The 72,089-nt window shown below is 37.6% G+C and overlaps 1 protein-coding gene and 1 pseudogene across 1 annotated transcript; both read left to right on the forward strand.

Annotated features, from left to right (window-relative positions):
• The first annotated feature begins 9,259 nt into the window (after window positions 1-9,259).
• LOC113770302 lies at window positions 9,260-35,875 on the forward strand (annotated as a pseudogene).
• Window positions 35,876-66,865: 30,990 nt separating this feature from the next.
• Window positions 66,866-68,347, forward strand: LOC113770323. The gene is made up of 5 exons (XM_027314743.1): window positions 66,866-66,897; window positions 67,051-67,149; window positions 67,315-67,454; window positions 67,751-67,860; window positions 68,018-68,347. Exons 1-5 carry the CDS (start codon window positions 66,866-66,868, stop codon window positions 68,345-68,347), a joined length of 711 nt encoding a protein of 236 aa, XP_027170544.1.
• Window positions 68,348-72,089: the final 3,742 nt, after the last annotated feature.

Consider the following 72,089-nt stretch of genomic DNA (forward strand, 5'->3'; position numbering starts at 1 on the left):
TGATTCGAAATTAATTCGAAAGTCAACTATTGATGGTCATTTGTGACTGCTCCACCTCATCCTAAGGCACACCCTAGTGCTTAGCAGATTATCTGCGTAGCTCTCATTAGGACTAACTCCAATAAACTCCCAAAATAATATTTACTCAATCAATTAAAGCATAGCATTCACACTTATATACAAACCAATAGGATTAAAGTAAGAATTTATCCACTAATTCTCATAGTACAAGTTTGTCTACAATAAATACAAAATAGAGACTTTGGATTCGATCTATCATTAATCTCAACTTCTTTCGCTCTCATATCCTGTAAGGAAAACAAACTAAAGGGTTGACATTACGCCCAGTGAGGTTCCCAGAAAAGAAACAATCAATAAACGACATAAATCCATAGTTTCAACATAATAACATATTAACAAACAATTAAAATCAGGACAAATCACTGTATAATTTACAATATAATAACTCAATGAATATGAAATGACATAAGGTCACTCTGGGAGCCAAATCGATATGTAAGGCCTGAAGACAACCTAAGAGGGGGTGAATTAGGTTGATTAAAAACCTAATCAAGTGATGAGACACCTTTTTGTTCAATATAAAATTTACTCTCTTTTCTAAGTGATCACACAATGAGTCAATCAATGAATGAACAAAATCACTTGAGAGAAGTAGAAGAAATAAGCAATTTAAAGATCACAAACGTAACAATAAATAAATAAGAAGGAAAGAATAGCAAACCAATTGACTACCCAACTCCTCTTGAGCTTGTAGATCAATTTATAGAACAAGTTTCTTCAAGTTGATGAATTACAATCACTCTTATGTACAAAGGAAGGTTCACTTCCTCCTTGCTTCGATCTCCACTCGATCAAGCTAAGAAGTTTTACTATCTCTCAGGACAACCCTCACAGAGCTACACTCATAAAGTATTCACTCACAAATGAAAAACTTACAATGAATCTCATACCAGTAAGACTACAAATCTTCTTTGGAGAGTATTTTCTCACTAAAACTACTCTAGATCTTTTGTATCTTCTATGTGTAAAAGTTATTTGAAGTATCTGACCAACCACTATTTATATAGGACAAAAAAGTGCCTCATTAATGCTTCCAATGGATAGAAAGTAGCTGAAGAGTCAACTAGCCATTGGAGTATCGGACGTCCGATGCTTGCATCCGACAGCAGACAGAGAATTGGAGGAATCATCTTATTTCTGTCGGACGTCCGATGCAAGCTCTTTGTGCGTCCGACAGCAAACAAAGAGATTTGAGAAATCATCTTGTTTCTATCGGACGTCCGGTAGAGACATATTTAGCGTCCAACGGTTTCATCGACTTTGAAGGATTCTATCGGACGTTTGATCCTGTCTTTTTGAGCGTCCGACAGCTTCAGTATACTTTATCCCTTTCAAGTGTGCTTAATTTTTGAATCTGATTTGCTACATAACTGAAAGTATTTCTTGAAAAGATATTAGTATCATCCAATTATTTTGTAAACATCAAAAGTTAGGGACCAAGATCAACATTCTCCCCCTTTTTGATGATGACAAAACAATGGATGAAAGAAAGAAAAAAGATTGAGCATAAGCTCCCCCTTACTCATTGCATCCAAAAATATTTAAGTACCAAACTTATAATCTCAGAACTCAGAATAACTCCCCCTAATATATAACATCTATTTTTCTCTCTCTTTTTGTCATCATAAGAAGAGAGTAAAAATCTCATACCGTAATCTAGCAACAATAACAGAGAATCCAATATTTCAAACAAAAATAGAGAAATAATACCAAAATTCAGCAATCACCAACATATCACAAAGACTTGATACCAAAAGAAGTATCAACATATCACAAAGCAAATCATTATTAGATTAGAATTGTTATTTTCTCTCCCTTTTTGACATCACATAAATTCAGTAATATTCAAAAATATCAAGGAAAACTCAGTTCAAAACATTCAAAAGAGAATTACAAAAAAAACATTATGAACAAGAATCTCACCATCTTACCAATATCTCCTACTTGTTAGAGTTAGCATCATGTCTAAATATCCACATGCATTTCATGCCTCTTCTCATGTTCTTTCTCACATAACAATCACTTTTCATGTGACCATTTTGATAATTTCACAAAGTTTTGTTTTTCTATCAAGTTCAGAGTGTAAAACAGTTTCACTCCTTTTTAAGAAATCACTTTCAGTTATCAGTTTTTTGTTTTCTTAAAAAAGACGTGTATTGTCCTGAAGAAGAAAGCCAATTTTATGTTTTAATTTCTTATTTCTAACATAAGATTTTTTCAAACTATCATGCAATTTTATGATAAAAGATTCAAGATCATCATCAGTTTCATCATCACTTTCAAATTGAGAGTTAGAAGATGTTACCTCATAATCTCTAATGGCCATAAAAGCCAATTGAGCAGATTCTTCTTCCTCTTCAATTTCACCATCGGAGTTGCACTCATTCCATGTGAATTGAAAGTTATTGAATTTTGGTTTTTTTTCATCTTTCCTCTTCTTCATTGGACACTCACTCATGTAGTGTTCAAGTTGGTCGCATTCATAGCATTTGTCACCTTACTTTTTGTTGATCTCATACTTTCCTTTGTTTCTTCCATTGTTGAATTGATTAGAATCTGAATTACAATATCCTCCTCTTCTAAATTTTCTTTTGTTAAGAATTCTCTTGAAACTTCTTGTGATGAGAGCAAGATCACTGTCATCAACTTCAACATCTTCCCCATCTAAGGAAGCCGAATCATCTTCATCTTGAGATGCTTTTAGAGCAATGCCCCTTCTTACCTTTGCATCCTCTTCCTCTTACACTTTGGACTTAAGTTTCAGCTCATAAGAGGTTAGAAAATTAATAAGAGATTCAATAGGTAAGGAATTTAGATCTCTAGCTTCTTCAATGGCAGTTACTTTACTCTCCCAATTCTTGGATAAGGCATTCAAAATTTTTCTATTTTTCTTACCTAGAGAGTATTCTTTTTCCAGCACCTCTAAGTTCTTAATGAGATTATTGAATCTACAATACATCTTATCAATGTTTTCATGAGGTTCCATCTTGAATGATTCATACTTGGTAACCAGAATAGATTTCTTTTATTCTCTCACATTCTCACTTTCTTCATGGATTTATCTAAGTTTGTCCTAGATTTCTTTAGCGGACTTACAACCCTTGACTCTAATAGATTCATTTGAGTCTAAAGTATAATATAACACATTCATGGCTTTTGCATTTAAGGTGAGATGAGCTCTATCCACAGCAGTTAGTTCACTTCTTGTTTTTGGTCTAGATCTATGAATATTTTCATCTATAAGAGAGGCATCATATGGACCTTCACTAATAATAAACCACAATTCAATATCAATTGATTGCAAAAAAATAATCATTCTTTCTTTCCAACTTATATAATTTGACCCATTAAACATAGGTGGTCTAATCACAGATTGTCCTTCAAAAAACATAGCATTATTGGTTGTCATCTTTACTCCTAAGCCGATTGAGCTTAATCTCAAGAAGACCAAGCTCTGATACCAATTGTAAGGCTCGAAGACAACCTAAGAGGGGGTGAATTAGGTTGATTAAAAACCTAATCAAGTGATGAGACACCTTTTTGCTCAATATAAAATTTACCCTCTTTTCTAAGTGATCACACAATGAGTCAATCAATGAATGAACAAAATCACTTGAGAGAAGTAGAAGAGATAAGCAATTTAAAGATCACAAACGTAACAATAAGTAAATAAGAAGGAAAGAATAGGAAACCAATTGACTACCCAACTCCTCTTGAGGTTATAGATCAATTTATAGAACAAACTTCTTCAAATTGATGAAATACAATCACTTTTGTGTACAAAGGAAGGTTCACTTCCTACTTACCCCGATCTCCACTCGGTCAAGTTAGAAAGTTTTACTATCCCTCAGGACAACCCTCACAGAGCTACACTCATGAAGTATATACTCACAAATGAAAAGCTTACAATGAACCTCACACCACTAAGACTACAAATCTTCTTTGGAGAGTGTTTTCTCACTAAAACTACTCTAAATCTTTTGTATGTTCTATGTGTAAAAGTTATTTGAAATATCTGACCAATCACTATTTATATAGGACAAAAAAGTGCCTCATTAATGCTTCCAATGGATAGAAAGTAGCTGAAGAGTCAACTAGCCATTGTAGTATCGGACGTCCGATGCTTGCGTCCAATAGCAGACAGAGAGTTGGAGGAATCATCTTATTTCTATCGGACGTCGTGCAAGCTCTTTGTGCGTCCGATAGCAAGCAAAGAGATTTGAGAAATCATCTTGTTTCTATCGGACGTCCAGTGGAGACATATTCAGCGTCCGATGGTTTTGTCGACTTTGAAGGATTCTATCGGACGTCCGATCCTGTCTTTTTGAGCGTTCGATAGCTTCAGCATACTTTGTCCCTTTCAAGTGTGCTTAATCTTTGAATCTGATTTGCTACATAACTGAAAGTATTTCTTGAAGAGATATTAGTATCATCCAATTGTTTTGTAAACATCAAAAGTTACGGACCAAAATCAACACGATATCACTGCACACTTCGGCAATCACCCCTTATATCCTCTAAAACAATAGACAATTTCCTTCAATCAATATTCATTTCAATAATCACCATACTACAAGGTAATATTCACATTTACTCAAGGTTCTTAACCTGCCCGACCAAACCTATTGCTGACTTAAATATGCCGACTGATGATGGGTTTTGGGGTCCAATCCAGCTGATTCGATTAAGTACACATATGCTTACAATCATGCACATTTATTCCAGTAGTTAAGACCATAGAAATCTCAAGTTCAATTAGTTCGAGTGTTATAAAGTACGCACTCATCTATCAATAGTAATGCTGTAGATAACTCAAGTCTTAACAAATCAATAAGATATATCTAACAATTCCCATCAATACTTTTCAACAATCACCAAGCAAACAAGTAAACAACAAGTACTAATCCAGTAGAGACATTTAATCAAAAATGCACATAAGGAACACTACGCTAAGTGAAAAATCACACTTCGGCTTTGGGGTCACCCTTTTGCTCACTCCTGAGACAAGTTACAAATACCACAATTATTTATCTATTTATTTGGTATAAAACCTAGGAGAAAATTCCTACTTGCATGCTAGTTTCTAATCATCAATTATAGCTAAAAAAAGCTAAACTATATTCAAGTTTCAGTGAAACAAATCAGCCCACTTTTCCTATGAATCTCACACGTTTCTCATTTTTAATCTAAGAAATTCAACATACAACCTAAGATATATGAAACAAAGCATATTTAAAGCAATAATGTATCAAAGATATACCAAAATTCAAAACTATAAGTTATGAAAACTCAGCTTCAAGTTTCGGGTCTAGGGCTATGAAAATTTTCAGAATTTACACTCTTTAACTTTCTTCCAAAATCACCAAGTTTTCTTGTTTAAATCTATTGAAATACCACATGCATGCTAAGATTAAAGCATTAGCCGCATCCAAGCTTGAACTCTTGTTGGCCGACTCCATCATGTTCCTCATCAGTGTCGCCGGAGTCATCGCCATCAGGTTCCGGTTCGGTGTCAGGATCTACATCAACACCCTTGCTTTCCGGTATATTCGATAGAAAGGAAGTTAGGTGGATTTGCACTAAAGATAATTTTGCCCCAGAACTACTGTCCCAGTTACTTCTGCCCCGCTCATGCTTTCGACTTATATGACCCTTCCACGATTTCAATCATCATCTATCATGGATGTGGACTCCGATTTTACTAGCATACAACTACGATAAGGGTGGCTGGGAGCATATGGTCTAACTCCACTTGGGGATTGCCTTGGACAAATGAGGTTTTCCAACATTGACATTATCGTGGTCATGTTGGAACTGTGACTTCACCTCTATGTATATCTCACATGCTATGTGAGGTGACATCATTTTTATATGGTACATCATATCCATGTCTTCTTCATACCCCAAGCATAGTTCCGCAATAATAGTTAGGCCTACTAAATTCCTAAACCATAGATTCAAATTGAACACAGTTTGATCTAGTCTTATGTAGATGTATACTATCAACCAACCCATAGTAATTTATTTGATCTTTCACTAATATGGTTTTGCACCTCAGTGGATCATATGAAAGTGATCCTCAGGTCTCCACTATTTTGTCTCTCTAATAAAACTGAATCACCAATGCAAGGTATGTTGACATTTTTTACCTAATGTTGTGAATATTATTTATTTTAGATTCAAGCACTTACGTGATTCCAAACACGAATTTACATTAACTATACTAAATTAATCACATCCATAATAAAACAATCACAAATTATTATTGACTAGTAATAAGTAATATAATAATTAGACAAGCACAAATTTGTCCTTAAACATAAAATTAACGGTAACTTATGCTATTACTATGTTATAATTTAATGATTCCTAATTAGTATTAATGAAATACTTATTACTATTTTTTATTCACTATTCCTAGTATTACTATTACTAAGTAATTACTACTACTTACTACTTTTTTATTAATGAAACATTTATCACAATTTTTTGTTTACTATTACTATTACTGAGTAATTACTTTTACTATTTACTAATTACTATTTACTTTTACTATTCACCATTTGCCTTTTCTATTATTAACTATTTATTTTTAATATTACTATTTACTTTATTATTATTATTACCGTGACTTTTCTTTATAGTTAATATTTACTACTGTTATTTTTGTTAGTACTGTTTACTTTTACTGTTACTATTACTATTTGCTAAATAGTACTTGTATTATTGCTTTGTGGTGGTAATATTTCTAGTATGACATTCAATCAATCGATCCTAAACAAGAAGATATTAAATATAATTAATAGTAACTACTTGCACTAAATAGCAACAGAAACCTTAAATACTTGTAAATCCTAAACAAGAAGATGCAATAACGTGTACTAAATAGTACTTGTACTGAACAGGCAGATATAATACAATTAATACTAATAACACTATTAATTAATAAATTATTACTAATTAAACTAATTCAAATACTAATCAAATGTAATAAATTAACACTAATTAAATGTAATAAACTATTGATGTAATAGTAATCTTTTAAATCAAATGTAATCAACTAACAAGCAAACTAATAATAATAATTAAATATAATAATTCAAGTCATATTCAAATGACACATGAGCTTTTGTCTACGGAACTTGTTGGTTCATTGGAGATTCTAGCGGCCCACCACCAACTTTAGTTGTCAGAATCCAATTGCTTTTTATGATTGACAAAGGAAATCGATGCGCACCAATGAGCAACAATGTATCCGAACTAACCGACTGTACCCAATGTTTTTAAACCCGGATCAGATCGGCCGGTTCGATCGGTTCGATCGTGAACGGGTCATGTGTCCGGTCCGATTCATAACTTAAGTTGACTTAGATCAAGAACCGGTCAAACTCGTTAAAAACCGTTCAAACCATTAAACCGACTTGAACCGTGAACCGTGGTTTTCCAATTTTTGAGTAAAATTTGACAAAATTTCCATTTTTTGACCGAAAGTGTCTAATGACTCTGAACTCTAATCTTCACTTCAGTCTTCCTCTTCACTTCAGTCTGCTTCCTCTCTTTGCAATTGCCTTGCCTTACCTGCCGAGCGCCGAGTGCCATCTCTATTTGCCGTCTCTGCAATCAGCAAAAAGGAAGCACCGAAGCCTGAAGTTTTTTGCTATCACACGCTTATTCCGAACTCTCTGGAATTCAAGCTTATACCAGGTTCATTAATCTTTTTTCCCTTTTTTTTCCCTTTCGTTGTTCATTAATCTCTGGAATTACGCTTTGGTTCCTTTGACGATAAGAAGAGCAATTCTTGCATAACAGATTTACAAAGTTCTTTTATTTCCACTAAATTGCTAATTTCCAAATGTGTAGAAGTTAAATTTGGGGATTTTAACTTTTATACCCTGGATGCAGAATTGCTTTCGAAATGAGAATTTGTTGCCTGAGAGCGAGTTAGAATATTCCGCAGAGGGAGCTAGAATGAAGTTGCTAAACCTTATAGAGGGATACCTGTTGGAAAATTCCGTTATTCTCTGCAACACTGCTCACTTAGTTTTCCTTTATTGTGCAGAGAATAGGACCATATTAGGCTGACAATTCTTACTGAATAAACATATTGTTGGTTTTTCCAAGCTCATATATCCACGTAACGCCCTATTTTGGAATTCCTAAAATGATACATTCTGATATGTTGTGCTGATTCTTGATGAATAAAGTATGAAGTAGTTATTTTGCCTGTCATATGTTTAACTCCGCTTGACCTGATTGGAATTATGAATCGTCTTGAAATTTAGGATTATAAATGAATTCAAGTACCATTTTGCTACTGAACTACTATGAGCCATCTGAACTTCAACTTCTATTTGTTTTTTGGTGGTGCAAACAAGTGTAGAGTTCCCTTTTCTCCTTCTAATATTAGATCAATAGCTGTCCTGCCTTCATTAACATGACAGATGAAAATAAACTTCAGCATTAAGGTTGGTCATGAAAATAAACTTCAGCATTAAGGTTGGTTAAGTTCATGGTGCCTCCTTGCACATCAACAACATACAACATTGAGTATGGCCTGCAATTTTTTTTTTCAAAAAGGGGTATCCTTTTTCTGATGTCATTTGAAGCCAACACACCCAAAAACGGATGCAAGTCTTAAACCAAAGAAACATGGGACAGATGGCTATTTGCTTTCTTTTTTAGCTTATCTTTGAGAAAATTGTCAAAAATTCTTTCAAGGACAAACAAGTAAATAGGAGTATTTTCAATACGTGTGTAGATTATCAAGAACAAAACCACAAACAGAAGATATTTACTTCGGTTGCATTGCAGGAGTAAAAACCACAAACGAATAGTCTTAAGTTTGATAACTATGTTAATTGTGTGTGTGTTAATTGTTGGATATTGCTCTTATGTTAACTGTGGTTTAGCATTTATATCTTGTTCTGTGCATAGGTGTGTGTGTCTATATATATATATATATATATTTATTTATTTATTTATTGAACCGGGGTTGTTCGACCGGTTGAATCTCGACCATTTTACTTCACCGGTTCAATTGATGGTCCGGGTTTTAAAACATTGCAATTCTCTGAATCTTCTTCTTCTACTTTTCTAATTTCCTTCCCAATTCCAAAACTGGTCCATCAGGATCCTGACACTGCAGCTCCAGCACTGTCTGCCCGGCTGTTCCGCCACTATGACTCACAAAGTCACAACCGATGCTCATATGAATTTGATCCGCCGATACTCATCCGCTTGTCTCGACCCCTTAACATCAACATTATCATCTACTTATACGGTATCAATCTTATCACTTTTAAAATGGTGCAAGACCATCCGAAACCTGGAGCAAGTCCACCCTCACATCATCCACAAGGGCTGCGAGCAGGATCCCTTTTTGATTACCCAATTTCTGTCCCTCTGCATCGCTCTCTCTTCTAACCTCTTCTACCCTACCGCTGTCTTCGAACGTGCCATTCAGCCCAATATTTATCTCTGGAACACCCTGCTCAAAGGCTACTATAGACATTCTTCTTTGGTCAATTCATTTTCGCTTTTCAATCGGATGAAAAAGTCTACGAATGCAAGCCCGGATGAGTATACTTTCCCGCCGTTGATCAACAAGTGTGCTAATGTTTTGGCCTTGAGGGAAGGGCAGGTTCTCCACGGGTCAATAGTAAGGTGTGGTATTGAAACTGATGTGTACGTGGGTTCCAGCTTAGTTGACTTCTATGGCAAGTGCAAGGAGATCAAGTGCTCCTGGAAGATGTTTGATATTATGCCCGTTAGAAACGAAGTCTTTTGGACGGCTATGCTTGTTGGCTATTTGAATGTCGGAGAGGCATTGGAGGCAAAGAACTTGTTTGATGAAATGACTAATAGGAATTTAGTATCCTGGAATGCGATGATTAGTGGCTTTGTTAGATTCAGTTATTTGAGGAGTGCTAGGGAATTATTTAATGAGATGCCCGAGAAGAATGCTATTTCCTATACCACTATGATTAATGGGTATGCCAAGGCCGGTGATATGGTGTCTGCAAAGATGTTATTCGAGCAATCAAATGAAAAAGATATTGTATCCTGGTCTGCCTTGATATCCGGGTATGCCCAGAATGGACAGCCCAGCGAGGCGATACAGATGTTTTACAAGATGCAGTGTAGGAGCGTCAAACCCGATGAGTTCACTATGGTGAGATTGATGTCTACTTGTTCCCAATTGGGTTGTTTGGAATTGGCAAAAATAATTGATTCTTATATGCATCAAAGCTCATTTGATCTCAAACGTGTTCAAGTTGCTGCAGCTCTCATAGATATGAATGCCAAGTGTGGGAACATGGACAGAGCATCAACCTTGTTTGAGCAAATATCTACGCATGATGTGATCTCATACTGCTCAATGATATAGGGCCTATCCATTCATGGGAGTGGTCCACAGGCTGTGGCACTGTTTGAAAGGATGCTAAAGGAAGGACTTGTGCCTGATACTACAGCCTTTACGGTAATTCTAATAGCTTGCAGTCATGCTGGTCTCATTAAGGAAGGTTGCCATTATTTTGACTCTATGGTTAATGAATTCTCTCTTGAGCCTTCTCCGAATTAATATGCATGCCTCATTGACCTTCTTGGTCGATCAGGAAAGCTTAAAGATGCTTACGACATTCTTAAGTCAATGCCCGTAAAGCCCCATGCTGGTGCTTGGGGTGCACTTCTTGGCGCTTGCAAGCTTCATTGTGACCTTGAATTGGGGGAGGAGGTAGCATGTAGACTAATTGAGCTTGAGCCCTTAAATGCTGGGAATTATGTGTTGTTATCAGACATCTATGCTGCTGCAAATAAGTGGTTGGGTTTCACTTTTGAGGCTCAAAATTAGGGAGAAAGGACTCAAGAAAATTCCTGGTTGTAGTTGGATATGAAGTAGAAAATCTTGGTTTATTGAAGTTACTTTTTCCACAAAGAAGACTGGGACTAAGGTCTTTAATCATTAGACACCAGTAGAAGCTCAATACCGAGGAAGATAGCCAGTTGTAGTTGAGTATGAAGTATAAAATCATGGTATAAAGACATTAGCTTTTCTAGAAAGAAGCTTGGGACAGAGTTCTTCATTCATTAGATGCCCTTAGAAGCTCAATACTGAATTTAAAATTGCTGGCTGCTAGGATTCAAAATATCAATTTTGAGGACATCTGTGACGGCCCCACTTCCCCCTAGGGCGTACCCCAGGGTTCAGCGGGTCGCCTGCCCAGCTCTCGCCGGGATTCACTCGTTCACTTCAGTCCTCAATTAAAATCGAAATAAATCACGGGAATAAATATAACGACGATCCAAAACTTAACGCAAAACTTATGTACATTACTATCTGAAAAGAGAGTACAAACATCGAATATACAAAGGTTCCCAGTTCACCACACATCCAGCCCGTGCCAAGCACTAGGGCGAGAACCATTACAAAACCAGAAACTAGTCTAGGCTATTCTAAACCGAGCTCTCGTCCTTGCTCGCCTTCCCCTGTTAAGGAAAACAAACTAAAGGGGTGAGCTAAAAGCTCAGTGAGATTCTATATACAAAAACAAGTAATTGAACAAGGACATTAATCATGTAATAACAAATAATCCAGAAAATATGTCCAATATAAAGCAATGATAATACATTCATTAAAAGGATACAGGCTCACAAGGAGCAATTCGTTCGTTCGTTCCCTATTCATTCCCTTATTCCTCCAATTATAAAAAAAATGCATCTTTGTAAATAAAAGCCCTCGTTTTTTGACGTTCGTTTGTTTATTCTCATTCACCTCCTCCTGGACGTTGGCCAGGCTTTCCCCCCCATCCGGACGTTGGCAGGACTCCGCCCATCCGGACATTAGCCGGACTTCAAGGTAATACTCGAGTATACCAAATGTTCACCCAGGTCACCATATCGCCCGACCGAGTCCGTTTCTGGCTCGAGTCGATCGGTAACAAGGGCAAGGGCTCAGTTCAGCCAAAAAGGCTTACATTCATGCGCAACTAGTATTTCAACATTCAATCACCGAAAATTTCATATTTATTTAAGTCGAGTGCGATAAAGTGCGCACTCACTTAGCAAAAGTTCATTTTAGAAATCATTGAAAACAATTAATATTTAATCAAATATTCACAAATAATCACATAGTCACAACAATCCTCATAGTCATAGAAACAAAACGTATATAGAACACTCACCTAATTAAGCAAAATAATGTCCAACGTATCCTCCCGGATAACACTCTCAATCGCCAAGAAACCCTAATAATAGCCAAGAGAAAATATTATAGTTAAACTGCTCCAAAGGTTAAGTGAACCAAAGAAAATCCGAATAACTACTGGTACAAAGTATAAGTATAGTTTTCTAGTCCTCGAGCATAAATTTAGGCAGCATGCCCTTTGTATTTTCCTATTTCCAACCATTTATGGCTTCATTCTTTTCCTCAATCAAACCCAAAGTTACTCACAACACAAATTCATTTCAATAGCCGTTCAATAGGCTCAAGACAATACAAGGACAAAAATCAAGCTAACAACAAGTGCGGAAATGAAGTTTAACAAAAGACAGATTTGACGGGTTCTTGCGGAATGAACACATCCGAGGCTACGCTTATCGGATTAGGGTCCAATTTATACCGTTTCGAAGCTAAGACAGAGAGCTACAATTTTTATGAAGACCACTTAGACCAAATCCCAGTGTAACCTAGTCAAATTCCCAATTCCCAGAACCAAATTCCAACTAATCGGCTAATTAACTGTACTACCTTTAAATGGCCATATCTCAGGCTACCAAAGTCCGTTTAAGGTGTTCTTGGAGGCGTTTAAAAGCTTAGACAGATTAGTAAAACTTTAATGTTTTTGAAAATGGCTAAATCAGCACGGATCATAGTGAATAAACACAATCAATTGAATGAACTGTCCAAAACGAATCACTGGAAATATCCTAGGGTAGCGAGGGTATTTTGGTCTTTTCACAGGCTACGTTGCTTCGATTGAGCTGAAATTTTGTAGGAACCTATAAAATACCATTCTATACAACTTTCATGTTTTATGCTAAGCCTAATTCGGCCTCTAACATAGGTCAAAGAAACCGGACAGAACTGAAATGAAATTTTCCAGAAATCTGGAATTTTGGGATTCAAAGGAAACTTTCTTCATTTCTTGCTTCAATCACTACCAAAGCCCCTTATATAATCTTAGATACAACATATATCTCCATACAACAAGTATAGGCAGCAAATACCTCAAATCCTAACTCATGTAACTCAAGAAAACATACACTATATCCACCCAAAACATGATAATAGCTATCATCCACCACAAATTTAAGGTGCTAAGCTAATTTAAACAAGATCACGAGTAAGAAATGGGGAAGTCAGCATCATTACCTTGCTAGAGTGACTACCAAAAGCAACCCTAGCTCTTCCTTCCAAAATTTCACCAACACCCCACTAGCTAAACACTCAAGGAAGGTTTTAATCGGTTTAGTTTTTTGTTTCCTCACTTGGATGATCCAATTTCAAGATGGATTGGGCAGCTCTCCCTTGGGTTTTTCTCTCTCTCTCTCTCAGCCAAGATATCAGAAAAATGAAGAAGAAAGGCAGCTCCAAGGTGATAAGAAGGCAAGGAAAAAAAATATCAACTAAGGGACCATAGGGTGGTGACACTTGTCACCACCAAAGCCATGAATTTTTCTCTTTCTTCTCCTTTTATTTTGGCCACAATTTTCGGTTATAAGGATGAGGATGAGAGAGATATTTTGTACAAATATCAAGGGTATGTGGTGTGACGACCCCACTTCCCCCTAAGGCGAACCAGAGGGTTGGCGGGCCGTCTGCCCAGCTCTCGCCAGGACTCACGCACGCACACTAACCCGGATCCTTCCGAAGAATAACCTAATCTGTTACAAAACAACTTTTCCCAGATAGGATCATCCTTAAATCTACATTAACTTCAGAGATAGCAGTAAAGAAGATAGCCAGTCGACGGCTCTTATACATCTCACGCGTCACCTCTAAGGTATAAGGTCGTACCAATCCGGATATATACTGTCACACACCACGATTACAACCATACAAGCCAAACATAATAATTAGGGTTTAAACATTTTCCAGCTTCAAGTGGCAATCCAAAATAACCAATACGTTTTTCAATTCACAATACAATACAACGGTAAACTGCAGTCTTAAGATTCAAGTACAAATTAAAAGAAATCAGCACTGCTCAGATTTCTCAAACTTCAAGACCTGTCAAGGAAAACAATTAAACGTGGGGTGAGCTAAAGCTCAGTGGTGCCCCAAAAACATGCAATCAATTAAAACAATTAGCACGTATTGATTCGACTAAAGTAAACAAATAGGAAGGCGATAATACCCAAGTGTACCTTAGACTGGTCGAGGGATTCACCCAACGACGTTACGTCCTGAACTTACATTATTATTATTGACTCGTCGAGGGATTCACCCAACGACTTTACGTCTAGCACTTGATTTATTATTATTGACTCGTCGAGGGATTCACCCAACGACTTTACGTCTAGCACTTGATTTACTATTATTGACTCGTCGAGGGATTCACCCAACGACTTTACGTCTAGCACTTGATTTACTATTATTGACTCGTCGAGGGATTCACCCAACGACTTTACGTCTAGCACTTGATTTATTATTATTGACTCGTCGAGGGATTCACCCAACGACTTTACGTCTAGCACTTGATTTACTATTATTGACTCGTCGAGGGATTCACCCAACGACTTTACGTCTAGCACTTGATTTATTATTATTGACTCGTCGAGGGATTCACCCAACGACTTTACGTCTAGCACTTGGATTCACAAAAAAAAAATGCTTTACACAAGTCACCACTCGAACGAGTAGTGTGGTAAAGTACACACCGCTCACTTCGATGGATCAAAACCAATTTTTGCGATTATCACACTTAAATTCAAGGAAGCACTTAATCATGTAAGAATAGAACAAACAGGGACACTCACCAAAAGTGAAGCTCAAAAGTCAAGCTGGGAATCGAAGTCCACGTCCTCGCTACACCCTAGAAATCCAAGTTTTAAAACTATAAATTTTACTAAACAAACTCTTGTTTTGTATATAAAAGGTTATCTTGTATAAAACTAATTTAATTTCTCGAAACAAATGAATCATTCCCTTGGAATTAAGGCTAGTAAAGAAATAAAATATCTCGTAGGGTTTCTTTAAAGGTATTTCCCTTCTAGAGGGCAAACTAGAATCAAATTAATTCAAACAAGTTTTCTTGTCGAACAAGTTCCCTTTGTCTTTTATTTGAAATTATTCAAATCTAATGTTTTTAACAATTTTCCTTTAAAACAATTGGTCAAGGATAATTTTGTGAAAAACTTAAAGTTTGAAAGTTAATGCAATTATTTATTAAAGGTGAAACACTAGTTTAAATAAATAAAAGAATTAACAAATCGGCAAGGTTTTAAAAGTCCCGATATCTAGATTTTAATATTAACGTACTATACTCAATGTATATAACTTGATATTAAGGCAAAGTATTCCCACAAGATTTGATTTAAAGAGACTTGAATTCAAAAAAACTAGAACGGACTTCACGATTCCAATTCATTTGCACATTATATTCTAAGTCGCCAATATAGCAAAAACACAATTCGAACATCAATTTCACTAGGGCTTTATCAATCATTAGCCCTAGGTCTCAACAGATTCAATTCTAATCGAAATCAACCAAAGGAAGTCCAAAGTATTAAAATAATTCCAAATTACAAATCGTGGACCTTCCAAATGCATTTCAACCAACCTCTTGAACAACTTCACCAAAAATTAAATTATTGCAAAACTACTCCAATGGTCAAGAGCTTCATCAATCATTAGCTCTTGACAACCAATACACACTTTCAAATACCAATTCATTCAAAACAAGAACAAAAACTACAACCAACTTGAGATCCGAATGATTCCAAGAATCTAAAATATCCATTAAACTTTTCACTTTTACTTGCTAGAATCACTATACATATAGATTATAATCTGTCCAAACCAAGCTAAAGTAAATAGTACACAAATCCAGCAATTAGACTCACCAAATGTCCCAACCAGTTCGGTCATGCTGGAAAATATTTTCCTTCAAAAATTTGCTTTAGTTCATGTTCCACAAATCAAACAATTATGAAAATTATACTGTTGTAGAATAGATTTTTAATACTATCACATCCCAGAAGACACTTTTCAGAGATTCAAATCACAAATAGGCCAAATATTCGATCCAAGTCAAGAATTCAGTTTCCTGAGGAAACAGGACATTCCAACAGGACAGCCTACTTTGAGGAATCACGGACAGCAGTACACATGGAGGAAAAATATGAAATTTCTACAAGACAAAGGCCCATGACTCTAGTTTCAAATGCCACTGACGGCACCTCAATCGGATTTTCCTACACCAAGATATAAGCATTTTACTGAGACTGGTCAGAGGAATCCGAAAATCTGGAAGCTCATTTTTCACTTGTGAAAAACTCCTTTTTCTCTTTTAAAACCATAAGACTATTATTCAAACCATCATACATGTAAGTATGACATTCATACCAGCATATACCAAGGCAAATAACGCTTAATTCCAATAAATTATTCCACCAAAAAGTCCCCATAAATCTGTCATCAGCTAAGATAAAATTTTCCAGCAATTGATAGTTTATTTATATAGCTTTTGTTCCTAGTTTTCTTCAATTCTTACCTCAGCTCAACATGCAAAAGGTGATTAGCAAGCCTCAAGCAAATCTTAAACATCCAATACGAAAATCTGAATTGAAATTCGAAAACAAAACTAATTAAATGCTCACTTCCTTCTCTCGACCAAGCTGGAATATTTTGCAGCAGAAAATTTCCCTCGGTTTCAATCCACAATTCAACTTTTCCTCAGATTTTCTTCCATTAAGCTTCACTTAATACTTAAAGCTAACAATCTATATGCAATTCATAACAAAATTTTCCATTTAACAGCAATTACAAATGCAAACAAACATGAAGTCTCTCGGCTATTCCAGAAAATTTCCAGCAGCTAAGTTAGACACAAATCTGGATTTTCTTCAGCTAAAACCTTGTATTAGGTACTCAAAACCAACATGCATGACTAAGTAGTGGGATTACTATCAGCTCTGGTTTAAATCAAGTTCGGACAGCACTACTATCATACACAATTCCAGAATTTTGTGCAGCTATACTCGGATGAGCTTGCGTGCAGCAGATTCTGCTTCATTTTTATTTTCTAGCGTAGTCCAGACTAATTAACTTCATGCACAGCTTAATCATCTTGTTTTCAGTTAACTAATTACATTTCTAAGCCCAGATTATCACAATCGAACAGATTTCAGCTGCATTATCCAATTAAACCCCTCGGCCAACCCATTCTCTTCACCAATCAGATTTCTTGCAACTAAATTTTGTCATCCAACCACGCAATCCCACATGCAAACCCTTAAACAACTTCCTCAACTTATAAACATCTAGACTAAGTCCGGAAATTACCTCAAATGAAGCTTACTCACGCAACCAGAAGATTGAAAATTTTCTCTCCTTTCGGCTTGGCTCACGCACGCGAAGATGGTTGGTCTGAGTGCAGTAGTTGCAGCTGTGGTGATTGTGGTTATATTGATCACAGATGGTTGAAGGTGAAGAATGACACCGCAGCTTTCGAGTGATGAAGTAAATGATGAAGCTTGCACGGTTATCTCCTCTCTCACGCACTCTCGGACAGAACAGGGAAGTTGCAGCTCACAACTCGCATGGCTCTCTCTCTGGTTCCCCTCGTCGATGATACCAAGGCAGGGAAATGTTGTTGTGAGCTGGGGTAGTGGAATGGAAATGAGTGGTGGATGAGGGAGGTAGAGTTTTTGGGAGGATAAAAGGGAATGCAGTCCGGCAGAGAGTGGAAATGTTCTGATTTGTAGAGTGGCCAATTGAGCTCGGATGATTGCATGGTAAATCCGAGATGGTGAAGGGCTAATTTAGTCATTTCACATTTTATCCGAATTTCCCCTTAAGTCATCATTCTTGATCTAATTCCACAATTTACCCCAAATGAAATTTGACTACTTACTAGTATGCTAATCTTGCAAAAATTCAATTATCGAGATTTTAACGTCCTAAGTGTAATTATAAAGGGTTTTGACCTAGACGTTTCGTCTTAATTCTAGTTTTCCTTAGCACCTATCGTCGTTAATACTTAAAATTAGTTATTGGAACCAAAAATTAAAATAAAAACAATGGCACACTCAACATCAAGAAAAATTACCTTTACTTGGCAAAAATTCAAATAATCTAATATCTTGCACAATTGAATTATTTGTAATCTAAAACAAATTATTTTTGCACACTTATTTAAGACCAGATAATAACAACGTTTATTAAAGATCTAAAATGTACATGCAACACGTACATATATGTATATTTATAATTTCAAGGTTTTTACGTTCTAGGCGAACCTAGTATACTTGTATCGATTTTATCTAGAATTTACCAAATTCATCTTATTGCTAAGGTTCCTTTTAACACTTAACATTATTAACGATTAAAACTAGCTATCGGAATTCAAAGAAATTAGTTGTTAAATCAATGAAATAATTTACCTTCGAAATATGAATTTAATGTAACTAAACTAGGAAATTTAATAGTTTAGCACAATTCTTTTATTTTGCACCTAAAATTTATTTCTACGCACTTATTTAAAAACAAATAGATTTAATGCTAAAATCTATTAAAGAATTATAAATGCAAATGAAATATGCACTAATATTTATATATATTTTTTTTTTTCGGGGTTCTCACATGTGGTGGTAAGGAAATAGTGGTCAAGTGGTGGGTTCAATCGGTAGTGATCGATACCCGTCGGTTCGGGCCGATTTTCTTAAATCGCGTATACTAGGTTTTTTTACCTTCTAATCACTAACTTATTATTATCACTTCTAATCATATAATATTTCCTCATCCAAAAGTCACTCTTAGCTACCAAATTCGATTCTCACTCGGTATCGAATAGTTACACTACGGATACGCGCGATAACCCTAACTTGCTCCAATTTGAAAATGAAAAGTGAAACCCTACTTTCTAGGTTCATTTGCACTTATTGTGGAACGATTGGGTGGTAAGGCTATTATAAAATCATAAGTTCCAAATAAAAGGAAGTTTAAAGAGAAACGTGAGGGATTTTACAATTTCAGTGATTAAAATTAGGGTTTCAATTAAAATATGAGGGATTTAAGAAAACCGGTTAGTCACAAGTAAATTAGGGTTTTTGATTAAAAATCTTAGGTTTTTTTTTTTTAGAATTTAGGGTTTAAAGAAGTCGGGGTATCACAACATCTGAGGTTTGTTCTGCTGGGAGTTTGGATATTAACACTCTGATCAGGAAGGGACATACAATTTGTGAATATTAAGTAGGTTATGTTTTCTGACATGATTAATCCGAGCAGGCAATCTTGTCAATCTGTGAGGGTTGCTCATTTAGCTTTATGAAGTTTCAGATAATGTCAAATATGCAAAGTAAATGCAGCTGACTACCGTTATGGCTGCCATTGCATTTAGTGACCTGGAGTTAACATTCTTTACTATTGTTTCTTAATCATTTTTGCTTTAATTCATGGTGGGAAGCTTTGATACTCTGATGTTAATATGAAATTATGAGCTGATGGATGTAAAACCCAAGAAAGCATGGAATGCATGGCCAACATGTTTCTGGAAGGTAGACCACTTCCTCAGAAATGCATTCATCAAGGTTTTGTGTGAGAACCCGTATTTCCCCTAATAATTTTCCTAGGGTTTTTCCCCTTTAATTGCATGTTTTCTGCATTTTCTGGCTTAGGAAATTTTCTTGGTGGATTTTATGAGTATTTATAGTTTTTAGATGATTTTTCTAGCATTGGGTAGTTTTTGAAAAATTACGGATGGATTATGGACGTGGGCCCCACTAGTGCGAAAAGTTCGGAAAAATTCGGCCAATAAGGTTAAGTTCCGGATACTGTGTAACATTTATCGGGTGTTAAGAGATAAGTAGAGAATGTGAAGTGATTGATGTGAGAGAGACTTAAAGGATAGAAATGCATTTAATGAAGTGCCAAGTGTCATTATCTCATTGGTTGGACTTTGTTGGACACTATTCACCTTTTTGACTTTTTTTTTTACCATTGAGTTAAATATCTCAAAAATTGACTAAAATTCACTCTTTCTTTCTCCATGTTGGCCGACTCTCTTAAGCTCAAGAAGGAAGAAAACTTCTCCAATTTTCAAGCCTCCAACTAGCTCAAATCTTCCAAAAACAATTGCCTAAACTAGTTTCTACTCCATAAAATCCTTCCATTAGGTGCTAGTAAGTTGTTTGGTGAAGTTTCTAAGGAAGCTAAGGTGTTCTACAACTCCCTCTCTCTTGTTTACTTGGTAAGTGGTGCTTACACTTCCTCCTACTGTGAGAACCCGTAAAACCCTAATATTTTTCCTAGGGTTTATTACCCCTTAATTACATAATTTTTTTGCATTTTCTGGCTTAGAAATATTTTATGAGCAATTATAGTTTTTAGATGTTTTTTCTAGCATTGGTGAATTTTTAGAAAATTAAGATTATCTATTGGATGTGGGACCCACTAGTGCGAAAAGTTCGGAAAAATTCGGCCAATAAGGTTAAGTTTCGGATACTGTGAAAATTTTATCGGGTGTTAAGAGATAAGTAGTGTGTGTGAAGTGATTGATGTGAGAGAGAGAAAAGAATGATAAGGATGCATTTATGGAGGTGACAAGTGTCACCTTCTCATTTGTTGGACTTTAAGAAACACTATTCACTTTCTTGACTTTTTTTGACCAAAGGTTTAAATATCAAAAAAATGCACAAAAATCACCATTTTCTTACCTCTTATGGCCGGCCCTCTCCTTGCAAAGAAGAAAGGAATTTCTTCAACTCTCAAGCTTCCATTTCACTCAATCTTGCAAGAACAAAAGCCTACACTAGATTCTATTCCATAAAAACCTTTCTTCTAGTGCTTGTAAGTGTATTAGTGAAGTTGTTTTGAAGCTCTAAGGTGGCCAACCTCTCTATCTCTCTTAATTTCTTGGTAAGTGATGCTTGAACACCCTACTACACCTAATGATGGTTATATTATGCTTAGAAGTGGCTTGAGTGTTGGATTATATGATTTATTTCTTGGTTTGGCTTGATTTGGTGAAGTTTTCCATTTTATGAGGAATTTTCTGGTTTCATATGATTTTGATGTTGTGGACTAGTATGATGCTTGGTAATAAGGGGCTTTGGCTCTAGTAGGTGTGAATTGTTGTTAAATGCAATCAATTTTGGATTTGGAATGAAATGTGAAAAGTTAGGGTTCTTGAACCCCTATTCTGTCCGAAATTTTAGGTCATAGCTAGAGGCCGAATTGGACTTTGCTCAAAACATGAAAGTTGTAGGTATTGATGAGTTTAGTGTGCCTGCAAAATTTCAGGGCAATTGGACTAGTGTAGAGTGAGTTCTGCCATTTTTACTGTTGCTGTTTTTGGTGCACAGAATGTCCGAACTGCGATAGTAATTGCCTGTTTGGACTGGTATTGGTTTGGATTTTGAAGTTGGTGTCTTCTGAGGAAATGTATCTGGATGTCTTAGCTAACTTATGCCTTTGGAATTTCGGCATTTGGACCTGTGTAGGCTGAGATTGACGTATTACAGTTTTCTGTGTTTTGCAAACCTGTTTTGGTGATTCTGGTTTAGTGTTTGGCACTTTTGACCTAGTTGTGCTAGGATTTGTACTGAGAGGCCTTCTACATTGTTGTAGCCCTGTTTCATAGCTTCGAAACGGTGGGTCTTACACCCCCAACCGATAATTGTAGTGAGAGTTGTGCCATTACCGCATTATGACGTCAAAACCGGTTTTCTTATCAAGGCCAACATTAAAGCCTTTCTTAATTTCTGGTTTGCTTTCATGCTTGTATATGTTTATAAAACCCTATTGGGGTTGTGAATTGGTGTTGTTTATGGCTCGGTATGGTTTCTTGTTTTATGATATTGTGAGCTATGGAACGGCTCTTGACATGAAATGCTTATATGTGTGTTGTTGGGTTGTGATTGAAGAAAAATAATGAAGCCTTATGGCTGGAAAATTTGGTAAACACAAAGGGCATGCTGCCCGAATTTTTACTCGAGATTTAGAAAACTATATTCTCGACTTGAGTAAAGGTTAAGTATTTAACCCTTGAATTTCCATGCATGAAACCCTATTGGGCGATAATTGGTTTGACTTTATGACTCGTTATCGAGTCTTATGGTATTTGTTTACATGTTCTAGGGCGTGACGATAGCTCACGACATTCTCCTGACGGAAGTGCATGAAATAGCACTTAATTGATTGGTGAGTGTACTACTCACTTGTGTGCTATTATATGGCTTCGATATTTGAACTTGAGATGTTGTATGTTAATGGATTGATGTGAGAGTGTACTTTATCACTCTCACTTATTGTTTCACATGTTATTGAAAAGTTATTGGAAAGTTATTGGAAAGTTATATGAACTGATATATGAAATGAAATACATGACTTGATATCGATTGGACAAGTATCCAACGACTACAAATGTTATCATTGAGCTCAACCCCATTGGTAGTTGATTGAATCGAGCCGACAAGGGTTTGGTCGTGACAATTAATGAGCCTTGGGTAAAGTTATAAGGAATCTTGTAGTATGAGAGACTCTTGATTCCGGTATACTCGAGTAATACCACAGTGCAAGTGTTTGGAGTGCGGGCCCGGTAGGGGGATGTTTGGTGGAAGGAATGGGAGAGAAGAGGAGTCTACGGTTGGTTACTCTTCAACATTGACGGAGGGTCAATGAGGTTGGATCAAGAATGGAAGCGTGGAAATGGGCTCTTGAGAGCCGTCCGTATCCTTTTATCGATGTGTTTCATTCCTTAATTGTGTACTTGAAATGAAAGGTTATGCTATATGCTCTTAGTTGCTTATGTGGTAGTAACTCACTGGGCTTTAGCTCATCCCGTTCCATTTGTTTTCCTTACAGGGATATAATTACTTTTGGGACTGATTTGGATAGTCAATTGCCAAGTTGAGCTAGTGTAAATGGCATTTGTTTAGCTGGTCGAATGAAACCCTATTGTGTATTGGGTTCATTTTCTTTGATTGGCAAACCGAGTATGTATATTCATGATAGATGGTTTTTGGCATGACACTATGGTTGTAAAAGTTGAATTTCAATGTATATATGCTTGGTTGATGTTTGGATGAACTTTGAATCGATTTGGATTTCAAACGGCAAAAGTTAAATTTTGAAGTCACTGGACTGAATCCGGCCAGGAATCCGGCCAGAAACTGGCCGGATTGCCGGCCGGATTGGGAAGGATTTTGGAAAAAATTTTGAATTGCTCTCGGCCTTGTATCCGGCCGAGAATCCGGCCGCTAATCCGGCCAGATTCCGGCCGGATTCTGACGTGTCCGTTACTGTTCATCTTCGGCTTTGATTTTCGTTTTTTTTTATTTTGTGATTTTGACTTGTTTGCGTGTTTTGGTATGTTCCGGAACGTTATAGAACGATGTAAACTGTACCATAGTCCTGGCGAGAGCTGGGCAGGCAGTCCGCTAACCCCTTTGGTTCGCCTTAGGGGAAGGTGGGGCTGTTACACCTACACTTAATGATGTTTAATTTGTGCCTAGTGGTGGCTAAAGTGTTGAAATTTGTGATTTATATCTTGGTTTGAGATGAATTGGTGAAGTTTTTATTTTATTGATGAATTTTCTGGTTTAATGTGATCATGATGTTGTGGTTATTTATGATGGTTGGTAATGAGGGGTTATGACTTTGGTGGATGTAAATGATAGGAAATTGCAACTAATTTTGGGTTTGGAAGGAATTTGAGGAAGTTAGGGTTTCATAACCCCCTTTTCTGTCCGGTTTTGAATCATATGGTTAGAGGCCGATTTGGCCTTTACTTAAAACATGAAAGTTTTAGGTATTGATGTGTTTGAGGTGCCTGTAAAATTTCAGGGCAATTGGAGTAGTGTAGAATGAGATATGTCGATTTTACTGTTGTTGTTCTGGGTTGATCAGAATGTGCGAACTGCGCTTGTAATCGTCTGTTTTGACTGGAATTGCTTTGGATTTGGATGTTGGTGTCTTCTGATGAAATGTAGCTTGATGGCCTAGCTATCATATGCCTTTAGAATCAATGCATTTGGACCTGTATAGACTGAGTTGGACTAATTACAGCATAGTGTGATTTGTAAACCTGCAATTACGGTTCTGGTTTGGTATTCTGCATATTTGACCTAGTTGTGCTAGGATTTGGACTGAGTGGCCTTCTACATTGTTGTAACCCTGTATTTTAGCTTCGAGATGGTGGGTCTTACACCCTCATCCGATAAGCGTAGAGCATTTTGTGCCATTACCGCAAAAGGAGGACGAAAACTATTTTTTTGTTAAGGTCACGTTAGTGCATTGTTGAAATTTCTGGTTTGCTATTATGCTTATATATGCATGTGAAACCCTATTGGGGTTGTGATTGGCGTGGCTTTATGACTCGTTATCGAGTCTTATGGTATTTGTTTACGTGTTCTAGGGCGTGACGTTAGTGCACGACGTACTTTGGACGACGGTGCATGAAACCTCACCTACGTGAGTGGTGAGTATACTACTCACTTGGATGTTTATAATGTGGCTTTGCTATATGTGATTGTGATGCCTTGAAGGCTTGTTTGGCTATTGGAAATGATTAAGGTGAGGGTGTACTTGACCGCCCTCATCCTTTTATCTTGTTAATGACTGTTTAATGTTTCACTGTAATACTGCACTTGCTATTTGGATATTGAATTCCATTCATGGGATATTGTTTGGGTGTCGGTTGGACGAGTATCCAACGGCCCTACTGTATTACTGAGCTCGACCCCGTTGGTAGTCACTTGAATCGAGCCAGCGAGGGCTTGGTCGTGAAAATTGACTAGTCACGGGGACTGAAATAGGAATCTTGTGGTAATGAGACCCTTGGTTCCGGTGTACTCGAGTATCACCTAAAGCTACTGCTTGGAGTGCGGGCCCGGTTGGGGTATGTTGGGTGGAAGGAATGGAAGTGAAGTGAGGTCTACGGTTTGGTACTTTTAACATTGACGGAGGGTCAATGAAGTTGGATCAAGAATGTAAGCGTGGAAATGGGCTCTTGAGAGCCGTCCGTATCCTTTTACCGATTTGTTTTGCTTCTTATTTGTATACTTGAAATGAACGGTTATGTTTAAGTGATCTTTGTTGATTATGTGATAGTTGCTCACTGGGCGTTAGCTCACTCCGTTCCATTTGTTTTCCTTACAGGAAAATGATCATTTTTGGAAGATCATACTTGTTGGTTGCCAAATTGAGCCATGTATATGTCTATTTTGAATAGCTCTTTGCATGAAACCCTAATGTGTATTGGGTTCATCTTTTGATTGGCAAACCGAACATGTGTATCCATGATGAATAGCTTTTGACATGCCAATGTGGTTGTAAATGTTGAATTTCAATGTATTCATGTTTGGTTGATGTTTGGTTGGACTTCGGAACGATTCGGCTTTCAAACGGCAAAAGAAAAAATTTTGACCGAAGAGCACTGGACTGAATCCGGCCAGGAATCCGTGTGAATGGCTTGTTAGAGTACTTCACTGCACAGATGCTTTCTGTAAAGATCCCACTAACATCATCTGGCAATCTGGCTGAAAAGCTAATTCTCGTGTTCCGGTTCCGCATAGATTTCTTGTTCCTCTTGTTTACTGCATTTTGAATCTCCATTTCTTTAGTAATGCTGCCGCTCTCCGATTTAATTTGCTGCATCAAGAAATAATGCTGTAGTTTTTCTTTTTCTGTAGGAAGAAATATAGGCGTGTAGTTGCTTCTTGGTTGGCTGGAACCTTTAAAGCCAAAGGGTCATTCCTACTACTTCGGGACTTGATGGAAGGAAATGGGCAACAATAATCAGGAGAGCAAGAGGGGCGGGAGTGGGTGTCATGTTATTGTGGACCCTAGAATTTAAGACAGGGCACGAGCAGGGACGGAATTCTGAGGACGGAGTGGGCATAGTAAAACAACTGGTATTGTTTGGATTTAGCTTAAAAGAAATACTAGGCTTTTCTTTGGTAGGACATGACATGTGAACTGACTTACAAATACTTTTGGGAAATGATGGACGTCTCAAAACCTGTAATTCTATAATTTGAATGTCAATAAAAATCAGTTTTTCATAATTAGAGTGATAATAAAAAGATTGTAAAAATAGAATTTCTTTTTTAAAAAAAGCAGGGCAGGGTGTGATTTAAGAGGGATAGAGGGACATTGAAATTCAGAACCTTTAATACCCGGAGTCTTAGTTTGAAGCAATCTTTTCTTTCTGTGCACAGGTAATCAAATTATTTGTAAATCCCTTCAGTGCATTAAAACAAAATTATACGTAATGTTAGTTGATGACGTCGTTGCCTTATCAAGAGCCAAGGTTGAAGGATAGGAAAAGTAAACTACCCAATAGGACTATCAAATTTTGAATCAACCGCATAAAATGAAAGGAAAAAGTCGAAAAAGCATGGATTCATTCTTTTGTACACCAAAATAAGTCTTGCTATCTCTACGGATATTTGCCAAAATAATTGAGAGATAAAAATGCAAACATTGAAGTGGGAGGAAAAATTTAGGGCACAATTATGTGAAGAAGAAAGGAGGCCAAATCTATTGAGAGGAAGCCAAGCTCGTGAGGCATTTTGAGTAAAGATGGAAGGACCAATTTATCTTTGTAGACATCTTTAGGAGGGAATGCAACAATTGAATGAGGTTAAAAATTGTTAGGACAATTTCTCTGCATCCTTTCCAGGGCAGGCAGCAAAGTAGAAGGGAATAGAGGAAATACATTTACAACAGTCTCCAGTTTTGTTGAACAACTAAGTAACAGCAACTGTGCCAGCCAACATTGGTGAAACATAATGCCCCAATTCGACGAAGGTAATATCACTGAACCATGTCCTAAACTACATCTAATGATTTGTCATCTAAGGTATATAAATATAGTAAGAGCCAACTTGGGAGAGGTATGCACAAGGAACTTATGCATGCCAAGTGTTTGTAAATTTGACTTAGTAGACGAATTAAATGACTTGGGAAGTTTATCGGCATATAAAATAATAGAAAGAGCATGAAGGAAATCATTCTTGCTTTTTTCATTCTTGTTGTAGGATAGCAGTGATACCATACAGTTTAGAATGTCTTACTGGCTGTAGATGGGCGTTCACATCATAGTAAACTGACACATATAAAGATAAAAGATAAGTAAAGATAAAAGATAAGTAAAGTGAGTCATTATAAATTATACGAATGAAATAAGGAGTACAACAAAATTCTACCAGGATTACAAGGTATCTGAGTGCTGTCTGTAGGCAACACTTCAGTGCTGTCTGTTGTACTGTTGACTCTTTCTATTCATTGAGTTTGCTTTCAAATCAAGTTCAGCCCTATGTTCAGATCGTCTCTTATTTGACTAAGGATTGAAAGCATGTCTGCTGTATTCTTTTAAGAGGAATTTTTCTTTGAACTAATTCGTAGTAAGTATGAACTTAGGCTTGGAACTTGTTACCGAATGGGTATTGCTGGGCTGGCAGTTAAATTGTAGCTTCAGGGCTCTTGTATTTTTTGAAAGCTAATAGATACCTCAAGAAGGGCCAAAATGCAAATAAATAGAAGTGCCATGCTAAGGAAATGTTAATATCAGACATACAAGTATGCTTGAAGAGCTTCATTTTGGCAGAAGCTAATTTTAAATGTCTTTGTCTTGAGTTTTCCTTCAGTGTGTCAACTCTGTAGGTGGTGACTTTGAGGTGAAAACCAATATTTGATGTCTGCAAAATGTCTGTTGACCAATTCATAAAAGTGGACTCAAAAGTAAACACAGTGTTGCTTGTATTAACTTTACTAGTAGTCCTTATTTTAAGTTATATCAAACCATTGTCCGACCTAAAAGTAGACGAATAATTGTTTTATCTGGTGCAAATCTTTCTTAAACCCTGATAGAAGCAGGGTATATTTGCTAAAGGACCCTCACTTACTGTTGAGCCTTTTGTCCTCTTGACTTATTGCATGGTTAATGAGCCTTTTATCCTTTTGACTTATTGCATGGTTAATGAATTAAGTATCAAATTAGTACTATTCCTTGAAATTGAAGTTAGTTTTTTATTTTTTAATTTAAATATCTCTGCTAATGGGTTTTCTATTACTTCATCTTAGCAAGGTGAGTGATTTGTTATGGCTGTGAGTCACCATAAGGAATTCTTTGTTGACAGGCTGAATTGATTGATCCTGCTCTAAAAGGGACTCTTAATGTTCTGGGATCATGTGCAAAATCTCCATCTGTTAAAAGAGTGGTTTTAACATCCTCTATAGCTGCAGTTGCCTTCAACGGCAAGCCTCATACTCCAGACATGGTGGTTGATGAGACTTGGTGGTCTCTTCCTGAATTTTACAAGCAAACGAAGGTCTGTAAATGTCACTTTCTCTTGCATGAACTTAAACAATTACTCTTGATATACTGGCATGTCTGCTGTCATGTATAGCAAACACCATTGCACTGTGTTCCATAAGCTTTTGTTTTACTTTCCTGTTGGCCTAAACTATAGATATGGCTCAGAATATAAGATACTTGAGTAGCAAATGCTCATAAACTCTCTGTAGATAAAGTGCATGTCACTAAAATAGGTTTACATGTATCACATCATAATGCCACTGAAAAATATTCAAATATGCATCAACTGAAACAATTCTGTTTGTGTGATTTCTTTATTTCTGTTATATGAGAAGTTGAGATGTAGGGCGCTTTCAGCATTGGAGAGTCTATTTGCTTTAAATCAGATACTTTTTAAACCTTTTAACAACCATTGATAAAAGGCCATGTTTTCATGACATCTGATGGATTCTTACCTTAAGACATTTAAGGCTGGTGCCACAATATTCATTTGTCAAAGTTTCAGGATAATTACTTCATCCTGTTTGCAATTGTCCATTTTAACTGGAGGTGTAGTTAACTGGACATCTAGTTAATGCATTAATATCTGTGACTTTTGTATAAACCTCGGATTTAAAAGTCTCGAGACAAAGCACACATGTGAAAGCAAAAAATGGATATTTCAAGGAATTTGGTAATTGGTGATATTTCACCTGTTATGGCAGGCTGTTTTCTTGAACTGTGTAAAAGGTACATGGCCAATCAAAAATGATGGAGGAAAATTTCTTCAGTTCTATGTCGGGTGTTCTTTCTGCCCTCTAAATGATAGGTGATTGGATGATATTAAGCTTGGGCACACTATAAACTACTATTAATTAAAGATTTTACTGAAAACTGAGCAGAGTATGATGGCAGTCTAGAACCAGAAAAATCTGTTGACAGGAAGAACTGAATCGTGTAAGCTACAAATGAACTAAAAGATATCAAAACTCCCAGACACGTAACTTAGGTTGAGCTAGTGAAAAGCCAAAAGGTGAAATTTCTGGAGAAAACCCAAAAAGGATTTTCAGATTCCCTAGTTTATAGCAAATTTTTAAGTATCTAAAGCTGTAAATTTTACAACCAGACCCTGAAATAAGTAAATCTATATAACCCTTAGCATCCAATTGTATACATGTTCCTTATTCAATTCTGTTTAGATTTTCCATCATTTTGATTTTGAGCTCATTATGGTAGGGTCATTTGCCCTACTTTAGTGTCCTAGTTATGGATAAGTAATTGAAAATTACTTTTACTGCTCTCTTCTAGCTGCTTCCACTATGTCTTGAATATCATCAATGAGAAGTTTTAGATATTTGAGATGGCCTCTCTCTCTCTCTCTATCTCTCTGCGTATGAACACTGACTAACTTAAGGAACCTCTTTTGGGGGAACCTTCTTTGATGTAAATGCAATTGAGAAACAGGCACACAGTCAGAGCCCTGTGTTCGTCGCACTACTTGGGAGCTTAAGGTTCATGTTTGTATAGGAAGAGAGTTCAGAACTCGTTTTGTGTGTGGAATTCTTATTATTATTTTTCCTAGTGGCCTAGTTTTTGTTGGGCTCTGAGAGAGCCAAATTCGGGGAGAATTTAACCATGAACTAATATGGGAACCACAACCATGGGCTTGACACCACATTCAACCCAAAACCTTAAGGCATTGGGTCTATGGATCATTCCCACTTATATGTTTCTCATTCTACTCATCTCTTTCCGATGTGGGATATTGATTCACACTTGATATCCCAATAATCTCCCCTTCAATTGTGAATCTCTTCCACATCGGACCTCTTTCCCTAGCCCATCCACTCCATCAAGCCTACTTCAATCTGGAGTGTACGATTCTTGCTCAAGAGCCCACATGCCCTTACCTCACTGCAGGTCTGCATGATTCTTTTTTTTTCCCCACTCTTATCCAAGCCATGCCTTACCACTCCTACTGGCTTTTTATCCTGGAGTCACTGCCCAGCCGAAACATCGACTCTGATACCACTTGTTGGGTTCTGAGAGAGCCAAATTCGAGGAGAATTTAACCATGAGCTAGAATGGGAACCACAACCATGGGTTTGACACCACATCCAACCCAGAACCTTAAGGCATTGGGTCTATGAATCAATGTCATTTCCCAAAAAGTGTTCCAAATTTAGTTTGCCAGATCAGATGCTTTTTCTGTCTGATGGCTAACAGGAATAGGATTGAAATGGACGATGTTTCCCATATTTTTTCTGGATCTCCTCCGGAGTTGTCATCCTTAAATAAAAAAGCAATCATCTCTACTGGTGGTTTGATAATTCCAATGGGAAAGGGTACCTGTCATAAAAAAGAGGAAGAAAAACCAATGAATGCTGGTATAAAGCATCTTAATTTTGCCTCTGCTTTAGTCAATACTGGTATAAAGCATTAAAAAAGGTACCTGTTTCCATGAAATAATTGTCTAGTTCAACCCTTCGAATCGTTCTCCTATATTTCTCTGTATCAGAACAAGAAGTTCCTATTGTTTACTTTGCCCAACAAGGTAAATCTATTGTTTTATCATCTTTAGCTCTGATACCAGGAAAGTAATAGAGAATTGTGAAAGAAGTAGAAGGGAGAAAAGGGGGGAACAGCAAAAATAGAAGAGTTGTGATAACTTATCATTCAGATCCCTAGGAAGAGACAGATTTACTTATTGGCCTAAATACCCTTATTACTTCTAACAACATGCACTTTGTATCAAAATAGCTTCTTGATGCATGTTGACATTGAACCCATGGCTAAAGTGTCTACATAAATTTTAGAACTTTTAGTTGAAAGGAACCTTTTCCTGATTGAAGGACTTGTGTCCCAGATTATTAACTACCTGAAATTTCTGTCCTTGTATGGTTGCCAGACTAATACTATGTGATGCCAGAAGCTCAATATTACAATTTTTCAATTGAAGTACTCCGATAAGCGTTCCACAAAATTTATGTAAGAAAGGAGAGAAAGCGCTCATCTTCTGGATTCTGGGTTGCATAGAATGGAACTTGGAAGCTAGATTACAACTGAATGCCTCACCTTGGCTTTAGCTATAGTCATGTTATATTGTCTTGTCAGACAAGTCTATGTTTGCTTGAATGGAGCTTTAATTGGTGCACTCATTTTGTCCCATTTGTGTCTGCATGGTATTGTAATATTAAGGCAAGATGTAAAGGAAGAAATTTTTTGTATGTCTAATGATATGTTTTTATTGATTAATGAATTAGTCTTAGATAATTACTTGGTTATCTTCCATTACCATTTAGTAACTGTTGTAATTTTGTTTTCATGTCCAATACTATACTAGAATAGCATCTTTTACCACTGGCCTGTTAAAGCATTTTAGACAAGTACCAGTTCTCTGTGCTGCACAAACTCATCAGAGAAACCCAAATTAAAATTTTCATGAGATTTGAAGACAATTAGCTCATGACGCCTCCTAAATTGATAGAGACATATAATCAACTGTTAGCTAGATAGTCCAAGTAGTTAACATGGCTTTTGGTGTGATTTAATATTCATACTAAACATTATATTTGATGCCGGTATTTTTTCTTATTATTTTTCTTCCAGTTATGGTATGTTCTCTCAAAGACATGGGCTGAGGATGCTGTCTGGAAGTTTGTAAAAGAGAAAGGTTTAGACATGGTAACGATAAACCCAGCTATGGTGATTGGGCCTCTGTTACAGCCAACACTTAATACCAGTGCTGCTGCAATTTTGAATTTAATAAATGGTATGGACATCATAAAATTATGAACTCAATTAATTTCTTGGTATATGTTCTTTTTGTTGGATCAGTGCTTATTTATTTTTTGGTGTTACAAATGTGTATGATCTTTTATTCCTTGATTATGCTTTTAAGGGCAAGTTAGTGGATCGGAAAAAGGCTTTAAAGCTGACCTTTATGGTGCTAATGATGCCACTTTGCAGATGGTGGTGAAAATAATGCAGATACAGATGTTCTCAGAACATAGAAACTGACTTTTTTGTTCTTCTTCTTCTTCTTTCTCTTTTCCTTTTTTTTTCTGAGTTTTTAACTTAGCCGTATAACTTATCTTTACTTTGTCTGCCTATACTTACTCATATCTACGGCCTAGAAAACATATTTTCTTACATTTGAGTCTAAGTTGAATAAAAAAAATTAAAATACATAAAAAATAAAGAGGTGATGGTAACATTCTGGATAATAATTAATTAATAGTAGCGGAGTACTTTTGATAATATTGGTTGAGCATTCTATGGCCTAGTAGAGTTTTATGTATCCCATGCTGTGAAAGTTTACCATACCAGCAACTAGTTAGCTAATTACAAGGAGTGCCTTAGATATATATGAGAGTGTGGGGACAATTTTAATCAAGATAGAACTTCTAAATCTCTGATTCAATTGAAATGAACTTGAGAATTTATGTAAAGGGCCAAAGCACCCTTGAGGTGGCCTACTTATGTACTTAAGATTAATGTGATATGGAGTTTTGCTATATTGCAAAGCCTTTCATGAGCTTTCTGCTTCTCTCATGAAGTTGAGTTTCCCAAGGTAGATGTCATGGTCATTTGGAGGTTAAATAGAATCTAATATGTTTTTGTGCGCAACAGAAGGTGTTTCTAAAATGATATATGTCTGTGTATTTGCTCATTTTGTTGATCTTTATTTGTTGATGCTTTTCTGGTTGAAAATTTTTGGTTCTTTTTTGTTTCTTGAAAAAGTTTGTTTCAATTGGCTAGTTTTCTTGAAGGGATGTTTTACAATTACCTTGTACTGATGTTTTACATTGTTTAGAATTCCTGATGATTTCTTAATCAAGTATTGAAATACATGAAATATTAAGTAATCAGTATAAACATGGGTATGCTTTGAGCAAATGTTTTTCCTTCTATTTTTCTCTTTGCTTGATTATGTTCATTTGTAGAGAGAGAAGAGATGGTGATATGAAACATTTCTTTTGTGTGATTGATATTCTGTGCATTCTAATCTTAGACTGATTCATGTATTGACTGTCATTGAACACTTCATGTAATTTTCTTTCTTCCTTTAGTTTTTATAATTTATCAGTCTGTTTTGTTGATTGTTTTCTTCTACACTGAATGCAGGTGCAGAAACATTTCCAAATTCTTCTGTGGGCTGGGTTGATGTCAAAGATGTTGCTAATGCACATATACTAGCTTTTGAAAATCCATCTGCTAGTGGAAGATAGTGCCTGGTCGAAAGAGTGGTACACTACTCTGAAGTTGTGAAGATCTTGCGTGAAATTTATCCTTCCTCAAAACTTCCAGAAAAGTAAGTTCAAGCTATGTAATTTAGATTTGACATGCATTTGGAGATTTACATTTGTGACATAGGATTATATCTGGAATTTTCATGCATGTCCATGTGCGTCTCGGATTTTTCTGTCAGGATCTATTATGCCTTTCATGATTTGGCCCCTTGTATAAATCATGTTTGGGACTCCTAACTATGATACATCAGGTGTCTGCAACTAATGCCAGAATATATTTTAGGAAACTTTTTCCGTGGATAAGTATTTCAATTAACATTGTTTGCATTATCTGGATAAGTTCAGTGTTTCGTAAAAGCTTAAATACATGAACTTACCGCCAATTGTGTTTTGGAAGTTCTTGTCAAGGATTCTGTATGTTGAATTGACAAGTTTTTGAAGCTTTTGCTATTTGAAATCGAATTCAGTTTCAGAACGTTCAGGAAAGTTAACAGTAACTAGATAGTCAATTTATTAAGTACTTCAACTAAGAAATCTAATCCTCGTATTTCTGGTTTTGTTCTTGGAACCTTCACTCTATGGATATGTCTTTCAGATATTAGAAAATCTTTTGGATTGAGCATATCAGGTCACATGATCATGTTGGAATTTTCATTTGGCTTGCAATTGGCTGTTTGATAACCTACTCTGATGTAGGTTGCATTCTAAAATTTCCTCTTGCTTCACTCCTGAGACCTGTTCTTTATTGGCGCGATCTTCTCCCCAAACTTGTGGTTTTTCTGTCTTAAATGTGCATATTCATTCCCAAATCAATACAATGAAATCAGCTCAATACTTTGCCTTTCATGAAGACTTCTAGTCTAGATAGATTCTTACTAGAAGTCCTGTGAATTGATAATGTGTACATGACTACCATGACATCATTATAGTTTTTGTCCACTCGTGGTAAGAGCATGCATTAGTTATTCACAAATATTCAGAATTCCTTGAACACCAATCTGCATATGTACTAAGCTAGTATACTGGTTTTCTACTAATTGTTGAACCAAGAAAAGCGTCTATGCCTAGCGACCTGATTTGGTAGGATAGCAGATAGATGTGTTATTGAACATCAGGGAAATTTTTGAGGTGGCAAAAGACATGATGGATGGTCAGTTTAAATTGTTGATGTGCAAGTTTTGACCTTTCTTCATTGCAGTCAGATTTTTTACCCTTGTGACCGTACCTTACTTGGAATCATGTCTAAATGGTGAGATATATACATAATATGTGAAGTTGAGCAAAATTTTACTGCATTTTATTCCTTTAGTGCTTTACTTGATGTTGCATTGAGTGGATAAACATTCTTCATATGATTTGTACAAGAAGATGTCATGCCATGTAGTAATTCCTTTAAGGTTAATGAGATTCACGCACCATTTTTAACATCTTGTGCATCCCCTACTATGTATTTTGGCTACTATGCCTTTCAATATAGCCTAAAGAATGTAGAAGGGGTGTGCAAGCTAAAAAGGGTGTGTGAGTATCGTTAACCTTTATTCAAGCATTATGCTTACAGCAGTACATATTCTGTACTAATGGCAATGAATTTTCCTGTCCATCACCTGCTGTTCATTTAATTTGGCTCATTAAAGACTGATGAGGAAGTAAAAAACATCACTTCTATGAGCGAACCTTTACTTGACTATTGCCCCAATTCAACACTATTTATTATTTTTATCAATCCTTTGATGTTTTTTGGTGAATAACCTTTGTAGGTGCGCTGATGACAAGCCATTTGTGCCGACGTACCAGGTTTCCAAGGAGAAGGCAAAAAGCTTAGGTCTTGAATTCATTGCCCTTGAGCAAAGCATCAAGGAAATAGTTGAAAGCTTGAAGGAGAAGAACTTTTTGGACTCTTCTGCTGCACTTTGAATATCGCCCGAAACATGATAAGGAACATCGAGAGTTGGTAGCAGTGCCTATTGAAAATATGTTTTCCAAACCCCTATATGTACCAAGCCTCTCTGAGTGGCGTTACATGCATCCACAGAGATTTAGAATCTACATATGAAACAATAAAGTACTCGTCTTTTTTACTATACTGAAAATTTGAACAGGAAATATCCTTTTGTGTTTCCTGCTGCAAATTCAAGGATATAGCAATGATGAGTAGATTTTAGTGCGTAATTATATGTTGGACGAGAATTTATAAATCTAAGGAGCAGCATTCCTTGTAATATCAGGGTAACGACTTTATAAATTATGTATGGAATTGTTATCAACAGAATTTTTTGGTACGAATTGCTTTTAGGCAGTCCACCTAAAATCAATGCGATTCCACCCTTGATGCCATTTGTTAATTGGACATGAATGGCTTTCTTTAATTTATTTTTTATTTTTGGTGGCTAAGTTCTACTTCTGAATCTGTTAACTCTGGATGGTGGGTAAATTGGAAAAGGATTGAACTGGAGGTAAATTTCTCATGAATCTTAAACAATGAAAGTCAGGAAATAATTGATAATATTGTACTGCTAAATGTATCACAATCCGCTAGTTAATCTGGCACTAGTGTTCTCTGCGATGGGAAATTTAGTATATTAGCTTTGCCCAGAATAGAACTCATGTAGAATACTAGCTATGGATAAAAGTTCATTTTATTTTGTGGTAGTGTGAATTAAGGATCCTCTAGTTCGTGTTAATCACAGAAAATTGATGTTAGCCACCACAGTTGGTGCCATCGTCAAAGAAAAAAGAGCAAAAATTGAAGCAGCGATCATCTGGTTTGGTGGTGGTTCAGTCCCCTTCCAAGTTATCGTTGGACCTTTTAAGGTCCTCTCCCTCCTCCTGATGTAGGATAATCTATCATATCGAAAAAAAAATTAATACACGCAAACCCGAAGTGTAAAGATTGAGAAGAAAGCAAAGATAACAAATTTGTTAATACTTAGGTCCTGTTTAATAATTCAATCTACCATTTAAACTTAATGGATTCAAATTTTAATAATTCGACTATTTGACAATCTAAAATTAAACATCTGAATTAATTAAGTGGTACTAAATTTTCTAGATAAAACTTGCTCTTAAAATTAAGTAATAAACTATTCACTTTATCACTGAATGTGATATACATTCAAATATATTAGATTTAATATTTAACAATTCAATAATTTAATGAATTCATATTTCAGATTTCAGGTTTCAAACTTCAATTTTTAGACTTCAGTTTTATCAAACGCACTCTTAGTCCCTGAACTTTGCAGTTTCTTTTTTTCTACCCCAATTTTTTTGTTGATTCCAAATTCTTTGCTATCCTTTGTTAATTTTTCTTGTGGCCTCACAGCCCAACTCTTTACATAAATCAACTCATGCCATCATTCTATAAATGCTTATAACATCAAAAGTAACCTGAAATCGTCATATCTTGCACAAAACAAGAAATAGTTTAAGAACAACCCATATTTCAACCTCCTACTACTTCACATAACTCAACAAACAAATTGCAGAAAACTCTTGTTCTACATCTTTACAGGCTTAAAATGACAAGACTCGTGTAAAATTTCAGGGCAAAACATCCCCCAAAAAAATCACTATTGTCAACCAAGAATGGGAGAAAATTCTAAGAAATTAGTCAACTATGATATAAAATGAAAAGAGTTGATCAGTCAAGGTTATCTACAACTCCTCTAAGAGTTTTAAGTTGAACTAGATAGTGGTGGATTGCCGAAATTCAAGATTCGCGGAATTCCTCTCTGTTGGGATAAAGAACTTCGAATTTCAAGAGCTGAGAAATGGGTGATTTGAACAAGAATTTGAACAGCTTTAGAGTGGTTTTCCTTAGAAACCTTCAACAAAAAAGTTACTCTTTGATGACTTGTGAAAGTGTAGCAAAAGAATCTCCCTAAAATGATGAGTCATGAAAGAGATATTCAGCCTTGAATAGGGCTGGTTCATCAGCCCTATTTTCTCTTATTTTTTCAGAGAATTTTCTCTCTCTCTTTTTTTTTCTCTGATTCTTCCCCAAATCACTCTTGTATGGCTGATGATCCCACCAAACCTCACCCTTAACATCATGAGACATGAATCAAAGAAAACAACCCAGACACTCATTTATCAAGCTTCAAGCTTCATCCAAATATGCATAAGTATCAAGTGAAAAGAAAACTACATGATGCGTGCCATTTATATTAGAAATTGAAAAGAGAGAGTTGAAAATTTTACAATCCTTTCTTGGTGAGTTGGATGAGCTCAATGGTGGCAATGGCTCCTGTAGCAACAACTTTCTTCCTCTACTCCCTTGGGTCCTTTTTTTTTTGTTCCATGTGTGAACCTAGAGAGAAGGAAAGAATGGAGTGATGTGTGTATTTGTGTTGGTGTGCAAGTGTAGAGTCTAAGAGGAGGAAAGAAAGTTGTGCTTGTTCTTGTGTGTGGGTGTATTGTGTGAGAATTTTTTTTTTTTATCCAAGAGAGAGGGCTTGTGTGTGTGAGTGTGTGATGATGAAATTGAGACAGAGTTGAGGGAGAGGGGAATTGGTGGAGTTGTTGGAGTGATTGTGACCATTGAATTTTTTTTGGTACCAAAAGAAAAAGAGGGTAATGGGGGTGGAGTGTAGTATTGGGGTAATAGTATATTAGGTGGGAAAAAAAGGATTGAAGAGTGAATTTTCTTTTCTTGATTTTCTCGTCTTTTTTTATTTTTTCTTGATTTTCTCTTTTTTTAGATAAACCTGCAAAAATAAGAAAAATGCATGATAGAATACATGAAAATTAATGACCCATAAATAGATAAAATTTTAAGAAAATATCAAAAAATGACAAAAATTTAGTGTCTACAGCTAGTTTATATCTACCATATAAACATGAGTTTAGTATGAGAATAACTAAAAGAAAATCATTCTAATATCCAGCGTAGAAAATATAAATGATTGCATAATTAATACGGCAACTTATTTAAAATTTACCTCTTTCGAACATTGTTCACATTTTCTTTGAATTCTTCTTTTACCTGATCAATTGCTTTATAGGGAAAGCACATGGTAGGTTTCCCATTAGAATCCACCATCCTCAATACTTTGATGAGAGATGAAACTATCTTTAAACATAGCTCAACATTTGGCTAGAATTGTTGATTATAAATAGTCATGCTTTCAATTTTCCCCCTTTTTTCTCCTAGCATATACACACTTGCCTTCCACTAATCCGAAGAGAAAAAATATAAACAAGCTACCTTTGAACTAACTTGGATGTCTCATGGTCAAGTATGAAATAGCAAAGCAAGTAACTCCAAGTCTAATCAACTTCTAACTATTTGTGAATTGTTTCATCCAGCCAATAAATGTACTCCATAAGTAAATATATGTAACCACTGATTTCGCTTTTTCTATAGTGACTTTATTGAGAGAATCAAATTTTTGAAAATCTTCTAACATGAGGTTAATGCAATGAGCAGCACAAGAGGTCCAAAACATTCTTTTTCTCTTTTTCAACAACATTTTTTCAACTACCTTATAATTGGAAGCATTATTAGTGATGACCTACACAACATTATCCTCTCCAATTATTTCCATAATACCATCTAACAATTCAAATAATTTTTGAACTATCTTTGAAATGTCAGTGGTATCTACTAAAGGGATACGGGGTAGGAGCAGTCATCAGACCAACCGCTCCTGAACGGTCTACTCACAAGCACAAATGTGAGGCGAGAAATGATCCCCGTTAGGAAGCCTTAAGCAGGGGTAAAAAATGACGCTATTAAAAAAAATGTTTAGCCTAAACGGGATCAGACGGCCAAACGGAAGAGTTGAAATTTTGAAAATCAAGTTAAAATTTTGAATTAGCAACACAAAACAAAACTGAAGGAAGAAAGTAGGCGTCCTGCTGAAGGTAGCAATTGACAGAAAACTGGGTGGAGAGAGTTAGGGTGATGTGTGCACGAATAGAGATGGAGATGAACAAGTGCAAGTTCCATTGGACCCAGTTACACGTGCACGGGCCAAGCGCTTCAAGGGGTCTCTTCAAGCCCTTGTTCGAAATGTGCAAGACCAAAAAAAGGTCCATAAGAACATTGAAGGCTTGGAAGTTGCTAACCAAGTGGTCTACACAATGATCCGAGTCCATGAAGACTCAAGTGAAGGATCCGCAAGGCTGTAGGACCCTCACGTTGACTTGATAGTTGGTCCTAGTTGATTAGGAGTTACTTAGTTTATTTTTTTTCCGTTTAGTAGTCTCGGTTTGCTAAATAAGTCGGCCCTCATGCATAAGTGTGGCCGAATGCTTGTCCTAGATTAGGAAGAGTAGCGGCCTTTGAGGCCTTAGTCCAAACGGATTTACCCTAGGATCACTAACCTATAAAAAGGCTCGCTTTGTACAAATGAAGGGTTACAAATTTTGACAATAAACTTTACATTGTTTCTCTTGCAATTTCAAGAGTTACTTCCTTACTTGCTTGGCAAGGGTTCTTTGAACAATCTCACGTATTTTCCTTGATTGTTCATCCGGCCTATCTATTTGAGTAACCACCTCAATTGGAGTCGCCGTTCTATCGCCTGGAATCAAGTCGTGTCGTCCCTCTTGGTGCTAGGTTCCGCAAACAAAGTGAATTGAACAACCATCTAGATCCTCGGGCAAACGTGCTACGTGTCTCAGAATGAGTTGACCGAGGAGCGTATCAATTGGCTTCAGGGCCTAGGTTGAGGTGCTATGTGTAGACACCAAATTTTGAATAATTTGTATGTGGCATCTACTTCATGATTTTTATTTTAGATCGCTTGCATTTAGTTCATTGTTGTGTGTTTTGCATTTTTTAGTTGTTATTTTATTTTAGTTTTATTCATTTTGCCCTTTTAGTTTGTCTATTTGTTTTTATTTTGTCATTTTAGGTTTTTAATCACTTTTAAGTTTTAGATTTTAGTTTTTAGTTTTTAGTTTTTAGTTTTTAAGTTTACAGAGTTTTTAGAAAGAAAAGAAAAATCATTTTAGTCATTTTGTTTTTATTCAATGCTTTCTTGAAAGAAAAATGAAAATGCAAAATCATAAAAAGAAATTAAAGAAAAAGAGAAAAATTCAAAAAAAAGTAGGCTTTAGTTGGATTTAAAAAATAAAAAAAAAAGAGAGAAAAAAGGAAAAAGGAAAATTTGTTCACAAAAATATGTTTATTTTTTTAAATTCAATCTTTGGGCACTTTAGTTATTTTTATTAAGTTATTTTGAGGAAAAGAAAATGATGAAAAAATGAAAAATTGGAAATTTTTAAAAATGGCCATTTTTGTTTAGTTTCTTTTGTTTAAAATTATTTTTGTTTTGTTATTATTATTACCTGGTTTGTGTAATTTTGTTATTATTGTTATTTATATTTTATTATTTATATTTTCTGTAATCTTCAAGTTGTTTTCTTAAAAAAAAAAAAAAATAGAGCCGCGGCATGCAAACTGCAATTTTTTGCAGTTTGCAAAGGAGGACTTGTGCGGCTCCTTAAGCTGCAAATATGGTGGCAATGTTTTAAGGGTTTAGGAGGGGGGTTGATGATATAAATAGCAAAAAGAAAGGTAGCCGCAACAGGGGATTTTTGAGGGAGCGTTGAACGGCAAGAAGAGAAACGGGAAAACAGCAGAGGAGAAGAGGATAGAGGGAACGGCTAAAAGGAAAACTGTAATGGTACCAGACTTGAGCTAATTAGGAATGTTGGCTCTCGGAATCGAAATCACAATCAGAACGCCAATGAAATTAATTCAAACACAAAACGAGCTAAGAATGGAGCTCAGTAATGGCTTCTATTAATCTGTAAAAGAATACAGAAATGGCGGGAACAATAAGAAGGTGGAAGAGAATGAAGGAAATTTTAAGAAGGAAAAAGCAGAATGAGATTTGATGCTCACTTCTGTTGAATTACAAGATAAATTGCTGCCTGCTACGTTCCCTTAATTCCCTATTTATAACTATCAATCTATAACTAACATCTGGTCCTCCAATCGCATTTGTCCAAGTGGCCAAGTGGCCAAGTGGCTGTGAATTTGGTTACACGAAACTGAAAGTTGTTGCAGAACTTCAATGGCTTCCTTCGCGTGGTTGCAGAGTTGGTTTCCAGTAAAGGCGTGGTCCTTGATTCACGCCTTGGTTTCTTCCTCTTAGATCACGCCTTCTTCTTTGCTATCTTCACGCTTCCTTTTATTACTTGATTTACTTGTCAGCTGCTCCATGACAATAGTTCCCCCTTCGATTGAATCTTGTCCTCAAGATTGAAACCCAGGAAATTTTCGTCCTATCTCCTCTGCATCTTCCCAAGTGGCTTCAGCAGGTGAAGTTTCCCACCACTGTACCAGCCACTGTACTATGGCTGCATTTTTCCTTTTAACCAGCCTCCTGTCTAAAATAGTTTCAGGTTCGACCCTCAAATGTCCTAGTTCATCCGTGTTGGGTAGCTGGAGAACTGGTGTAGCGTTTTGTCCTACCTTCTTCTTGAGCAATGAGACATGAAAAGTTGGATGAATTCTGGAATCTGCTGGCAGCTGAAGTCTATAGGCCACCTTGCCTATCTTCTCAGCTACCTGATAAGGCCCGTAATACTTTGCTGAAAGTTTGGAATTCTTCCTTACCTCGATTGATGTCTGTCTATAGGGTTGCAACCTCAGATAAACCCAATCTCCAACATTGAATTCTCTTTCAGTCCTCTTTTGGTCAGCATATATCTTCATTCTGTTCTGAGCTTCCTGCAGGTTCTTTTTGAGTAAAGCATCCATCCGCTGCCTATCCTTCAAATGGTCTTCTACTGCAGCCAGCCTGGAGTGTGAATATGGCCCCAAGGCTAGTTGTGGTGGTGGGATTCCATATAGTGCCTCGAAGGGGCTCATATGAATGGCAGTGTGGTAAGTGGTGTTATACCACCATTCAGCAAGGGATAGCCAAGCATTCCATTTCTTAGGCTCTAGATGTGTCATGCACCTCAGGTACATCTCCAATACTTGATTCACTCTCTCCGTTTGACCATCAGTTTGGGGATGATATGCAGTGCTCAGCTGTAACTCTGTCCCCAGTAGGGTGAACAATTCTGTCCAAAATTGACTGGTGAAAATTCTATCCCTGTCAGACAACATGCTCAAAGGCATTCCATGCAGCTTGTAGACTTGATCTAGAAAGATCCTGGCTACAGTAGGGGCATCAAAGGGGTGTACCAGACTGATGAAGTGGGCATATTTGGTGAATCTGTCCACTATCACCATGATAGTATTCTTCCTTTCTGAGCTGGGCAGTCCTTCAATGAAGTCCATGGTAATATGGCTCCAAGAGTAGTGAGGAATAGGGAGGGGTTGTAGTAGGCCAGGGTATGCTGTACGTTCATCTTTGCACTTCCTACAAGTATCACATTGTAATACAGTATCCCTGATCTCCTTGTACATTCCAGGCCAGTAAAACAGCTGTTTGGCCCTGTAGTAACTAGCTTGGACTCCAGAATGTCCTCCTAGCTGGGAGTTGTGCAGGGCATGGATGATCTTTCCTCTAATTCCCCCCTTGGCCCCTATGACTATCCTTCCCTTATACCTGGCCACCCCATCCTGGTAAGAATATTCTGGTCTGGAACCAGGTGCGAGTAATAATTCACTGATCAGCTTCTGCATCTGTTCATCCTCCTGGTAACTGTCCATCACCTCTTTCATCCATTCAGGAGTGATACAAGTTAGCTCAACAAGTTCACCTTCTTCTGTATCAGTCCTTCTAGACAAAGCATCAGCAGCTACATTCTCCTTGCCCTTTCTGTACTGTATTTCGTAGCTCAGTCCTAGTAGCTTGGTCAGCCACTTCTGTTGGAGAGGGGTAGTGATTCTCTGCTCCAGCAAGTATTTGAGGCTTTGATGGTCTGTCTTGATGATGAAATGGTGTCCTTCCAAGTAATGTCTCCACTTGGTGACTGCTGTTACAAGAGCCAGGAGTTCTTTCTCATAGATGGATAATCCCAAATTTTTGAGTCCCAAACTCTGACTTAAATATGCAATAGGCCTTCTATCCTGCATTAGCACTGCTCCTAAACCTCCATAGCAAGCATCAGTTTCTATAACAAAAGGTTTACTGAAGTCTGGTAATGCCAAAACAGGAGTGCTACACATGGCCATCTTAAGTTTCTGGAATGCTTCTTCAGCTTCCCCATCCCAGTGAAATCCCCCCTTCTTCAGAAGGTTGGTGAGTGGCTTAGCTATTGATCCATATCCTTTAACAAACTTCCTATAATAACCAGTCAGCCCCAAGAACCCTTTCAGCTGCTTGACATTTCTGGGTTTGGGCCAGTTCACCATGCTGTCCACCTTCCTTGGGTCAGCCATTACTCCTTCTGCAGTGATAATGTGTCCCAAATATTCTATTTGTGTTTGTGCAAAAGAGCACTTACCTCTGTTAGCATATAGCTGATGTTGTCTAAGGATGCTCAGTGTCTCCTCCACGTGCCTCAGATGGTCTTCCAGGGATGAGCTATATACCAGAATGTCATCGAAGAATACTATAATATGTCTTCTCAACTGCTCACTGAAAATCTGGTTCATTAAACTCTGAAAGGTTGCCGGGGCATTAGTCAAGCCAAATGGCATGACTTTGAATTCATATAACCCCTGGTGAGTCCTGAAGGCAGTCTTATGCCTATCCTCCACCCTGACTCGGATCTGGTGATATCCTGACTTTAAGTCAATTTTTGTGAAGAATCTGGCTCCTCTCAGCTCATCCATCAGTTCATCAATCAGGGGCATTGGAAATTTGTCCTTCACAGTGAGCTCATTGAGCTGCCTGTAGTCCACACAGAACCTCCAACTGCCATCTTTCTTCTTGACTAGTAATACTGGGGAAGCAAAAGAGCTATTACTGGGTTGGATTATTCCCATCTGCAGCATTTCTCTCACCAGTTGCTCTATTTCTGATTTCTGCACATAAGGACACCTGTATGGCCTAATCTGGAAAGGTTTGGCTCCCTCCTTCAGAGGAATCCCATGGTCATGGCTTCTGGTGGGGGGTAGCCCTTGTGGTTCAGCAAACACATCCCTGTATTGCTCCAGTACTCCATTCACCTCTGCTGGAATCCCCTGCGAGTCAACCTGCCCTTCCTCCACTAAATACAGTTGAGCAGTGATTCCATATTCCTGTTTCCTCCTCCATTTGGCCAGCCTACTCCCTTTGATAGCCTTGAGTGTGATCTTCCCAGTTTCTCCCCTTAATTCTATCAGCTCCTTCCCCCTGTGGAACCTCATGTTTAGGCCCCGGAAGTCAAATTCGATAGGACTAAATTTAGCCAACCAGTCCACTCCTAATACTGCATCACAGCTCCCTAATCTTAGAGTATTAAAGTGATGTTGAAATTTATGTCCCTGGATCTCCCATTCTAGTGGCTTATTGAGCTGTCTGGACCCCAATCTCTCCCCATTAGCTACCTTAACCACCAATGGAGTACCCGTTACCTGCAGTTGCAGTTGAGTAGCTAGCCTTTCATCCAGGAAGCAGTGTGTGCTTCCGCTATCTATCAACATCAAGACTTCTTTACCCCCTATATTGCCTTTCACTTTAAAAGTTTTGTGTTCAGTTCCTCCTGCCAGAGCATGAATGGACACTTCTAAGAGCTCCTGACTTACCTCTCCCTCAAGGCAATCACAAAATTCCTCTACTACCTCTCCCATTCCCTCATGGTGATCATCCACCCCCCCAGGTTCTTCTACCAAGATATACTGCATCTGAGCTAGTTTGCAAACATGGCCTAAAGTGTAAGGTTCTGCACATTTGAAACACAGCCCTTTCTCCCTCCTATAACTGAATTCTGAGGGAGTAATTTTCTTATACTGGTCTGCTACATGTGCTCCCGGCCTGTCCCCCTTTTGGAAAACATTTCCTATCCTTCTGGAGTTGTCATTAGTCCATTTAGGTTTGGTCTGGGATGGAAATCCCTGCCCAATGGTTGGCTGCGGGCTGGAATATTTCTGTGTTATAGGTTTCTGTACTCTTCTGATGGCCTCCAAATTTTTCTCCTGTAACTTGGCAACTTCTATAGTGTCTGTTAAGGTGTGTGGTTTAGCCATTTTTACCATATTCACGATTTCACTCTTCAGTCCACTCAAAAAACAGGATTTATAGTATGAATCAGTCTGTCCAGGAAGTATAGGCATTACCAGTGATTTTAGTAGCTCGAATCTTTCCAGATATTCAGCAACACTCCCTGTTTGCGTGAGTTTGTTGAATTCCTCGATGGTCTCCTCTGGTGAGCCTCCTCCAAATCTTCCACATACTGCCAAGGACAACTCCTCCCAATCGACATACTCCCTACCATGGTACATCCCATGGAACCAGATGTCCGCCTTATCTCTGAAGTGAAGTTGAGCCAAGTCAGACTTCACCTCCTCAGCTACTCCCTGGATCTGGAAGTACTTGTTGGCTCTCCTAACCCATTCCCTAGGATTATCCCCATCAAACATAGGGAAATCAATCTTAGGTAACTTAGTTCCCCCCCTAAGATCCTGCCTCTCAGTTTTTTCCCTCCTCAGTTCCTTCCTCTGTTCATTCCCAGAACTGCTTCCCTCATCCCTTCTCCCAGGTTCATTCAATTTGGCCATCATTTGAGCCATCATCGACATCATGCTCTCGTACTTCTGGTCCAGGTTTTTAATGGCCTTCTCCGTGCCTTCCTGCCTATACTCTATCGCCCTGACCGCCTGTTCCAATCCATCGTTTTTGTTAGCAAACGTCCTCACCACACTCCCTAGCTCAGTCAGGTCCTTCCTTTTCAGCTCCTCCTGTGCTTTCGTCATCCCAATGGCTCGTAGTTAGCTCTGATACCACTGTAATGGTACCAGACTTGAGCTAATTAGGAATGTTGGCTCTCGGAATCGAAATCACAATCAGAACGCCAATGAAATTAATTCAAACACAAAACGAGCTAAGAATGGAGCTCAGTAATGGCTTCTATTAATCTGTAAAAGAATACAGAAATGGCGGGAACAATAAGAAGGTGGAAGAGAATGAAGGAAATTTTAAGAAGGAAAAAGCAGAATGAGATTTGATGCTCACTTCTGTTGAATTACAAGATAAATTGCTGCCTGCTACGTTCCCTTAATTCCCTATTTATAACTATCAATCTATAACTAACATCTGGTCCTCCAATCGCATTTGTCCAAGTGGCCAAGTGGCCAAGTGGCTGTGAATTTGGTTACACGAAACTGAAAGTTGTTGCAGAACTTCAATGGCTTCCTTCGCGTGGTTGCAGAGTTGGTTTCCAGTAAAGGCGTGGTCCTTGATTCACGCCTTGGTTTCTTCCTCTTAGATCACGCCTTCTTCTTTGCTATCTTCACGCTTCCTTTTATTACTTGATTTACTTGTCAGCTGCTCCATGACAAAAACCGAGAACTAGGAGGATTCAGAAGGGAGATTCGGAAGAGAGAAACACAAGCCAAAGAAAAGAGACCTACCGAGGGAAAGTTGGCGGCGGCTTAAGAGATAGAAAGGAACCAGAAAAGAAACAGCTAGGGGTTTGGAGAGGTTGAGAAGGAGTGAAAGAAAGACCGAAAGAGAGAGGGCTGTGAGGAGAGTTTCGGCTGCGAATCAGAGAATGCGAAGGAAGATATCGCCTGCATCAGCGCTGGAGCCTCTCGCAACCCAGAACGTGGATTTCAATTGCCGGAGCCGTGCGATTTCCAGGAGCCTCTACTGTTTCGTTTAGCAGCTTAGGTGTTTTCAGGTAATCATGGATCTTTCTCCATCTTGTTTTGACACAGTTTTTAGAAGAAATCTGAACCCTTTTCGTGCATGATGACTGCAAAGCATCCTTGTCTTTCTTTAGTTACCAAAGTTGTGACCTGCTGGTTGTTCTTGTTTAGTTTGTCGCCTGATTGTGGATACCATGAACTTGTGTGATACCAAAGCTGTGGTTAGGATCTCGTTGCTGCAAGCTTAGGAACCAAAAAGCTGTTATCTTTCGTGCTTTCTTTCTCTTGTGAAACTGAATCATGTGGTTGTGGGTTGCAGGCGTTTCTTAGTATCTTGTTCGTTCTTATGATCTGGATTTTAGGCTGTTTTTCTTGAAGCTTTAGGTTTGAAGTTAGTAGATGTCCATGTGCCTTTGTATTGCTGAACCTTTGTTAGTATTTGAGGAACTTGTTTTATTGTCCCTCTTCGCATAGGGAAGCCGAAAAATTTCAGAAAATTCTCAGCATATTGCAGCAATTTCATTCATAAATTTGCATAATTTCCTTCAATGCTTTGCTTTGTCGGATGAGGATTTTTTTTTGTTTGCTGCTTAAAGCCCAAAGTTTGGATAGATGAAATGGCTCTACACAAGGCTGCTTAGAGTTTGTTTCGGCAGCAGGTGGGGAGTTGCATAGATCCTTTTAGCTGCTGCATTTTCTTTCCTTTGACAGAAGGCTTTGCCCGCATTCTTATTTGCATGAAGCTCTTCAGTATTTCTGTTTTTTTTTTTTTGCCATTTCCTTGCATGAATGATAGAGTATTGGGAATGATAAGTTTAACAAGAACATGAGGTTGGGTTTTGGTTTGAGATTTTCTTTTGGCATGAAGTTGATGTGAGTTTGGGCTGCAAAATTGCAGCAAAAATTTGCTGGAGTTGCCTTCTTTATGCTAAGTCTTTTAGTTTATTTGGATGTTGAGTTTTGGTGATTTTGTTGTCAAGGTCAAGGTGGTGATGTTTGTTTAAGAGTCTAGCTAAGATGGGATTGGAAAAGTTGCATTAGAATGAACACAAGCTGCAAGAACTTGCGGATGAAAAATGTCGAATCTTTTGCATAAAACTCTCCAACATTTGCATGATTTTGTTTTTCTATGTTTGGGTTTGTTGAATGTTAGATTTGTCTGTCATGTTTCGCATGTTTGGTTGAAAGGATTTTGATCCAATTTATGTTGAGATTGATAGTTGCTTACGAAAAATGAAATTGCGGTAATGTCTTGGCTGCAGAAATGTTTCTGGGTTGCAGAAGTCATTCACGTAGATTGCATGAAAATTTGCATGAAAATACTTTCTAAAAATTACACTTTGGCCCCTCAAGTTTCTTTTTATTCTACTAAGGCCCAAGTAATTGGAACATTTAATCAATTGGATCCCTCATTTTCTGTCTAATTTCATTGTGGCCCAAAATCTGGAAAAATCGAACTAATTTCACTCTTTTGAGTTTAATCCTCTGTTTGCATATTTTATGTGATTTTGTTGGGATAGATTAATTCTTGTTTGCAGGTTATAATTGAGGTTTATTACTTTTATTTGGTTTCATCATGTTGGGTTCAATAAAATAAGTGATGTGGGCTAAGAGTTTTTTTTGTTGTTTGGGTTTAAGAAAGTGGGCTTAGTTCATGATGTTGGGGTTTTGGTTTGGGCCAAAGGGGTAGAAGCCCATCGGTTTTGTTGGTTAATTTTTTTGGGGCCAAAATAGCAGATTGGCCTACTTCTCTTACCTTGGGTTTCCCATTGGGCTGGGAAGCTTTTGGTCCAAGCAAATAAAGGAAATGGCCCAATGTTTTGGTCCATTAAGAAACCAGAAAATGTTTTTGCAAATCAGTCCCTAAATTTCTCCTTAACTGTATTGTGGCCCTGGACATTTTCAACTTCTTTCAATTCGGTCCTTAATTTAATTTCAATTAGGTCCCTGAACTTTATTTGTCTTCAATTTTGACCCCAAAACTTTGTTCATTTTTGCAATTAAGTCCCTTCTTCTTTTGACTTCTTAAATGTGGGTTGTTGACATGATTACTTGATTCAAATTCATGCTTATTTTTTAGCCTTTGTGATTATTTGCCAAATAAATTGGTACCCTGACCTTTTTATTGTTTTGAAGCTAATATCTCATGTACTCGATTTCCATTGCAAGGGAGGTAACTTCTATATTCTTGAGTTTATTTTTCCTACGTGCTCCTACGTGTTATGTGAATATGCATGTCTACTTTGCTTTCTTTGCCTTTCTTTAATTCCTTTCATTTTCTTTATTTACTTTTGCTTTTTATTTAAGTTATTCATTATGGGGTATGTGTACACCTCTTGGCTTGTAATAGTTAGGGATTTAATTATTTTATTCCTTTTCCCCCTTTTAGATTGTAGTAGGGTCTCCCTAATGTAATAGATAGGGCTTGGAGGAGCATTCAATGAAGACCTATCGAAGACGTGTGCCTAGCTAGCAAATGTAATAGTTAGGGCTTTAATTGCCTTATGTGTCTTGCCTGCTTAGTTGTTACATGTTAATTTGCTTTATTAGGCTCTTGCATCTAGTCGAGCATGCTAAGTGTTATGTGCTACGTGTTTATAAGTGATTTGCATGTCTACTCGCTTTTCATGGTGTGGATGAATGGAATGGATGAATGTACGTCACCACACTAGTCCAACGCTAGTTGTGGCTTCTTTTATTGTTTCCACTAGTCTAATGCTAGTAGGAATTCGTAGAAAGGGCTAGTCCAACGCTAGACCCAATAGGATTTTTCCTTTGTTTTTCATTAATGCATTATTTGCCTGTTCACTACATATCATGCATTTTTTCCTTAGTTTTATCATCTGGCATGCTCCTCGATTCCCCTTTCCCCTCACTTTAGGTCTTGCATCTCATGCTAGTTAGGGTACATTTGCCTGAAGAGTCCCCTTAAATATGGGATATAGACGAGTGTGGCTTTTTCTAAAGCCTTAGCACGCTTGTATCCTCTCTATAAAAGGGCAAATTGAGTCACGATTTAGGTCTCCCCGTACCCAATATGCATGAATTCCCTAGGCTCATGCATTCTCAATCCACTCTATCATCACATTTTCACTTTTGTCTCATTTGCACACATGCACCTTTTTATCACTTTCACTTGCACACGAACACTTTTTTATCTTCACTTGCACACGAACACTTTTATCTTCACTTGCACACGAACACTTTTATCTTCACTCGCACACGAGTACTTTCATCTTCATTTGCACACCGACACTTTCGCACTTTTCTTTAAATTGCATACATGCATTTTTGCCCACTTGCACTTGGAGTATATATATTTGCATTCAAAGACATTTGCACACCTCCACTTATATCGTATTTTTATCAATCTCCCACTTCACAAACTCACATTTTCACATAGCATGCATTCCACTCATTTTTACGTCATTTAGGATTATGTGTGACCTCTCCAAAGGATCATTATTGGGCTTCACAATTAATGTGATTGGCACCACTCAACCTTTGAAGAGAAATTTCCCCCATGTCCCCCTAGGTCTAGGTTTTTGCATTCATATAGACATATCCAACACGCGATACATACCTTGGGTAGAAAAAATAGGAAAAATTGGTTTAAGTCACGCAACTAGCCTTGGCTAGGTCGAAGGGGTGCCTTGGATTTTTATCCTTGCCTTCCCCTTCGTCAAATGTGACCCCCGATCCCTCTTTTTGGTTACGTAGACCCAAAAGTTCTTTAAAAGGGTTTATTTACTTTTTTCATTCAAAAACAAAAAACCATTTTTTGGGTGACTTGGTACACCCTAACCCTATACCAAGTGGCGACTCCATTTTTGATACAAAAAACCCTTTTTGAACTTTATATGGCCAAACCGTCGCATTATCAAGTCCCATGGCCTTTTACTTTTCATTTACACACGTTCACATTCCATTACACCACTCACATCTCACACCACGCACACATCATCACTCATTCACACATTCCATCAAAAAGTGGGGCGCGACAGTTGGCGACTCCACTGGGGACTTCCTAAGTGGGTCCAAGCATTTGGCTTAGCCATTCTTTTCCTTTTTCTACCCTTTTTTATGCATTGCATTTGGATATTAGGGTTGCACTTTCCATTTTTAGGGCCTTTTGCCTCGTGCGCGTATCCAACTATTCCCTCACTCACGTACGTGTGATTGGTTGATTGGATGTATGTTTACTTATTTATCTCGCGCTTGCATTGCATTTGGGGGGGTGTGTCACCTTTAGAGTCTCGCGTGGTTCTCACCCCTTCCCTCAAAATAGGGGAACACTTCATACGTGCACGTTTACTTGTTTTTATCCCATTTTATTTTATTTTTCGTGGGCGTTTCCCACACCGCCTTGTAGGATTAGGATCGATTGCCTTGGGTAGGCGGCTGGTGTGCTCTGCGCCCATAGCGCTACCTAAGGGATCACTCGAGCCACCGACCAAAGGCCCTGGGAGTGATGACCCTTCGCCTTTAGGTCTGAAGGCTTGGGAGCCGAAGCTTTATCGAGTCTAGGCATTAGTGAACCCCAGCCTCATGCATCCATATTAGAATTTTCCTAGGTTAGAGTCAGCCTCACCCTATTTTAAGCACATTAGGCACGAGGGAAGGGGTTCCACCCCTTTTACCTGCTTTATTGTATTTCTTTTCTTAATTGCTTCCAATGTGTTATGTGTACTATCAATTGCACTAACCATTCTTTTGTTTTCTTGGATTGCATTCATATGCCTTAGCAATAAGAGGCCTTATTGGCACTCTTTTAGTGACTTACCCACTAGATAGCTCACATGTTTAAATTTCAGTCTTTGCACTTACTTTTCAATAAGTACATTTCATTTTAGCCCTTTTCCCCCCGTTGCATTATTTATGTCCTTTAGGTCATATTTGTCACATATTTACATCGCTTTAGTAAACTGGCATCATGCATAAACCCTAGAAAGGGAATGCCATTTAGGGGATCCCGCGTTAGGAATGAACCACCCCATGTCTCGGATATATAATCCAAATGAGACTTGCACGTTTACCTTTCTCGTACCATCCGAAGGGGTAGTGCACAAGGTAAGGTAAAGATCCGATCATTTTCATGAAGCAATTTTTGGAATATGAGCATCTAATAATCACTTTTTGGCCATTTTCTCAAAATTGGTAAAATTCCCTTGCGTAAAAGGACATTAATTCGAAGAAAATTCACAAATGATTCCTTCTATTGAGACGATAAATAAATTGAGGCCAAAATTTGATTTTTAGAAGGTCATAGACTAATGCACCTCAATAATTTTGAAATAACCAATGGCTGGACATTTCAACCAGTCCATTTGGCCAATTCATTCAATAAATCATCAATTCATTTGACCAATTTACCCTTGTTAGGGTCATTCCGTCGATTTTGAATAAATCGTCAATTCATTTGACCAATTTACCCTTTTTAGGGTCATTCGGCCGATTTTTGAATAAATCCCTAATTCAATTTCGTTCATTTGACCAATTTACCCATTTTTAGGGTAACCGAGCCGATTTCGAATAAATCAAATTTTCATTCAATCTATTTGATCAATTTACCCTTTTTAGGGTGATCTGATTAATTTTGGATAAATTTCATTCAATTCATTTGACCCGTTTCCCTTTTTAGGGTAATGCGGTCGATTTTAAATAAATTTCATTCAACCCATTTTGTCCTATTAGGGTTTCATTGTCAAATTCCAAATTGGAAAATCTAGTCGATTTTGAAGAAAACCGTCCATTGCATCCAATCACTTGATCAATTAGGGTTTTTGACCCGTAATTCACTGAGAAATTTTATCAACGAATTCCAATCTCTTCGATAGGAGTTCGTCAAGGTCAAACCCATGCGTTTTGCAAATCAAAGGTGATCAATCTATTCGGACGTTGTCCTCATTTTGACAAATCTCTCGTCACCCCAATTGACCAAATTCTTTCAAAATTATTTTTCACTCCATGAGCTGATTGGATCCATCAGGTATTGTATAGTGCCTGCTCTGGAGGATTGCATTTTCATGCTAGGCCTACCCTTGGCATAAAAGGGTTCTCCCATAGGACATGCATACCGATTTTGCAGTTTTGCCTACTAACTCGGGGTATTTTTCTTTTGTTTCCCCCCTCCCCTGCATTCATAAAAATATTTCAATAAGACGAAAATGTTCTTCTATATCTGATGATAATTTTAATCCAATAAAGTTTGAAGATTACAAGTGTTATTTCATTCTTGGGCGGATCCTACGATGAAAACCCTCTGAGAGATGTTGTAATTGTTTTCCAAAGGGAAATTTTGTATATTTGAAAAGGAAACAAAAAGTGTATATGTGGAGCTCTTTACAAGTTTCTCTCTTCTCACTTGTATCGTAATTGAATGAGAAAATTTGTTTCAAACTTTTTCAGCAATAAACTTTTTGGACAATCATTGTTTTGTGTATATTTATGTACATTTCATTCTTTATTCTTATTCATTGGAGATTTCATGATGAATTTTAAGAAATAAGACTAAATTGGGATTTTTTCAACCTCCGGCCTGAAAATTCATAATAAGAGTGTTCAGAATTAAAAGAGGTCACTCAAAAGGCCCTATGAGATACCTTTCTCCTTCGCTTAATTCCGAAATAAAATCAGTCACATTGATTGATAAATTGTAAATTGGGGCAACTTTTGCTTGAAAATGTTCAAGGTGTCTAATTCGATTCAATCACATCTAAGTGAAAGCAAAAATGGGCATTATTCTTGTTCGTTTTGAAAATTTGGAATGATACTTTGAGCATTTGTTTCACTACCTATACAGATTTTTATCACTTGCTCTCCCATTTGAGCCTATGAAAGAATAATTTCGTTTCAAATAAGAGCCCTAATGATCACCACCCTATATTGGAAAATTTTCAAATATCAAATAGGGGAATGGATTTTCAATAACCGTTTCGTTACTTTGGTTGTCATGAAGTGTAAGAATGATGCTTTGGCCGTCGTTTCTACAACCTAAACACTGATCACCCCTTGCATCCTCATTTGAGCCAAAATTACTGGTTCTTTTCAAAGCACTTATGATCGCCCCCACACTGGGGAAGAAGATTGGAGAATTTTCCAAAAGAGAGAGAAAAGCCAAAATGCTAAGGCTAAAAGGGAGAGAACCGCAAATTGGAAATTTGATTCCACTTGGGTTCCAATGTTGAAAAAAGAAAAGGAAGAATTTCATCTGGTGGATCGTCTATGCAAGGGTCTTCCTCAGTCAATTAATTCAGATACATGCCAAAAATTTCCCATTAATGAAAATTTCTTTTCAGAGTTAATGTAGGGAACGGAATTAAAGTCAGGCCCTCTTCTTTTCCGATCAAGCATTCTATCCCTAGTTATCCTTTTTGAGCCTTCAGAATAAAATATTTCGTTTGGCAACCCCTGAGAATCGCAAACCCCACACTGGGGGCGAGTTTGAGTTGAAAAGAAAATTTCAAAAGGTGAAAGGTGAAAAGCCACAAAATCAAAAACAAAAGAAGAAAAGAGAACCTCAGTCCACAAATAAACTGGGGCAAATTTCAAAAATGGCCGAAGGCCAAAAAAAATCAAAAAGAAAGAAAATGAAAGAGAAAAAGCCTCAATTGAGCAAAAACTGAGGCAAATTCTGATTTTACCCTAAAATAGGGTTGGCGCAACAATGCGATCTCAGATTCTTCAAACCAGTTCTGAAATCTGTTTTCAAGCCTTAACTTTTCTAAGCACCCCACCTGACCCCATTACAAAGCCGAAAGTCCTGACTTCTGTTCTTTGCACTGGCTTTGTCAAGGAAATCTCTGATGTCGAAAATTTTAGCTGTATTTCTGAATTGATTAGGTGTGAGGTTGACACTGCTCTTCATGTGAAACCCCGCGAGGTTATTTTTGAAAAGGGGGAAAAAGAAGAGAAAAACGAGCGAAATGAATGCAAAAAAAAAAAAGAGAGATTTGATGCCGAAAGACCCTGTTGAGTGATGACAAAAAGTCAAACAAAATCCAAGATCTTGGAGTCCAAATTGAGGGTAATTTTGAGAAAAACGCGATCTTCGGTGCAATGTCCTTGAAAATTATTTCTTTCTTTAGCTATCGTTTTCAAGCCAAATTACAAGCTGATAAAGTCCATCGTTGACTTATTCCTTCATGACAATCCAAAGTGGCGATTATGCTCGTAAGCCATCAATCATTTGTGATCATGGGAGTATAACCAGTTTTCACAGGTTTAGCTATCGTTTCTACCCATTTTATTGCAAGCCTATCAAGCTTGTATGTTGACTAAGTTTTCTTGGAAAATAAGGGTGACAAACTATTTTGCTTTCATGAAGACGTGATATCGAATGAGCACAAAATAAGACAAATCTTGGCCTCCCATTTCCAAGTCAGAAATAACGCCCATTACCCAAAGCTTCGATGCTAAGGTAAGGAAGAAATCCTTTGTAATTTGGTATTATTTTGAGAAATTCATCATGAAATTTTTTTTTCTTATAGTGTTCGCATAAATGGAAAGTCATCCAAACCAATTGTTTGCAATCAAATGGGCCCATACTGGGGCAAAATTTTTATTCGCAAGATTTCACAAAATAAGCCCACACTGGGGCAAATTTTTTATAGTCCATTTGAGGATTTCGTCAAAGACTCAAGCAAGACTTTCAAATCAATCACGCTGCCTTTTTCTTGAAAATTTGAGTGCATGTAAGCCCCCTGTGCAGGTATTCACAGTTGAAGTCGACGAAAAGCATCTGGCGATGTGGAAGGCCGATGCCGAAGAAAGGAAAGAAAGAAGGGAAAAGGGCCCTACACTGGGGCAAATTATTTTTGAAAAAAATTCTCTCGAAAAATCAGAAAAATTCAAAAGTCAAAAATCGAAAATCAAGTTCAAATTTTTGTTTCTTGGAAAATCAAATTTTAATTTCTTATATCTTGACAGATCAAATCGAATTTCTTGACCAATTGGATGGCAGGATTGGGTCTTATCCTGCTGACCATTCACCAGATCACGTTGGGCCTGGATTTTGTGCCGCCAACTTCACAAAGATCACGTTGGGCCTGGATTTTGTGCCGCCAACTTCACAAAAGTCATGTTGGGATTGGTTTTAATTCAACCGCCGTTAGCATCGAGTCTATCTCACTAACGTGCGTGTTTTCATTCTACCGCCGTTAGCATCGAGTCTATCTCACTAACGTGCGTGTTTTACTTCAACCGCCGTTAGCATCGAGTCTATCTCACTAACGTGCGTGTTTTCATTCTACCGCCGTTAGCATCGAGTCTATCTCACTAATGTGCGTGTTTACTTCAACCGCCGTTAGCATCGAGTCTATCTCACTAACGTGCGTGTTTCATTTCAACCGCCGTTAGCATCGAGTCTATCTCACTAATGTGCGTGTTTACTTCAACCGCCGTTAGCATCGAGTCTATCTCACTAACGTGCGTGTTTTCATTCACCGCCATTAGCATCGAGTCTATCTCACTAATGTGCGTGTTTTACTTCAACCGCCGTTAGCATCGAGTCTATCTCACTAATGTGCGTGTTTACTTCAACCGCCGTTAGCATCGAGTCTATCTCACTAACGTGCGTGTTTTCATTCTACCGCCGTTAGCATCGAGTCTATCTCACTAATGTGCGTGTTTTACTTCAACCGCAGTTAGCATCGAGTTTATCTCACTAACGTGCGTGTTTTACTTCAACCGCCGTTAGCATCGAGTCTATCTCACTAATGTGCGTGTTTTCATCCTACTGCCGTTAGCATCGAGTCTATCTCACTAACGTGCGTGTTTTACTTCAACCGCCGTTAGCATCGAGTCTATCTCACTAATGTGCGTGTTTTCATCCTACCGCCGTTAGCATCGAGTCTATCTCACTAACGTGCGTGTTTTATTTCTACTGCCGTTAGCATCGAGTCTATCTCACTAACGTGCGTGTTTTATTTCTACTGCCGTTAGCATCGAGTCTATCTCACTAACGTGCGCGTTTTCATCCTACCGCCGTTAGCATCGAGCCTATCTCACTAATGTGCGTGTTTTCATCCCACCAACACTCCATCTCACTTCAATTCATCTAATTTAAATTTCTGTTCGGGTCTATCCCGTGGGTCTATCCCAATTTTACATTTCTGTTCGGGTCTATCCCGTTTTTACATTCATGTTCGGGTCAGTCCCGTTTTTTTTAGAATTCTTGTTCGTTGGAATCATTTTGCAGCCCAATAACACAGGTAAGTATTTGGTGTCCACTTCTTTGTCTCAAGTTTTTTCAAAACTCAGACAAAGAGGGGCAAACTGTAGACACCAAATTTTGAATAATTTGTATGTGGCATCTACTTCATGATTTTTATTTTAGATCGCTTGCATTTAGTTCATTGTTGTGTGTTTTGCATTTTTTAGTTGTTATTTTATTTTAGTTTTATTCATTTTGCCCTTTTAGTTTGTCTATTTGTTTTTATTTTGTCATTTTAGGTTTTTATTCACTTTTAAGTTTTAGATTTTAGTTTTTAGTTTTTAGTTTTTAGTTTTTAGTTTTTAAGTTTATAGAGTTTTTAGAAAGAAAAGAAAAATCATTTTAGTCATTTTGTTTTTATTCAATGCTTTCTTGAAAGAAAAATGAAAATGCAAAATCATAAAAAGAAATTAAAGAAAAAGAGAAAAATTCAAAAAAAAGTAGGCTTTAGTTGGATTTAAAAAATAAAAAAAAAAGAGAGAAAAAAGGAAAAAGGAAAATTTGTTCACAAAAATATGTTTATTTTTTTAAATTCAATCTTTGGGCACTTTAGTTATTTTTATTAAGTTATTTTGAGGAAAAGAAAATGATGAAAAAATGAAAAATTGGAAATTTTTAAAAATGGCCATTTTTGTTTAGTTTCTTTTGTTTAACATTATTTTTGTTTTGTTATTATTATTACCTGGTTTGTGTAATTTTGTTATTATTGTTATTTATATTTTATTATTTATATTTTCTGTAATCTTCAAGTTGTTTTCTTAAAAAAAAAAAAAAAAAATAGAGCCGCGGCATGCAAACTGCAATTTTTTGCAGTTTGCAAAGGAGGACTTGTGCGGCTCCTTAAGCTGCAAATATGGTGGCAATGTTTTAAGGGTTTAGGAGGGGGGTTGATGATATAAATAGCAAAAAGAAAGGTAGCCGCAACAGGGGATTTTTGAGGGAGCGTTGAACGGCAAGAAGAGAAACGGGAAAACAGCAGAGGAGAAGAGGATAGAGGGAACGGCTAAAAGGAAAACCGAGAACTAGGAGGATTCAGAAGGGAGATTCGGAAGAGAGAAACACAAGCCAAAGAAAAGAGACCTACCGAGGGAAAGTTGGCGGCGGCTTAAGAGATAGAAAGGAACCAGAAAAGAAACAGCTAGGGGTTTGGAGAGGTTGAGAAGGAGTGAAAGAAAGACCGAAAGAGAGAGGGCTGTGAGGAGAGTTTCGGCTGCGAATCAGAGAATGCGAAGGAAGATATCGCCTGCATCAGCGCTGGAGCCTCTCGCAACCCAGAACGTGGATTTCAATTGCCGGAGCCGTGCGATTTCCAGGAGCCTCTACTGTTTCGTTTAGCAGCTTAGGTGTTTTCAGGTAATCATGGATCTTTCTCCATCTTGTTTTGACACAGTTTTTAGAAGAAATCTGAACCCTTTTCGTGCATGATGACTGCAAAGCATCCTTGTCTTTCTTTAGTTACCAAAGTTGTGACCTGCTGGTTGTTCTTGTTTAGTTTGTCGCCTGATTGTGGATACCATGAACTTGTGTGATACCAAAGCTGTGGTTAGGATCTCGTTGCTGCAAGCTTAGGAACCAAAAAGCTGTTATCTTTCGTGCTTTCTTTCTCTTGTGAAACTGAATCATGTGGTTGTGGGTTGCAGGCGTTTCTTAGTATCTTGTTCGTTCTTATGATCTGGATTTTAGGCTGTTTTTCTTGAAGCTTTAGGTTTGAAGTTAGTAGATGTCCATGTGCCTTTGTATTGCTGAACCTTTGTTAGTATTTGAGGAACTTGTTTTATTGTCCCTCTTCGCATAGGGAAGCCGAAAAATTTCAGAAAATTCTCAGCATATTGCAGCAATTTCATTCATAAATTTGCATAATTTCCTTCAATGCTTTGCTTTGTCGGATGAGGATTTTTTTTTGTTTGCTGCTTAAAGCCCAAAGTTTGGATAGATGAAATGGCTCTACACAAGGCTGCTTAGAGTTTGTTTCGGCAGCAGGTGGGGAGTTGCATAGATCCTTTTAGCTGCTGCATTTTCTTTCCTTTGACAGAAGGCTTTGCCCGCATTCTTATTTGCATGAAGCTCTTCAGTATTTCTGTTTTTTTTTTTTTGCCATTTCCTTGCATGAATGATAGAGTATTGGGAATGATAAGTTTAACAAGAACATGAGGTTGGGTTTTGGTTTGAGATTTTCTTTTGGCATGAAGTTGATGTGAGTTTGGGCTGCAAAATTGCAGCAAAAATTTGCTGGAGTTGCCTTCTTTATGCTAAGTCTTTTAGTTTATTTGGATGTTGAGTTTTGGTGATTTTGTTGTCAAGGTCAAGGTGGTGATGTTTGTTTAAGAGTCTAGCTAAGATGGGATTGGAAAAGTTGCATTAGAATGAACACAAGCTGCAAGAACTTGCGGATGAAAAATGTCGAATCTTTTGCATAAAACTCTCCAACATTTGCATGATTTTGTTTTTCTATGTTTGGGTTTGTTGAATGTTAGATTTGTCTGTCATGTTTCGCATGTTTGGTTGAAAGGATTTTGATCCAATTTATGTTGAGATTGATAGTTGCTTACGAAAAATGAAATTGCGGTAATGTCTTGGCTGCAGAAATGTTTCTGGGTTGCAGAAGTCATTCACGTAGATTGCATGAAAATTTGCATGAAAATACTTTCTAAAAATTACACTTTGGCCCCTCAAGTTTCTTTTTATTCTACTAAGGCCCAAGTAATTGGAACATTTAATCAATTGGATCCCTCATTTTCTGTCTAATTTCATTGTGGCCCAAAATCTGGAAAAATCGAACTAATTTCACTCTTTTGAGTTTAATCCTCTGTTTGCATATTTTATGTGATTTTGTTGGGATAGATTAATTCTTGTTTGCAGGTTATAATTGAGGTTTATTACTTTTATTTGGTTTCATCATGTTGGGTTCAATAAAATAAGTGATGTGGGCTAAGAGTTTTTTTTGTTGTTTGGGTTTAAGAAAGTGGGCTTAGTTCATGATGTTGGGGTTTTGGTTTGGGCCAAAGGGGTAGAAGCCCATCGGTTTTGTTGGTTAATTTTTTTGGGGCCAAAATAGCAGATTGGCCTACTTCTCTTACCTTGGGTTTCCCATTGGGCTGGGAAGCTTTTGGTCCAAGCAAATAAAGGAAATGGCCCAATGTTTTGGTCCATTAAGAAACCAGAAAATGTTTTTGCAAATCAGTCCCTAAATTTCTCCTTAACTGTATTGTGGCCCTGGACATTTTCAACTTCTTTCAATTCGGTCCTTAATTTAATTTCAATTAGGTCCCTGAACTTTATTTGTCTTCAATTTTGACCCCAAAACTTTGTTCATTTTTGCAATTAAGTCCCTTCTTCTTTTGACTTCTTAAATGTGGGTTGTTGACATGATTACTTGATTCAAATTCATGCTTATTTTTTAGCCTTTGTGATTATTTGCCAAATAAATTGGTACCCTGACCTTTTTATTGTTTTGAAGCTAATATCTCATGTACTCGATTTCCATTGCAAGGGAGGTAACTTCTATATTCTTGAGTTTATTTTTCCTACGTGCTCCTACGTGTTATGTGAATATGCATGTCTACTTTGCTTTCTTTGCCTTTCTTTAATTCCTTTCATTTTCTTTATTTACTTTTGCTTTTTATTTAAGTTATTCATTATGGGGTATGTGTACACCTCTTGGCTTGTAATAGTTAGGGATTTAATTATTTTATTCCTTTTCCCCCTTTTAGATTGTAGTAGGGTCTCCCTAATGTAATAGATAGGGCTTGGAGGAGCATTCAATGAAGACCTATCGAAGACGTGTGCCTAGCTAGCAAATGTAATAGTTAGGGCTTTAATTGCCTTATGTGTCTTGCCTGCTTAGTTGTTACATGTTAATTTGCTTTATTAGGCTCTTGCATCTAGTCGAGCATGCTAAGTGTTATGTGCTACGTGTTTATAAGTGATTTGCATGTCTACTCGCTTTTCATGGTGTGGATGAATGGAATGGATGAATGTACGTCACCACACTAGTCCAACGCTAGTTGTGGCTTCTTTTATTGTTTCCACTAGTCTAATGCTAGTAGGAATTCGTAGAAAGGGCTAGTCCAACGCTAGACCCAATAGGATTTTTCCTTTGTTTTTCATTAATGCATTATTTGCCTGTTCACTACATATCATGCATTTTTTCCTTAGTTTTATCATCTGGCATGCTCCTCGATTCCCCTTTCCCCTCACTTTAGGTCTTGCATCTCATGCTAGTTAGGGTACATTTGCCTGAAGAGTCCCCTTAAATATGGGATATAGACGAGTGTGGCTTTTTCTAAAGCCTTAGCACGCTTGTATCCTCTCTATAAAAGGGCAAATTGAGTCACGATTTAGGTCTCCCCGTACCCAATATGCATGAATTCCCTAGGCTCATGCATTCTCAATCCACTCTATCATCACATTTTCACTTTTGTCTCATTTGCACACATGCACCTTTTTATCACTTTCACTTGCACACGAACACTTTTTTATCTTCACTTGCACACGAACACTTTTATCTTCACTTGCACACGAACACTTTTATCTTCACTCGCACACGAGTACTTTCATCTTCATTTGCACACCGACACTTTCGCACTTTTCTTTAAATTGCATACATGCATTTTTGCCCACTTGCACTTGGAGTATATATATTTGCATTCAAAGACATTTGCACACCTCCACTTATATCGTATTTTTATCAATCTCCCACTTCACAAACTCACATTTTCACATAGCATGCATTCCACTCATTTTTACGTCATTTAGGATTATGTGTGACCTCTCCAAAGGATCATTATTGGGCTTCACAATTAATGTGATTGGCACCACTCAACCTTTGAAGAGAAATTTCCCCCATGTCCCCCTAGGTCTAGGTTTTTGCATTCATATAGACATATCCAACACGCGATACATACCTTGGGTAGAAAAAATAGGAAAAATTGGTTTAAGTCACGCAACTAGCCTTGGCTAGGTCGAAGGGGTGCCTTGGATTTTTATCCTTGCCTTCCCCTTCGTCAAATGTGACCCCCGATCCCTCTTTTTGGTTACGTAGACCCAAAAGTTCTTTAAAAGGGTTTATTTACTTTTTTCATTCAAAAACAAAAAACCATTTTTTGGGTGACTTGGTACACCCTAACCCTATACCAAGTGGCGACTCCATTTTTGATACAAAAAACCCTTTTTGAACTTTATATGGCCAAACCGTCGCATTATCAAGTCCCATGGCCTTTTACTTTTCATTTACACACGTTCACATTCCATTACACCACTCACATCTCACACCACGCACACATCATCACTCATTCACACATTCCATCAAAAAGTGGGGCGCGACACTATGTATCTCGGAACGAGTTGACCGAGAAGCGTATCAGTTGGCTTCAGAGCCTAGGTTGAGGTATCAATCTGTTATATCCATTGCTTTTGTCTTTGTTTTGTCGTTCAGGGTTTCTATTTTCCGCTGCATTGTTCAAAAAAAAAATTTTCTGTCCGAAGCCTTGTTTCTTCATAGTCGTAAATTCTGGTTGGGTGTGGTGCCTCGTCGTTCGAAGTTTCTGCCCAGATTTGTCATGGTGTTTGTGTCTAAAATTCTGTTTTAGAATTCATCGCTTTGTGTGTTGGCTGGCCGTGTCGTGTCCAGTAAGAAAAACAAAAAAAAATTGGTGGTGGCAACTAGGGTTCTTATTCTCTTTGTCTCGTTTAACGCTGCTTTGTTCTTGAGTCACAATCTATCCAGAAATTCTGTTCGTTGTGTGTTGTTGTGCATTGCGTCGTTAATCACTTCCTCGTTGTTACAAGTCTGTCCAAGTGCATCATGTAGTGTTCCATCCTTTTTGGCATTCAATTTCTGTTCGAAGTTGCTTATTGTCGCGTCTCAAATCTGTCCACCCTTGTTCTTGAGTTATCTAACTTGTATACTTGGGTTTCAAAACTGAATTTTGGTGAACCTTGTTGGCATTTGTGAATCTTGAGAGAACCTACGAGAATCTTGAGGTTCTTGAATTTCTTGATCACAATCTTGAAATTCTTGAAGTTCTTGATAACTTCCTTGAAAGTTTTTGAAAGATTTTGAAGTTCTTGGTAGTTTCTTGTGTGCATGATTGGCCGAACCAAACCTGGAAATTAATGCATTCGGCCAAGTTTGTGTTGTGTTGTTCGTATAAGTCAAAAAAAAAATAGAAACGAAAAGAAAAGAAAGAAAAGAAAACTTGAAGTTTATTGCCCAAATATGTCGCGGTTACATCTTGTTTCCAAGCCAAAAGAGAATAAAAACAAAGAAAAGAGATCCAAAAGTTTTGATCTGCTACTTCTTGGAGCTCTTGAACATCTTGATTCTTGGAAACTTGTCTCTTCCGCCTAGTGAACATCTTCTTGTATTCCCGAGCATTGGCGAAGGGTTGTCTTGGAGTTCTTGCTTCCTTCTTGGGAACATCTTGGGTAACCCATTGAGGGGGAGCCTGAGGAGGGTTGTGTGCACCACCTTGTTGAGATTCCATTGTCTTGAGCGAAAACCGAACTGCCTTGGGTACTTGACCAGAAAATTTGAGCTTGGTCTTGTGCGTTTGCAAGTGAAGGCTCGCATAGGAGGGGCTTTAATAGCCAACCTTCCAACCGACGTGAGTGAAGTGTTTTGGGAAAAGAAACAAAATCTGATTTATGAACTCCTTATTGGAATAGAATTTGGAAGTTCCTAAAAGTTGTTTCAAGAAGAAAAGGGTTTTCTAAAGGTTTCCAAAAATTAACTTGTTTCCAAATTCATTAGGAAACTAAGTGGACAGCTTGGATAACTCTCCTAATCCCACTTGCATAAGTCGTTCCAAATTAGGAAACTAGGGTTTTTGTGCATTTCTCTTTTCACACTAGCGGCCCTTTCCAAATCTGTCTGCCACCTTCCATACACTTCCGCATCCCATTTGCTTCCAAATTGTGTCTCACTTCTTGGTTACTCTTGTGGAAAGTTTGGGGAACAATTTTTGGATTGTTATGCGGCATTTCTCAACTAATCCGAGCCAGCCAGGTAAGAACTTTTGGTAAGACATTTAGAGTGCTTTGGAGTGAAAATACGAGAGTGAATGACATACTAAGGGAGTAAAGTGAGGTTATATTTGCATTATTTTCTTGTCACTAACCTTTTGCAGGGCAAAACAAGAGATATGGAGCAAGCTAATCCAACCTCCGACTACACCTTGATGTTCAATGCTATGAAATCCGAACTCAAGCGGATTAGTCATCAATCAATGGAGGAATTGCACAACCACTTTGATGAACTCTCCAAGAGTCTCACGAGAGGCTCTCGGTCTAGATCAAGTAACCACCAAAGGGTCAAATTATGAAGATTACTAGGCTAGTGAGGACGAGGAAAGAGTCGAGAGGCCTAAAAGGGACACTTCTAACAACGAGCTTAAGGGACTTAAAATCCAAGTTCCTACTTTTCAAGGGAAAAGTGACCCTGAGGCTTACCTGGAATGGGAAGGCTGCATTGAGATGGTTTTCGATTACCATGACTATAGCAATGAACAAAAGGTGAAGGTTGCCACTGTTGAGTTCACCAACTATGCACTCGTGTGGTGGGATCAAGTACAGACTAGTAGAAGGAGGAATATGAACCGTGAGTCCGAACTTGGCGTGAACTCAAGGCCATGATGCGTAAGTGGTTTGTTCCAAGCTATTATAACCGTGATCTCCATTCAAAGCTACAAACCCTCACTCAAAACAACATGAGTGTGGAGGACTATTACAAGGAGATCGAGATGGCCATGATGAGGGCTAATATCCAAGAAGAAAGTGAGGCCACAATAGCGAGGTTTCTTAGAAGTCTAAACCCTGACCTTCAAGAAGCTTTGGAACTTCAACACTACTTGGATATGAGTGACCTTCTTGAGTTAGCTATTAAGGTCGAAAGGGGTAAGAAGTTGAGGAGGGGTGGCCGAAGCTATCAACCCCTAAATCTGAATGCGTGGAAGGGAAGTCAACTGCAGAGGACATCACATGATGCTGGACATTCGGCTACACCATTTACCACTGGCCGGACACAAGATAATGTCCCTAGCCGAAATTTTCATTCTACCCCTAACAAATTTCTTGATGCATCTAGGTCCACTTCTAAGACCACTCAAGAGACTCCTAAGTCTAGAAGTAGAGATATCAAATGCTTCAAATGCCAAGGATTTGGACATATCCAATCCCAATGTCCAAATCAAAGGATCATATTAGTAACTCACAACGAAGAAATCGTATCCGATGACGATGATTGTGAGGAGATGCCCGGCTTGACCAAAGATGATTGTTTGGAGAATGACTCGATCGAGGAAGAGTGCTCTCCTACTCAAGGAGAAATTGGTTGTTTGGTGGTATGACGAGTGCTAACCGCCTAAGTCAAGGAGGATGAGCATTTACAAAGGAAAAACTTATTTTATACTCGATGTAAAGTAAGTGACAAAGTATGCAATCTCATTATTAATGGAGGAAGTTGCACCAACGTGGCAAGCTTGCTAATAGTGGAAAGTTTGGGACTTCTTACGACTAAACATCCACACCCGTACCAATTACAATGGCTAAGTGAGGATGGAGAGGTGCGTGTTTACAAATAGGTATGCCTTCCTTTTTCAATTGGCAATTACATTGATGAAGTTGTGTGCGATGTTGTCCCTATGCATGCTACTCATGTCATTTTAGGAAGACCTTGGCAATTTGATAAGCATGTTACATTTGATGGTAGATCCAATAAGTACATTCTATTGCACAATGGTAAACGCATGGTCCTAACACCTCTCACACCTGCACAAGTATATGAGGACCAATTTAAGTTGCAAAGGGAGTGTGACTTAGACCGTCAAAAGAGAAAACAAAGGACGGCCGAATCTGGGAATTGCTCCACTTCAACAAGTGAGCATTCGGCCAAGGCTCAAGTCGATACCCCTAGTGTCCCACATGATCATGCATTAATTAAATTCAACACTAGAAAGCAAAACATGATAATCAAGGCTAAGGATATTCGAAAGATTGTATATTCTAATCAGCCTGTGATACTCGTGATCTGCAAACATGTCCTTTTGAATGTTGATGAGTTCGATAAGGCATTGCCATCGAGTGTGGTTGCACTGTTGCAGGAATTCAAGGACATGTTCCCTGATGAGATCCCTGATGGCTTACCACCCATTTGAGGGATCGAGCACCAAATCGACTCATTCCTAGAGCACCATTACCCAACAAACTAGCCTACCGCATGGGTCCTGAAGAAACTAAGGAGTTTCAAAGGCAAGTTGATGGCCTACTAAATAAGGGTTAGGTAAAAGAAAGTTGTGTTGTGCCTGTTATACTTTTTTCAAAAAAGAATGGTACTTGGCGTATGTGCACTGATTGTAGAGCCGTTAATGCTATAACTGTTAAATACCGTCATCCTATTCCTAGATTAGATGATATGCTTGATGAACTTGACGATGCTATCATTTTTACTAAAATTGATTTGAGAAGTGGCTATCATCAAATTAGGATGAAAAAGGGAGATGGGTTAAAAACAGTTTTCAAAACAAAACATGGACTTTATGAGTGGTTAGTCAAGACTTTTGGGTTGACTAATGTCCCTAGCACTTTCATGAGATTGATGAACCATGTTTTAAGGCAATTTATAGGGAAATTTATCATTGTTTACTTTGATGATATCTTGATATATAGTCGAAACATGCATGAGCATATGGAGCATCTTAGATTGGTACTTGAGACACTTCGAAAGGCAAGCCTCTATGCTAATGTCAAGAAGTGCACTTTCTGTACTAATGAACTTGTGTTTTTAGGCTATGTTGTGAGTTCACAAGGTATCAAAGTAGACGAATTCAAAATTGAGGCCATCAGACAATGGCCAACACCAAAGTCCGTTGCTGAGATATGAAGTTTTCATAGATTGGCTGGCTTCTACCGGCGTTTTGTCAAAGACTTCAATACCATTGCTGCACCATTGACCGCGGTGACCAAAAAGAATGACAAATTCCATTGGGGAGAAACCCAAGAAAAATCATTCCTTACCCTTAATGACAAGCTCACACATGCACCTATTTTAATATTACCTTACTTTAACAAGACTTTGAGATTGAATGTGATGCTTCTGGTGTAGGAATTGGAGCTGTACTCATGCAAGACAAGAGACCTTATGCATATTTTAGTGAGAAAATGGGAGGTGCTGCATTGAACTACCCTACATATGACAAGGAGTTGTACGCATTGGTAAGAGCCTTGGAGACATGGCAATATTATCTCCGGCCAAGGGAGTTCGTGATCCACACCGACCATGAATCCTTGAAGTTCCTTAAGAGCAGCCGAAATTGAGCAAACGGCAGCCAAATGGGTAAGTTTCATTGACACTTTTTCCTATGTCATTAAGTACAAAACTAGCAAAACGAATGTGGTAGTTGATGCACTATCTCGTAGACATTCCTTGCTCATTTTTCTTGATGCTAAGTTGCTTGATTTTGAAATAATCAACGAGCTTTATGCACATGATCTTGATTTTGGTGAAATATTTACATCCTATACTAAGAACCCGCATGAAAAATACTTCTTGCATGGCGAATTTTTGCTCTATGTGGACAAGTTGTGTGTGCCTAATTCGTCCATTCGTGATCTCTTGGTTAGAGAGGCACATGGTGGTGGCCTCATGGGACATTTTGGCATTGTTAAGACCTTAGAAATGTTGAAAGAGCACTTTTACTGACATCATATGCATAGGGATGTTGAACGTATGGTTGTTAGATGTGCTACTCGCCACAAAGCCAAGTCCAAAACAAATTCATATGGCCTGTATATCCCATTGCCAATCCTACAATACCCTTGGGTAGACTTGTCTATGGACTTTATCTTGGGATTGTCTAGATCACCAAGGAGTAATGACTTCATCTATGTGGTAGTTGATAGATTTTCAAAGATGGCTTATTTTATCCCTTGCTATAAAACTGATGATGCATCTCATATCACTAACTTGTTTTTCAAAAAAATTATGCATTTGCATGGTATGTCTCAAACTATTGTTAATGATAGAGATGTGAAGATTTTGAGGTACTTTTGAAAGATTTTGTGGTCTAAACTTGGCACTAAACTATTATTTTTGACCACTAGTTATCCCCAAAGCGATGGAGAAACTGAAGTTGTCAATCACACCCTTGGAACTTTGTTAAGGGCTTTGATTAAGAAAATCCTTAAATCTTGGAAAGAGTGTTTGCCGCATGTTGAATTTGCTTATAATAGAACTGTTCATAGTGCAACACACTACTCACCATTTGAGAATGTCTATAGTTTTAATCCTTTGACTCCACTTGATTTGGCACCCTTACCTTTCTCTAAGCATGTAAGGTTAGATGGGAAAAAGAAAGCTGATTTTGTGCGCAGGTTATATGAAACTGTTAGAGCCAACATTAGAAAGCGTACTCAGCAATACATCCAGCAAGCTAACAAGCATCGCTGCAAGATGGTTTTTGAACCTGACAATTGGGTCTGGCTACACTTAATGAAGAAGCGATTTCTTAACCAATGCCAAAGTAAGTTGTCTCCAAGGGGCGATGGATCTTTTCAAGTGCTTCAACGAATCAATGATGATGCATACAAGTTGGAGTTGTCTGGGGAGTACAATATTAGCGTGACTTTCAATGTCACAGAATTGAGCCCATTTCTTGACGAGGAGGATCTAGATTTGAGGACGAATCCTTTTTAAGTGGAGGGGACTGATGTGTGCACGAATGAAGATGGAGATGAACAAGTGCAAGTTCCATTGGGCCCAGTTACACGTGTACGGGCCAAGCGTTTCAAGGAGTCTCTTCAAACTCTTGTTTGAAATGTGCAAGACCAACAAGAGGTCCATAAGAACATTGAAGGCTTGGAAGTTGCTAACCAAGTGATCTACACAATGATCTGAGTCCATGACGGCTCAAGTGATGGATCCTCAAGGCTGTAGGACTCTCACGTTGACTTGATAGTTGGTCCTAGTTGATAAGAAGTTATTTAATTTATTTGGTTTCCATTTATTAGTCTTGATTTGCTAAATAAGTCGGCCCTTTTGCATAAGTGTGGCCGAATGCTTGTCCTAGATTAGGAAGAGTAGCGGCCTTCGAGGCTTTAGTCCAAATGAATTTACCCTAGGATCACTAGCCTATAAAAAGGCTCGCTTTGTACGAATGAAGGGTTACGAATTTGGACAATAAACTTTACATTGTTTCTCTTGCAATTTCGAGAGTTACTTCCTTACTTGCTTGGTAAGGGTTCTTTGAATAATCTCGCGTATTGTCCTTGATTATTCATCTGGTCTATCTACTTGAGTAACCACCTCAATTGGAGTCACCGTTTTATCACCTGGAATCAAGTCGTGTCATCCCTCTTGGTTCTAAATTCCGCAAATCAAGCGAATTAAACAACCATCTAGATCCTCGGACAAACGTGCTACGTGTCTCGGAACGAGTTGACTAAGGAGCGTATCATGAGGTATGGTGTTGCGTGAATAAGGAAGAAAGCAAACAGTGCAATGAGAGTGTTGTATGCATTTTGAAGTTAGCTATAAGAGTGTTGTATCTAGTTTTAATGCGTGCAAGACAGGCGGCAAGGTAGAAGCAACAAGATGAAATTCATCATCTCACGAAGCCATATTATGTCGTGAACTTAATAGCAGAAGCAACTGCACTCTCCGAGTTCGATGAAACATAAAACGTATTTGTAGACCAAAGTAACATGACTGAACCATAGCAGCAACTGTGGCCAAGCATTTGTCACCCAACACACATCTGATAAATGAATGATGAAATTAGAGTCACTAAAAACATAATATAAAGATGATAGAAGAATAGTAAAATTATGTCGTATGTGTGTGTGTGAGAGCATTCAGCTTTTCAGTGATGAATCATAATGGGATAGTAGTTATCTGAAGACCCAAGGGTATGTATTGAAGTAAAGCGTCAAGTGAAATTAGGGAAAGATGAGAGAAATAAAGTCATATTTAACAAGTGAATGAATGTACATTCTGTTGTAAATAACTTACATGTTATAGCCACTGTATTACAATTGATAAGAATCATTATTGGCGCAGTGTTGGTCCATACTCATCACGCAATCTTAGTTTGCCCTTCTCCTGACCATGCAGTGTGTATAAAATGGAGGTGTAGAGTTGAATGAGGTAAAACAGAGGAAAATACATATATGTGAATAATAAATAGGTGCACCTAGTATTGTGAGTAAATTACATGATTTAAGACATATATTACAATGAGTAGAAAATGCTTGTTTGGCACTCAAAATATAGAAATAGCAGAAAATGCGGATTGTCATTAACGAATGACATAAGGTCCAGTGAGTTCAGGAATCTAGAACCCAAATATAATCACTGGAGTGGACTTGCCATACAGTTAAAATAGACTTACATCTTGTGACTAACACATTACAGTCCATATAATTTAGTGTACATGGAGTTGTATTTGTACATAGATAATGCCGTTATCTTAGAGTAAAAGTAAAGTAATGTGAACCATTAATCATATTGATAAGCGTAATAATAGGATTTGGTGTATGAGTAATGTGTGATTCATAATACATTATGAATGGTAATATACATTTATGTTGTCTTTTATGTACATACTATTCCTGAAGTGTTGCAAATTAGGGTGTTTGATGCATAATTAGTAGGAGCAGAAGTAATGAATTGCAGCAAATTGACAGAAGATGGGACCCCTGAGTTAGGAATGAAGTTCAATAGTGAATAAGATGCGTACTAGTTTTACAACAAATATAACTTTAAAATGGGTTTTAGCGTACGCAAAGACTATCTAAATAAAGACAAAGACAATATAATTACGTCTAGGAGATAAAATTGCTGTAATGAAGGTGTGAAGCGCAAGTACGAAGATGATGTGATGCCAAAGAGGATACGAGTGCCGACGAAAACGGGGTGTGGAGCTAAAATGGTTATCGTGTTGCTTAGAGGGACAAGAAGTACTGTGTGCATGACTTTGTCTTAGAGCATAACCATGAGTTGCACATTACTCAATGTTTACACATGATGCCATCACAAAGAAAAGTGATGGAGGCTTAAAGATTTCAAGTTGAAATAAGCGAGGATGCTGGGTTTCCATTAAAACAGAGTCATGAAATTATGGGAAAGGAGGCAGGTGGAATGGGTAATGTGGGATATACTCGAGAAGACCTTAAACGATATCTTCATACTCGACGGAAAAGAATCTTGAAATATGGAGAAGTGGGTAGCATATTGAATTATTTTCAAGAGCAAACACTCGAGAATATATCTTTTTCATGCTGTACGGCTAGACTGTGAAGAGCAGATAACGAATATTTTTTAGGCTGATTCAGAAATATTAATTGACTACAACCTTTTTGGAGACATAGTCACATTCGATACAACCTACAAAACAAATAAAAAATACCGGTCACTTGAAGTATTTGTGGATTTTAACCAACATAGG

Source organism: Coffea eugenioides, chromosome 1 (assembly GCF_003713205.1).
Source record: "Coffea eugenioides isolate CCC68of chromosome 1, Ceug_1.0, whole genome shotgun sequence".
NCBI classification, from domain to species: Eukaryota; Viridiplantae; Streptophyta; class Magnoliopsida; order Gentianales; family Rubiaceae; genus Coffea; species Coffea eugenioides.

What these genes read in the sequence shown, in the direction of transcription:
- LOC113770323 (XM_027314743.1), top strand. Translation starts at nt 66,866, where the DNA reads ATGGGTCCTGAAGAAACTAAGGAGTTTCAAAG. An exon ending in CTATGTTGTGAGTTCACAAG is followed by an intron (nt 67,455 to 67,750) that starts GTATCAAAGTAG and finishes CTTCTGGTGTAG; the next exon opens with GAATTGGAGCTGTACTCATG. An exon ending in ACAAGGAGTTGTACGCATTG is followed by an intron (nt 67,861 to 68,017) that starts GTAAGAGCCTTG and finishes TATGTCATTAAG; the next exon opens with TACAAAACTAGCAAAACGAA.